Raw genomic sequence first — 72,089 nt, 5'->3', positions numbered from 1 at the left:
CTGTCGGGGTTACTCTAGCACCGGAACCATATTTGTAACGACAATTCAGGATCATGAAATTTGGAATGAACTGAACTATTCATGGTGCGTGACTCGGTTGTTGTGTGTTCGGTCGAGTGTATATACGGGTTGTGAGTGATCGGGTATTTTGGTTTTAGTGTTGTGATTGTTGTCTATCCCATATCCCACCCCCTACATGCTATATATAGCAAGTTCTGGATGAGTCAACAGGATACATATAACCATATGGCAACACACATGACACTTGTCAACAAGAGTCATACACGTACGACACATGTCTCACGAGGTGTCAAGCATGCAAGGGTCATGGGTTCAGATGCTGACACATGGCACAGTGACTCTCCACATCTACCTACACTTGTCACGCTCACACACATGGCGCTGTCACACGATGACACGTGTCACACTACCTGATTCAACCGCATAAAAATACTAAGGCAACTCTCAAACAGCTCATGTGCCCGCGCCCAGGCACGATCACGTAAGGTGCTTTGTGCCCTTGCTAATGCCGCTGAATATGTATTTTCACATAAGAATATAATCCTGTAATTTCTCCAACTTATAAGCAACTCACAAGTTTATATTCTACCAAAGTGGGACAATCACATTTTTCCATTTCACCAATGGTCAAGTTCTCAACTATACATTTTAGATCATTGATATCGCACATATTTATTCTTTGGACATGTTACTAGTTTATTTATTACTAACAGATACTAATAACTATTATTTATTGCCCAAAATTTCCAACAGCTTTAAAAGTCTTGTGTTTGAGATTAATGGTTTAAAATTTGTAACAAGGTCTAGTTAAAACGAACTTCCCTTAAAAAATCTATTAGATTTGTGAAAATGACTATTTTACTCACTTAACAAGCCACAATAGTTCTTTATTTAATTTATTTAAAAAATAAGATATAATATCCTAGTCTGAAAATATTTATAAAATAGTTTATATACATTATATACATACAAATGTTTAGCCGAGTTTGGAGTTAATGTGACACTTATGTGACCATAGAATGTTGGAGGCTTTTTCTAATTATGTTCAACTGTTATTTAGTTTGGAATGAATTTCAGCGACCGTAACTTTAGCAAAGAAAACTTGAAATAAGTGGCTAGTAAACACCAGGGGTTATTCTTTCATTCCTTATAATTGATTGATGACAAGAGGAGGGTCAAAGAAGCTGAACTTTCTCATTTTAGTCAAAATCAAGTATCTATGGGACGGGGGCAAGGAACAACAGAGAGAATGAGGACGAAGCGAAAATGTAATTTTTATCAAATTGAAGGTGTAGAACAAGTGTTTGAGGTGTGTTCATCATCCTCCAGTTAAACATGGGTAATGTTTGAAGATTTATACACTGGTTGTGGATCAATTATTTTAAGAGTTTATTGTTCAAGTTCATAAACTTCAAAAATTAGGGATGTACACGAGTTGAACCGAATCAAACGAGGGTTTACTCGTGCTTAACTTGTTTAAAAACCAAGCCAAGGCCTATAACGCCCAAACCCGAAGCGTCACAGTGGTTGGGTTTACACATGCAACATACTTCTTACACTTTAATTAAGACATACATGACAGCATTAAAAGATATCATTTCAACACTTGTCCAAATCAAAATGGATTAAAGATCCTTAATTGAATCATAAATTTTCTAAAACAAAACATAGACGAATGCTAGTCCTGAATAGGTAGCCCGCTCCAACACCGTCTATCCACCCCAAAATGTCCCCAGAAGGATATGCACTTAACATGATATATATATACATACTAAAATTCAATGTCGTTGAATGATTTCTAGCTTTACGATACTATAAGTAAAAAATGAATCATAACTATGCAACATATCGCATTGTTATCGTACACTTTGGCAAATTTGTAAGTGGTATATCACAATCACATCCTACTATCCATTATGGCCACTTTAAACTTCATACTTCTTTACACATTAATAAAACTATTGTTTTGACAAGTTTGCACTATAACACTTTTTGGAATTACCGTCATTATTCCAACTTGTATATAAATATACACATCATTTTAGCATTAATAATATCAAATTACTATCTTTTATTATAAATATTATTTAAAATAGCCACTTAATTTGTTATTTTCTATTCAGTCTCCCGATCGAAAATGAAGAAACAAGCGGCTACACGAAAAAACTGAAGAATTGCGTATCAGAGGCGAGACTCAAACCATGGTTCGCGCCTGATACCTCTACACCCTCGTGGTCACCTTTGCGAATAAGACAAAATGTACATGAAAAAACCATGGGTTGTGCTATCAGTTCTACATCCTCAAGGTTACTTTCTTGAATGAGACAAAGATATAAAAATAACACTCAAAACTTGGGTCGTGCTTGCTGTTGCTACACCATGTGGTCAGGCCCCTGGATGTACATTATAACATGCATTACTTACGCATGCAAAATTATCTGTGTGACGTGCTTTATGTAACACGGGCTGTGCCTGGCTTTTCAGACAACCTATAAATTTTGTGCATGGCTTATTCCTAGGGGGAGAGCTTGGACGATATTTTTACACTAAAACACATATTTCACTTCCAAGGTGTTTAAACGCTTGGAAGGGATCACCATCATACAAGAGAAGTTAGATTGTTATAGCTTAATCAAATATTTGGCATCTTTTACATCTCTAATTGTTTCTATTTTACCATTTAAATCTATAATGAAACTTAATTTGATTTGATGATTGTGTTAAATATGTGGTTATAGGTTTTATGAAGTAATGTTTAGATTATAATTATCTTTTGATGAGATGTATTTTGTCAACTTAGTCAATTAATTCAAGGTTGATGACTGATATCGACAATATAAATCTTTTAGCAATCACTCATGAGTTGTTTATGTTCTTGGGCACTAGAAATAGTAAATTGAAATATCTTGATATTTTATACAAAACAAATCTCCTTATCTCCTTGTATGAATTTTGAAAAAATGCAATACTTGTTATATATGATCAACCTTTCTAGGTAGGGAATTTCTAAAATAAGATTTTTAACACGATTGATTAAATTGTTTTGCTATCTTTGAAAAGTTATATGTTAAAATAATGTATAAACATAATCAAATTTAATCAATAGTAGATGGATTATTCGTTAAACTTATAATTTTTCCCAAGTTGCTAGATTTGAGTGTCAAGGTTTTGAAATTGAGCTTAATATTTACATGCTTCATGAAGACTACTCGCTTATTTTAATCGGTGTTTGGTGGTAGACTTGAAGTTATGCATACTACTATCTAAATGTCATATGCTAGTTTGCTTAGAAATTAGGAACTACTTTTATCTTTAAAGCGAGTTCAACACATGTTTTTATTATTAATTGTCAAAAGAGTTAAGTGGATTCTAGATTAAGGTAGTAGCCTCTACATATTGTTATTCTCATTCAAAGTTATTTAATTGGTTTAAATTTAATTTAAATTAGTTATAAAAACAAACCTTTCATGACTATTGCTTTCGGTCAATTTAATTACAAAGATTTATTATTGAAAAACATCTCATGTCCTTGAATCGATAACTAGTTCTTACTAGGGGATGAGATCGGTACTGTATCGGTACCAAAAATGCCGGTCCTGAAATGTTCGGTTCTGGTACGAGTACGGTATTGATATTTCATGCAAAATTCGGGAAATGTTGGTACTGTACCGAACCGTACACGTACCGAAAACTCAAAACGTGGTACCGGTACTCGTACTGAATCTGCTCATCCCTAACTTTTATCAATACTATTCTACACATGCAATTGGTACACCTGCCTATTTATGTATGGTTAATTAGTCTTAGTAAAAATCATATTTATATATATAAAACCCGATCTTGTGTGAAAAACAATCAACATTTTATATACACCCTCACACACGCATCACAACAATAACACACTAGTTGTACAACTGCGACAAACCACAAAGGCACTGCCCTATCTACGTCCTCTTACGTAGGTAACCACCTATACTTAGACTCTTCCATTGAAAACAATCGTATGTTCACCGTAACAACTGGATTCTTTATGAAAGAAGCTATTAAATATCCACTATATGTAACATCCTACTTTTGGTTATAAAATAATATAAATTTCGTCTATTTATAATGGGTCGTTATTGGTTTAGATAAATATAATACGAGTTGGGCTAGTGTTGGGTTAAATGGATATGGGTTATTGACTTGGGTTATAAAGAAAGAAGGAAAGACCATGGGCTTAAGCCCATGATCCATAAATATATAAAGCTTAATCACCATCTAATTCTCCATTCTACACATATTCCATACACCACCCAAAACACACACTTAAGATCTCTCTCTAGTTCTTCCCTTTTCTCTAACCGAAACCAAGAAGGAAACCGAGCACCGACCCGAGGTAATGATAGTTTAATATTGTATGAGCTTAACCCGTTAGATATAGTCACGAAACAACGAGCCGACACCGTTAAACCATTTAAGTCATGAGATCTGGGTGGAATCGGGTATAAACCGAACCTATGAAGAGCTTAGGGATCACCCTAGCTCAGATCTGGTTCGAACGGGACGAAAAACGGTGAAAAACGAGCTAAAACTCGTTTTTCCGACGTGTTCGCGGCTTTCCGGCAATGGCGGCGCCGGAAAAGTTAATACTAGGTAAGGAGGTGTCAGGTAATGTTCTGACATTCCCTGACCCAACCCTAATTCGCTATGGAAAACTAACGAATTAACAAGTAATTCGTTAGCGGAGATCTAACGAACTAGCCTTGATTCGTGAATTGATTCATTAACGAAAGAAGGACAAACTAATCCCAGTTCGTTAAGGTCCAACTCGTTATGATGACCAGTTCGTTAAGGACCAGTTCGTTATAAGGTCCAATTCGTCATAAGGACCAGTTCGTTATAAGGTCCAATTCGTCATAAGGACCAGTTCGTTATGAGGTCTAATTCGTTACAAAGCCAGATTCGTTATAATAGTTAATTCGCTATGAACTCCCATTCGTTAAGCTGAATAACGAATTAGAACTTTGATAAAATGACAGAACAGTCCCCGGACTTATAAAAGAATGAATTATTTACAATTACGCCCTTGAACTTTTGAGTTAGCAAATTAATTAATGATTCAAAATCTTAATGGAAAATGTGTTATGACAGTTAATGGAAATAAAATTTTTCCAAGCTGACCTAGCAGCTCGACCCCAGCCAGGGGCTCTGCCCCTTGGACCCTGCTAGGGGCTTCCGCCCCTAGACCCCGCTGCCAGGGGTGTTGCCCCCGGGACCCCCGTTCGTTGAGGGTAATAATTAAGACTAGAAAGACGATATAAGTAGTGATAGTTAATTAATAAGTGTAATTGTTATACAGTTAGTCGTGCACAGCTCAAGAAAGGAATTACCATAAACGGTGAACGTAACCGCATTCAGGTGAGTTTCTAGCCCCATTCCTTGTTATGTTTTCGGGGCTGTGTGCATACTCGATGTGATTAGTTAATACACTTATCCTAAGTGATAAGTGTATGCCATTGTGTATTATTTGAAATGTATGAATGGTTTCTTGTCGGTACATGAACGATCTTCGGAATTGCATGTACTGCCAGGAAATGGTTGATGTGATATGTAAGATGAAGAATGAATGATGTATGTATGAAACTTACGATTATGTATATAGAAAAGTATGTATTAAAGGTATGGAAGAAAGGGTACCGGACCCTAATAATATCCGAGGATGGAGGGCACCAGACCCTAAAAATATCCGAGGATGGAGGGCACTCGACCCTAATAATATCCGAGGATAAAGGGTGACCGGACCCTAATAATATCCGAGGATGGAGGGTACCGGACCCTAATAATATCCGTGGTATGTAGGGCGAAATGCTCTTTATAACGTAAGGTTAGTTATGTATGTGTATGAAAGAATGATGAACAGGTTATGTATGTAAACGTACCTTCGGGCACGTATATGTGTATGTAAAGTAAGTTATGTACTTAAGATAGAACCTAGCACAAATTGACTCATAAGAGGAAGTGTATAGGACACGGAAAGTAACGTGATCAGCTAATCATAACGGGCCACTGTTATTACCTGTTAGCCTTACTATCCTTGTACTAAATAGTTCCTTGAGTGATGACGTTTGTGTTTTCCTTCCAGAATACAATGGCTGGATCTAGAGCAGTTGTTGGAGCAGGAGGCCACACTGGACGTCGTGGCAGGCCTCGTCGAGTCCAACGACCTTCGGTAGAAACAACTTCCAACACCGAAGCTGAAGGAAGCGCAGTTGGAGGAAACCTTAACAACAATGAAAGGGTTCAGCTAGATCCCTTAATTCAAGCAGCTATTGTTCAAGCGGTAGCCACTGCTGTGAAGAACCTGAATCCCGAGAGATCTGCTGGGAGCCGTGAAAGAACTGCTGAAGGGGCATGAGGAGATGGTAGGAAAGATGACGAGAGGGAAAAAGGTGATTCAAGTGAGGTTCAAGTTGTGAAGACCGGTGAGGGAAAGAGAGGTCGAGGCGGGTGTAACTACAAGTCCTTCAAAGGATGTGACCCGCCGAAGCTGACTGGTTTGGGAGCCGCAATCGCTACCCTTCAATGGATAACCACCATGGATAAAATTATCCGCATTAGCGAGTGTCGTCCCGATCAAGCTGTCGGTTATGCCACCCAATCGTTTGAAGATGAGGCGATGTATTGGTGGGAATCGATTGAGCAAAGAAGGAGTCGAGAGGAAATCAAGGCTATGAGGTGGGAGGATCTGAAAGAATTGGTTATGAAGAAATTCTGTGCTGACGCCGAAGTTGAGAGGGCGGAGATAAAGTTCCTAAACTTGAAAGCTGGGACGATGACACATCGTGAGTACACCACAGAGTTCAACCGAATGTCTAGGTTGGTACTCGATATGGTTAGCACCGAGGCTAAAAGAATCAAGTGCTATGTCAGAGGATTACCACAGAAAGTTCGCATGCTAGTCAGGGCGAATAAACCTGCTACTTTTGACTTTGCTGTCGAACTCACAGAGATGATTTATGAGGACCTGGTTGCGGACGATGTTGTGGTGGGGGAAGAGAAGAAGGATAATAAGTGGGTCAATCATGCTAAGCAACCTGGTACTCAGTTATGAAACTCTAAGGACAAGAAGCATAAGGTGTGGGAGAGAAAGACATGCAAGACGTGTGGGAAGGTGCACGGTGGAGAGTGCAAGTGGGGCACTGATTCGGATGTATGTCACAAATGTGGAAAGGCTCATGGTGGAGAGTGTGGATTTGGAACGAATGCATGCTATAAGTGTGGGAAGGTGGGGCACTATGCTAACGAGTGTGATGTAAAACCCGCATGCTACAAGTGCGGTAAGACAGGTCATATGGCAAGAGAGTGTACTGATGGTGGAGCTGGAGGTAGTGGGAAGAAAGATGCCGATCAAACTAGGCCAAGGACTAGGGCCTACATGCTGACCCAGGAACAGGCTAAACAGATTCCGGATGTTGTGACTGGTACGTTTTTAGTAAACGGTATTTCTGCTTCAGTATTATTTGATTCGGGTGCGAATAGAAGTTTCGTAGCTACACTGTTTAGTAAATTAGCTAAAATGAAATGTTGCCGAGTGTCTGAAACGTTTATAGTAGAAACCGCTAGTGACGCTTCGGTTAAAATAATGAGAATGGTTAAGAATTGTAAGATAGAGTTAGAGGGACATGAGTTCCCTGTTACCTTGTATGTTATGACCTTAGGAGGGTTCGATGTGGTTTTGGGAATGGATTGGTTGTCCGAGTATGAAGCTCAGATAGTGTGTAAGAGTAGGATAATAAGGTTAAAATCCTTGGATGGTAGTGCGGTGACGGTTTATGGTGATAAGGAAAGTTCTGGGCTTAATGTTATTTCGATGATAAAAGCCGAGGGTTTGCAAAGGTGAGGGTGCGGTTCCTACCTGGCGTATGTTGTCAATGCTACGGCCGAGACGAAAGAAACGAAAGATGTTCCCATTTTGTGCGACTACCCAGAAGTATTCCCTGAGGATCTTCCGGGGTTGCCACCGGAGCGAGAGATAAAATTTCAGATAGATTTAGTACCAGGAGCTCAGCCCATCGCGAAAGCGCCTTACTGTCTAGCACCGTCAGAGATGAAAGAATTGATGTCCCAACTGCAAGAGCTCCTCGACAAGGGTTTTATTAGAGCGAGTGTTTCTCCGTGGGGCGCACCGGTGTTGTTTGTGAAGAAAAAGGATGAAAGTATGAGAATGTGCATAGACTATCGCGAGTTGAACAAGCTTACGGTAAAGAATAGGTATCCTTTGCCAAGAATTGATGATCAGTTTGACCAACTGCAAGGTTCAAGTTGGTTCTCACAAATAGATCTCAGATCAGGCTATCATCAACTGAAAGTGAAGGAGGCAGACATCCCTAAAATAGCGTTTAGGACGCGGTATGGACATTACGAGTTCCTCGTGATGTCATTCTGTCTCACGAATGCTCCTGCAGCATTTATGGACATGATGAATAGGGTGTGTCGGCCAATGTTGGATAAGTCAGTTATTGTCTTCATCGACGATATATTGATTTATTCAAAGAGCGAGTCTGATCATGCTGAGCATCTGAGAGAGGTATTGGAGACTCTGAAGAAAGAGAAGTTGTATGCTAAGTTTTCGAAATGCACGTTCTGGTTGCGAGAAGTGCAATTTCTAGGCCACGTGATAAATCCTGAAGGGATTACCGTGGACCCAGCTAAGATCGAGGCAATAACGAATTGGAAGAGTCCACAGAATCCGACTGATATACGAAGCTTCCTAGGGTTAGCTGGCTACTATAGGAGATTCATCGAAGGTTTCTCCAAGATAGCCGCACTGTTGACCGGTATGACCCGAAAGTCGATAGTATTCAGTTGGGGTAAGTTTCAAGAAGAAGCTTTTCAGGAGTTAAAGAAGAGACTCACGCAAGCTCCAGTCCTTGCTTTACCCGATGGTGACGAGGACTTGGTTGTTTGTACTGATGCTTCGCATCGTGGGTTAGGTTGCATGTTGATGCAACGAGGAAAGGTGATAGCTTACACATCTAGACAGTTGAAAGTCCATGAGAGTACTTATCCGACGCATGATTTGCAGATAGCAGCAGTAGCGCATACCTTAAAGATATGGAGGCATTACCTGTATGGTACTAAATGTACTATTTATACGGATCATAAAAGTTTAAAGTACTTCTTCGAGCAGAAAGAGCTGAACATGAGACAAAGGAGGTGGTTAGAATTGATTAAGGATTACGACTGCGACATTAAGTACTATCCTGGTAAAGCTAATGTGGTCGTCGACGCGCTAAGTCGTAAGAACGAGGAAGTCCTTGCAACAGTGAAGTCATACCAGTTGATTATGAATTCAAGTCTGTTTGATGAAATCATCAAAGTACAATCTGAAGTGTTGATAGATGAAGGGCTAGTGAAGAAAGAAAGGATTTTCGGTCAGAAAGACGAGTTGATTGAAAACACTCATGGTGTTAAGACTAGGTTTGACCGTATGTGGATACCACGCCATGGGAATCTCAGAGGTCGAATCTTAGATGAGGCTCATAAGTCAAGGTATTCGATTCATCCAGGAACTACGAAGATGCATCAAGATTTGAAAAGAGATTACTGGTGGCCAGGCATGAAGAATGATGTAGTAGATTATGTCAGTAAGTGCCTAACTTGCTTGCAAGTCAAGGCAGAGCACCAGAAACCCTATGGAAAGATGCAGCCTCTAGAGATACCAGAATGGAAATGGGAACATATCAGCATGGATTTCATAACTAAGTTACCTCGTACAGCTAAGCATCATGATACAATCTGGGTAATAGTGGACCGTTTGACCAAAAGTGCTCACTTTCTGCCCATACGAGAGGCCATCTCGTCAGAAACGTTAGCAAATTTGTTCATGAAAGAGGTTGTAGCCAAGCATGGAGTGCCGTTATCGATCGTGTCCGATAGAGACACTCGATTCACTTCGAGGTTTTAGAAGAAGTTCCATGAAGCTATGGGAACGAGATTGAACATCAGTACGGCGTATCATCCTCAAAACGATGGACAGTCTGAAAGGACGATCCAAACCCTTGAGGATATGCTACGTGCTTGTGTTTTAGACTTTGGAGGAAGTTGGGATGACCATCTGCATCTAGCAGAGTTCTCCTATAACAACAGCTACCATTCAAGTATTGGTATGCCACCGTTTGAGATGCTTTACGGTAGACGATGTAGGACCCCGGTGTGTTGGGGAGAGATTGGTCAGAAAGAGATGGGAAGCCTAGAAGTTGTGCAAGAAACCTCTTCGAAGTTCGATCAGATCAAGGCAAGAATGAAAGCTGCTCAAGACAAACAGAAGTCGTATGCTGATAAGCGGCGACGACCGATTGAGTTTAACGTTGGTGACAATGTGATGCTCAAGGTCTCTCCTTGGAAAGGAATTATCCGTTTTAAGAAGAGGGGGAAGTTGAGTCCAATGTATATTGGACCGTTTAAGATTATTGATCGTGTAGGTGAAGTGGCTTATAAGCTATATTTTCCAGAAGAATTAGAAGGAATTCATTCAACCTTCCATATTTCTCACCTAAGAAAATGCCTAGCTGATGACACGTCTCACGTGCCATTGATGGACATTGAGGTTGATGAAGAATTGAACTACATTGAGCAACCGATCGAGATAGTCGACCGCAAGGAGAAACAACTTCGTCACAAGGTTATACCATTAGTGAAGGTGATATGGAAGCATCGCAAAGGTTCAGATGCTACACGGGAAGTTGAGGATGAGATGCGCAAGTTTTACCCGAATTTGTTTATGTAATAGTTAGGTTTAGGGGACGAAACCTCTTTAAGGAGGGAAGGCTTGTAACATCTTACTTTTGGTTATAAGAATAATATAAATTTCGTCTATTTATAATGGGTCGTTATCGGTTTAAATAAATAGAATACGAGTTGGGCTAGTGTTGGGTTAAATGGATATGGGTTATGGACTTGGGTTATAAAGAAGGAAAGACCATGGGCTTAAGCCCATGATCCATAAATATATAAAGCTTAATCACCATCTAATTCTCCATTCTACACATATTACATACACCACCCAAAACACACACTTAAGATCTCTCTCTAGTTCTTCCCTTTTCTCTAGCCGAAACCAAGAAGGAAACCGAGCACCGACCCGAGGTAATGATAGTTTAATATTGTATGAGCTTAACCCGTTAGATATAGTCACGAAACAACGAGCCGACACCGTTAAACCGTTTAAGTCACGAGATCCAGGTGGAATCGGGTATAAACCGAACCTATGATGAGCTTAGGGGTCACCCTAGCTCAGATCTGGATCGAACGGGACGAAAAACGGTGAAAAACGAGCTAAAACTCATTTTTCCAACGTGTTCGCGGTTTTCCGGCGGCTTTCCAGCAATGGCGGCGCCGAAAAAGTTAATACGAGGTAAGGAGGTGTCAGGGAATGTCAGAACATTCCCTGACCTAACCCTAATTCGCTATGGAAAACTAACGAATTAACAAGTAATTCGTTAGCGGAGATCTAACGAACTAGCCTTGATTCGTGAATTGATTCGTTAACGAAAGAAGGACGAACTAACCCCAGTTCGTTAAGGTCCAACTCGTTATAATGACCAGTTCATTAAGGGCCAGTTCGTTATAAGGTCCAATTCGTCATAAGGACCAGTTCGTTATAAGGTCCAATTCGTCATAAGGACCAGTTCGTTATGAGGTCTAATTCGTTACAAAGCCAGATTCGTTATAATAGTTAATTCGCTATGAACTCCCATTCGTTAAGAACTGAATAACGAGTTAGAACTTTGATAAAAAAACAGAACAGTCCCCGGACTTATAAAAGAATGAATTAATTACAATTACGCCCTTGAACTTTTGAGTTAGCAAATTAATTAATGATTCAAAATGTTAATGGAAAATGTGTTATGACAGTTAATGGAAATAAAATTTTTCCAAGCTGACCTAGCAGCTCGACCCCAGCCAGGGGCTCTGCCCCTTAGACCCTGCTATGGGCTTCCGCCCCTAGACCCCACTGCCAGGGGCGTTGCCCCCGAACCCCCATTCGTTGAGGGTAATAATTAAGACTAGAAAGACGATATAAGTAGTGATAGTTAATTGATACGTGTAATTGTTATACAGTTAGTCGTGCACAGCTCAAGAAAGGAATTACCATAAACGGTGAACGTAACCGCATTCAGGTGAGTTTCTAGCCCCATTCCTTGTTATGTTTTCGGGGCTGTGTGCATACTCGATGTGATTAGTTAATACACTTATCCTATGTGATAAGTGTATGCCATTGTGTATTATGTGAAATGTAGAATGGTTTCTTGTCGGTACATAAACGATCTTCGGAATTGCACGTACTGCCAGGAAATGGTTGATGTTATATGTAAGATGAAGAATGAATGATGTATGTATGAAACTTACGATTATGTATATAGAAATGTATGTATTAAAGGTATGGAAGAAAGGGTACCGGACCCTTATAATATCCAAGGATGGAGGGCACCGGACCCTAATAATATCCGAGGATGGAGGGCACCGGACCCTAATAATATCCGAGGATGAAGGGTGACCGGACCCTAATAATATCCGAGGATGGAGGGTACCGGACCCTAATAATATCCGAGGTATGTAGGGGGAAATGCTCTTTATAACGTAAGGTTAGTTATGTATGTGTATGAAAGAATGATGAACAGGTTATGTATGTAAACGTACCTTCGGGCACGTATATGTGTATGTAAAGTAAGTTATGTGACTAACTAGAACTCACTCAGCGTAGCTGACTTTTAGTATGCACGCAGACAAATAGGTTGTGGCAGCTCGCGTGATTGAAGACACATGGCATGGAATCAAAGATACTGGCATCTCGAAGAAATGTTGTGGTGTTTTAAAGACTATGTTTATTTAATTGACTATGAATGTTTTATAAGACAAGATTTGATGGCTATGTAACATATTATGGTTAAAGTTTTAATGTTCCGCGAATGTTTTAATTAACTATAATATTTAGAACTGCGTTTATGAGTAAATCCAACACCAAAGTAGGGTTACTGGTAACGGGGCCGTACACTATAACAGTTTTTCCAGAAGGGATATAACAAACTTGAGACTACACAATATTTTCTTTTGACAATCATTACGAACTCTTTTTATATACTTTCAAAACTGTCACTTTAGCTATAAGGTATATATGTTTACTTTACTATATCAATGTACTAGATATACTGCTTTACATTACGTAAAACTTCACTTTGTTTTGAAAACACATTTCTTTATTACATATCTAGTCAAGTATGTATATATCCCGAAAACAATTAAAAGAAGGGATCTAAAATTGTCCTACTAATCTGGCTAAGGTATACCATGATATCACTGTACTGCATAACAAATATGTACAAGATTCACATGTGAAACCATCGCTTTCCACTAACCGGAAGAACTATACCCATATGTTAATATCCGACAATAAAGAGCTTTTGGTAATCTACATAATAAAGCACCTCAACTCTGTCGATGATATATGTCGTTGGTGATCCCTCTTCTTTACCCACACCATGATTGGCGTTGCTGCTTTCACCGAGAAATTTCTGACGAATATGTATGTTATTGAAAACCTTTTTTTATTAAGATTTAAGTGATGTTACCTAATAAAGATGTGATGTGTGAATACCAAGCTATTTTGAATACCCCCATCAAAACGTCTATATCTAATATTGGTTGATATTCATAACTATAAATGATAGACTAGGCGAAAAATAATTTCCATAGGTAGGTCCACCCTACTAATTCAAGTCCATGTGAACACCCTGTCGGCATCCTAGTCGGCAAATCCCCAAATCGCCACCTAGGATATATATTCCTAATCCCAGAAGTTGTACCTCGGCCCATTTACATATCATATCTACCATGACACGTCTACTACTTGTATATAAATCTACTTATACAATGTGCCACTCATGCTGTATTTTGTTTGAAAAAAATAGTTCCCGGGTTCTATTTGGTTAATCAAACAATTAATTAAATTGAAATAATATCCAGTTACGTCTTAAGACCAGGCTTTATTAGTCGGGTTTTTATGTGTTTGTCAAATTGTATTAGAGGTTGTTTTTTTTTCTCCCAATAAATGGTATAAGAAAAATAGAGTGTGAATATGTTAATCTCGTTTGCTTGATCTTTGTAAAAGTTATGTACACCTTGTAAGTGTGAAATTGTAAGTTGTATTGATTGTTTTGTGATTAAGGTTTACATGATGATATGTTATATACTAAATTTCGAATCATATTTACATAGCTTATCGTCTAACTAATATCAATTGCAGATGTGATATAATAAAATAGAAGTGGTAGTGTTCGACATTAATCAGATGGTGTTTACAATCAAGCTCACAACCTCAGTTCTTTTCTTATCATCATGGTAACAACGAAATAATGGAATGTAATAAAGTAATGATCAAGTATAAGTTACAAAATTTTTGTATAACAAGAGCTGAGTATATTAAGTTAGTATAAGTGTTGCCATTCAAGCAAAAAATCAAAGGCCAAAACCACTATGATTAATATGATCATCAAATCTCAAAAGACTAAATTAAATCTCATACCACTATGATACATGATGAATGTATGTATACATAGAGCCCATATACATATACATATATATAAAAGATATATGTATAAGATTCTAGTTATTGTTAAGATAAAGCTAAATGAATAAAAGAAATCTAGCTTATGATTTGAGAACGGCTTTTCAAAGATGCATTAATTGTTGACTCCCACCCCCTATATATACATCTTATGCATAACCTCCCCTTTCATTCCAACAATAATCACCTCACCTTCACTTTCAAACGTACAAAAATAAGTCTTCCTAAATTTGTTCACTTCAAAACTTCACCTAGCTTGTATCCCAAGAAATTTCCAAGAATGTTTAAGTTTTTGGATCAAAACGACGTCTTTGGTCGGCGGTGTGTATGGGTCAATGGCCCTGTCATAGTAGGGGCTGGACCCTCAGGGTTAGCCGTCTCGGCTTGCCTTAAAGAACAAGGCGTTCCCTTTGTAGTCATTGAACGATCTGACTGCATTGCTTCCTTATGGCAAAACCGAACATATGACCGACTAAAACTTCACCTCCCAAAGAAGTTTTGCCAACTTCCCAAACTACCCTTTCCCGAGGAATACCCTGAGTACCCAACAAAGAAACAATTCATTGTGTATCTCGAGAACTACGCACAGAAGTTTGACATCAAGCCACAATTCAATGAGTGTGCCGTATCTGCCAAGTACGACGAAGACTGCCATCTCTGGCAGGTCGTGACGGTCTCAACAACCGAGTCAACTCCGTCCGAGACAGAGTATGTTTGTCAAATGCTTGTGGTGGCAACAGGAGAGAACGCCGAAGGGGTTGTTCCGGATATAGATGGACTAAATGAGTTCTCCGGTGAAGTCATTCATGTTAAAGACTACCGGTCGGGTGAGAAATACAACGGAAAGAAGGTATTGGTAGTTGGATGTGGAAATTCCGGCATGGAGGTCTCACTTGATCTGTGTAATCACAATGCCAAACCATCCATTGTGGTTAGAAGCTCGGTAAGTAAATTAATTTCAAACATCTTGAAAATTTGAGAACATCAAAAAGATGAAATATTTTCTCAAGAAAACAAATACCCAATAGGCCAATGCATTAATGTAACATCTAACTCATCTAATATCATTACAGGTTCATGTTCTACCACGTGAAATTATGGGAAAGTCCACATTTGATCTAGCCATGATACTTATGAGGTGGCTACCTTTATGGCTGGTTGACAACCTTCTGCTAACATTATCATGGTTCATTTTAGGCAACACACAAAAGTACGGCATAAAAAGACCATCTTTAGGTCCATTACAACTCAAAAACCATCATGGAAAAACCCCGGTTCTAGACATCGGTGCCCTCCAGAAAATCCGGTCAGGTGATATCACCGTCGTCCCAGCAATCAAACGATTCAACCTCAACTCGGTCAACCTTGTTAATGGTGAAACATTAGACATTGATGCGGTTGTTTTAGCAACTGGATATTGTAGCAACGTACCCTACTGGCTTCAGGAGACTGATTTCTTTGCTAAAAATGGGTTCCCAAAGACACCGTTTCCGAATGGATGGAAAGGAAAGCATGGATTATATGCATCAGGATTTACCAGAAGAGGGTTGGCTGGTGCATCTGCTGACGCCATTAAAATTTCTCAAGATATTGGGAAAGTGTGGAAACAAGGATTGAATAAAAGAAATAGAAGATAGAAGATGCATTCAACATTCTAATTCTATTTTGTTTGTAGTTTTGTTTATTAAAAATGGTAGGGAAACTAATATATAGTTGTGGGGTGTATAGATTATAGAATATACGTAAAAACAAGATAGACTAGAAGAGTAGCCTACCATAAAGCCCTAAAAAGAAATGTTAAGAAAATGAAAAAAAAGTATTAAGAATGTGTGGGCATTTGTATACTTAGTTAGGATCATGATGAGGCTAATTATGTATACTTCTTTTTCTGAATGTTTGATAAACGAAATTATTGAATTCTGATATCAAGTTTAGCCATGATGACTCTTGTTCATAGTTTTCTTGATCATATATACGGGTGGATTTCTTTTTTTTTTTTTGTTACTAAAGGAGTAAATACTTACATCATCTCTAGGAGTGTGAAAAATACAAAAGCCGAACCGTATCTGGAACAAAAACGATCCGAAATATATAAGAAATATATTTATTTTTCAACTTCCATGGTAGATTTATCAATGATTACTAGCGGATTCGATGACGGTTCAGTTAAACTATGTTAAAAGCTTTTAAAATCAGAAATGGTATGACTGTTCATAATTTCCGTAGTTGATATGTTAAATGAGAAAGTTGATATGTCAAAACTATTGAAAAGTGCTTCAAATAATTGGTCAAGATTTAAAGAATTCAATGAGCATAGCACATGACCGGAACATCTATATCAATACGGCCTTGAGGAATTTATTCTGTGAAATTGGAAACTGCTTATATAAATAATTGCTCGAGATTTAAAGAACTCATGAGGGGTTAAACGATAGAAACATTTATCAGTATCTTGATAAATGCATTTTAAGAAACTAACAAGATAAGCATATGTGCTAAAATAGTCAAGTTAAACGTGATATAATGAATATCTCTCAAAATGAAATCTCTACTTCTAACAAAAGACTCTTTTCTTCGCCATGTACTTTGGGTTTGGTAGCCCAGTACGTGAACCAACTGGACTTAGTCACCTAGTTTTTTCTTAAGATCCATTCACAATGGATTTTCCATATCTATCTTCATTTCTAAAATTTAGAAAAATCATCTAAATAATCACTCCAATCCATTTTCTATCTCCAAACTTCATTTCTAAATTTTAGTGAAATGGTATAGGAATTCTCAAAATTTAGAGTGTTACCACAACACTCCATTTCCAACTACCCTTATATAAATATATATTCGAATTGAAATCAATTTATATTGAAAATTATAATAAGACAAAATAGTTAGAAGTAAAGATTATAAATGGAAGAAAGAGAAAAAAAATATAGAGAGATGAAAATGGAGAATGGGTTGGGAGAGGTTTTTCGAAAATTATGTATAAATTAAAGAAATTGTGTTTTTTAGTTAAATTTTAAAGATGGAAATAGAGAACCTATTGAGAATGCTTTAAACTGTTTACCAAGATATTACAACATGCGGATCCTAGATGGTATCTGTGAACTTCTAAACATTAATTAATTGCATTCCCATCGCCTTGTCTTCTATATGCCGCTCTATGTTCCCTCTCTACCTCGTTGATCTTCAATCGCCTACTTCCTGTTCCATCTCTACCTCCCATATTCTAGTTTCAAATTTTTAATTGCTTTAGCTGTTATAAACATAAATTGTATAAAAACAAAAATTGTAAGAAAAAAATTACATGAAAATTTCCAATAGATATATTTTTTACAAACTAACATGTATACATGATACTTGCGAGTGTTCCTAATTTCTAGATACTCTACGGGCATTTTGCTTGATGTGAGACATATTTTTCCTTTTGAGACCTCTACTACACGCTATTTTATTATCCAATTATTGCCTTAGCCCACAGCGGTCCAGACGCCCATAATGCCAACTTTCATCACGTGCAAGCTCACACTTGAAACCATTTTCCCTCGTTGCAGGGACCATATATTATATATCACCTTAAAAACTAGAATGCTATTAATCACCATTAGTTGATCAAGGTTCAAATTATAAAGACCATTCCACGAAGATCCGATCATCACCGGCTTCTTTCCTTGTCACCTTCCAATCAAGGTCACTTTCTCAGCATTTTCAGTTAATCAGTTCTATTGATCTTTTCAACAGCTATATGTACGAACTATATTTTATTATTTTTTAAAATAAAACAAGTGATATATCTCCAAAATATTACCCAATAAAACCAATTCTAATATTGGGTTAATTGAAGCCCTTTCATGAATCATGATATACATAGAATCTAGTTTCTCAGTAAACAATAGGGAACTCTATTTGCCATAATAACAAATAAGCGTGTCAAATAAAGATATAGATCCAGTTTGTTCGTATACAACCAAGTTCTATAAACATTACAAAACCCTGATTTATAACTTTGTGACGCTGATCGAATCCCCAAAAACAATAAGAAAAACTCGTGAGAGAAATTGCCATATTATCGAATTCTGAATTTATCAGGCATATATTTTGAATTTTCTATATAATAAAATAAACTAATTGATGAAGTTAAACACATAACTCAACGCGCAAATTATATCAAACAATGATTTACGTGATTTTACACTAGAAATAAAGAAATTGGGAAAATTAGGGGCCTCGGGAGATATATTGCAGTGACGAAATCGAAGCTCTAAATGATGGAATTTCAGCTCCAACGTACGGTGATGTAGATGTTGCGCTCTAATCAAAAACAAGTATTTATGAAGCTTAAATACCTATAACTAGTGCGGGTAAGTAAGGTCGTCTCCACAGGGAATCAATGGAAAGTGCAAGTAAAGTTCATGATTATTAATTAGTTAACTAAGGTGGACAAACGATGTCAAGCGGTTTATAAAGATGATTATAATAACACATGATTACTTTTAAAGCTGTAAACAATTATGAGAAAAAGATTCACTTCAGGTTCAGGTAATATGATGACCAACTAATCACAGATTCATATGAATTAATTGCGCAGTAATTACACAACCTAACAGTCAGGTTGTGAGGACAAACGATACCCTAACCGAATTGTTGACACAACTGAACTCCGGGTTACCCAATTACTAGTTTAATGTATGAAAATCAAGTTTAAGCAATGACTAACGATTACTGGTTCAATGGCATAAGAGTTAACCCTACATGTGATGAACACAACCAGAAAAGTGATGTAAAATTTGATAAGCAAAATCATAAACTATTTAACCAATCAATTCATAATGTAAAACAAGATTGAAGACATTCAATCAAGTTTATAAACATTCAAAACATAGAATCTGATCAAAGTTAGTTTACACAAAACCCTAGCATAAAGTGAATACAGTGGTTTTAGCCTTACTTCGGCATCACTAAGGATTCGCTTATCTGATGAGAGGGCGAAAGCATGCGATGAACGGACGAACCGAAGGCTTTGGGATGGTAGAAAATCGTCCTAGGTCTTGTCCTTGGTTGTTGGAATGAAGATTGTCTCGAATGAGGGTTGAAAACTCAATATATTAAAGTACCGGGGTTTACTTTCCTGATTTGAGACTTTAGAGTATCTCTAAGGTCCCTTATCGACGCGTTAAGGGTGTCTGACACATCCTCTTCATTTTTCTTCTATATTTTTGCATAGGAAAGCGTGCCAATCATCATGAGTTTTCTATATCTTCGTTCCAAGCCCGTAATTCATCCCGATAAGCATCCTTAACGTCAAGTATCCTGAAACACATAAACACGCTTGAAGTACCAAAGTTCACATAATATTTAAACTAAAAGTAAACAAATAATATAATAATATACACGACTTTTGCCCGACCATCAAACTGTTAGAAAATTATAAGAAGAAAAATATAATGGGATCAACCTCAATCATTTCCCAATTTCATCAACTAATTGATAGCAATCATGGACCGTAGGGGGCTACAATCAAGAGATTGCACTTTTCTTTTATTTGATATTTTCTTGTAATGGTCAAACTTTCATTTTGTATTTATTCATCTTCCATTGTATTTTGAGAATACACATATTCATACGAATAACAAATAATAACAATTCTCCTTTGAATGTCCATTGAAAACATGGTATCAGAGCAGTGTTTTGCGTTCTATGACCAAACCTGCTCATCATCTTCCATCCCTACAATTGTATATTTGTTCAATTTCCAAACCAAAAAGGGCTGCCATGTCCGAGGACGGTAACCCCGGTTCAGATATACCAATCCAACTTGCCAATAGCCTTAATTTACAACCTCAAAAACCAAAATTTTTCTCCAACCAGACCAGTGAATCAAGTACAAGGGAGGCAACCACCGACGTGGGCGGCATTATTACCACCATTATCGGCGGTCAAATCATAGAAGAAGGATTCGGTGACACTACTGCCATCACCATCGGAAACGATGAGCAAGAAAATGTAACAGTCAAAGAAAATGATAGAACCACCGACAACAACGTTGGAAACGATGTCGTCACCGCCGTCGGAAGTGATCGAACCATCGGAAACAACCTCGTCGTCGCCATAGGCAGTGATAACACCACCGGAAACAACAACGATTACCAGATTGATGGAGGTCTCGGCGACATGGCAACTGCAAATCAAAGTTGGAATGAATCGTCGCCGGTGCCGATAGGTAACGGGTTTGGGCAAAAGTCCTCAGACCCATTTCTATTAAAACATAATATTTCTAATTTAGCCCCTGATTTAATAAAAATGTCACAAAATGGCACATTTAATTGTTTTATAAAAGAAATTTTCAATAATTGCAAAACAGCCCTTGAACATAATGGAAGGGCAAATATGGCTCAAAGTTTTTATAAAAAGCAAGATAAATCATGGATTTTTGATTGTGGTGCAACTGACACTATGACTTATGATCTATCAGATTTTATCTCATCATCCATACCCGCAAAAACTTATATAAAAACGGAAAACGGCGGGGTAATGGATGTGGAAAAAGGTGGTACAATTGAGATTTCATCAACCTTAAAACTCTCAAATTGTCTCGATGTTCCATCATTGTCACATAAACTATTATCCATCAGCCATGTGACAAAAGAACTAAACTGTACAGTTTTAATGCACCCTACCTTTGGTATTTTACAAGACATCAGGACGGGAGTGATTATTGGGCGTGGCACTGAGCGCCAAGGATTGTACTACGTCACGGAACTATTGATAGGGAAGCTTGGTTGTGGCATAGATGTTTGGGGAACCCATCTGTCGGGTATTTAAATCTTTTATTTCCTAAACTATATCCTACAAATAAAGTGTTTACGTGTGAAGTTTGTGCCTTAGCTAAGAGCCATAGACATTCCTTTAGCTCAAATAACACGAAAGTCGATTCCCCTTTCTGAATTGGTTACAATGGGTACCATCATCAGAAGAAGTTGATCATAGTACCCAAAATGAGTCACCAACCCCATACAAATCCGGTGGCCCAAGTACTACAATCCCAAATCCTCCTGACCTAAAGTCTAAAGTAAGTAATTTTCAAACATCTGAAAATATAACAGATGAAGGATCTCATGATACTCATGAAAATATAACTAACAACCATGAGATATAATTAGAACAAACAGTACAGGTGGAACAAGAAGAACCAATACAAGAACAAAATAGACAAGAATATTTACAAGAAGAAGAAACCGTTGAGAGATATGTTCTTCCACCAAGAGTCAACAGGGGTATTCCAGCAAAGCGTTACTCTCCTGAAAAACATTCTAAATCTTCTAGATACCCACATGGAAAACATAGCTGAAGGAAACCTTTCCAAAGAAGCCAAAGCTTTTAACTCCTCACTTTACGCTGAACAAATTCCAAATGCCGTGGAACAAGCCCTAGAATCAAAGAATTGGAAGGATGCAATGGATACAGAGATGAAAGCGTTAATGAAAAACAACACATGGGAGAAATGTGAACTTCCTACAGGAAAGAAACCAGTGGGTTGTCGCTGGGTCTTTACAATCAAACACAAGCCAGATGGAACTATTGAAAGATATAAAGCACGTTTAGTGGCCAAAGGTTATACTCAGACATACGGGATTGACTATTCATAAACATTCTCCCCAGTAGCCAAGTTTGACACAATCCGGGTTCTTTTTTCAATCGCTGCAAATGAAGGATGGCCTCTTCATCAATTTGATGATAAGAATGCCTTCCTGCATGGGGAATTAAAAGAAGAAGTTTATATGGAGGCTCCACCAGGGTTCACAAAAACCTTCAAACAAAAAGAAGTGTGTCGGTTAAAAAAATCTTTATACGGGCTTAAACAATCCCCTCGAGCGTGGTTCGGCAGATTCACTCTAGCAATGAAGAAATATGGATATCAACAAAGCAACTCCGATCATACGTTGTTTCTCAAACGAAGAGGTAAACTCGTTACTTGTTTAATTATATATGTTGATGACATGATCATTACAGGGAATGATGAAGAAGAGATAAAGAAGCTGAAGACAAACTTGTTCACGGAATTTGAAATGAAGGATTTGGGAAGGCTTGAGTATTTTCTAGTAAATAGAAGTGTTGAGATCCAAAAAGGGGATCTTTATATGCCAGAAGAAATACATTCTCGATCTGCTAGCCCAAACAGGAATGACTAACTGTAAGCCGGACGACACACCAATGCGGGTGAACCACCAACTCCGTATGGAAGAAGAAGCGGAATTAACAAACAAAGAAAGATATCAACGCTTGGTATGTAAACTAATATATCTTTCACATACTCGTCCTGATATTACATATGCAGTTGGAGTGGTTAGCAAGTTTATGCACCAACCTCAAGTTACCCACATGGAGGCAGTATTGAAGATTATAAGATATCTCAAAGGAACAGTGGGCCATGGAGTTCTTTTTAAGCAAAACAAACATTTGAAAATCCAGCTATATACCGATGCAGACTGGGCAGGAGACCAAGACGATCGTAGATCTACGTTAGGCTACTTCACTTTGGTTGGAGGAAACTTGGTAACTTGGAGAAGCAAGAAACAAAAGGTTGTGGCCTTATCCAGTGCCGAAGCCGAATTCCAAGGAATTGCACGGGGACTCGCAGAAGTTATATGGATCCGTAAAATTCTGACCGAGATAGGGTTCCCTCCTACTGAAGCAAGCAAGATTATGTGTGACAACAAAGCCGCTATACAATTTTCAGAGAATCCCGTTCAACACGATCGTTCAAAGCATATAGAAGTCGATCGGAACATCATCAAAGAAAAGCTCGAAGCCGGAATTATAGAATTACCATTTGTACGATCCGAAGACCAATTAGCAGATATATTAACAAAGGCCGTCAATGGAAGAATATTTAGTTATTGTCTTGGCAAGTTGAGCATCGGAAACCCCACTACTCAACTTGAGGGAGAGTGTTAGAAAAATTATAAGAAGAAAAATATAATGGGATCAACCTCAATCATTTCCCAATTTCATCAACTAATTGATAACAATCATGGACCGTTGGGGGCTACAATCAAGCGATTACACTTTCCTTTTATTTGATATTTTCTTGTAATTGTCAAACTTTCATTTTGTATTTATTCATCTTCCATTGTATTTTGAGAATACACAGATTCATACGAATAACAAATAATAACAATTCTCCTTTGAATGTCCATTGAAAACACAAACAGCTCCCATCGAGATCTTTTCGTCCACTTCTCATGGGCCAGTAGCTCCACTTGAAATCTAAGTTATGGTTCTTTTTAAATTTAGACATTTTCTACTCTGTTTTCTCCTGTCTGCACTAACTAGTCCGAAGAAGCCCAGTATCACTTTGAGATACCTCATAATTTGGTTTCTGGATAAACAACCGAACTCTATTTCCATGTAACTAAATAGAATCTAGTTTGTTGGTAGAAATTAAGCACAGCTCTATTGCTAAGCTAGATGCCATAGCTAGGTTTGCTTTGCTTCTTTCTTATAATATATCTTGCATATCGGTATGTTTACAATGGGTAGATTTGCATTTGTGTTTGTCTCATCAACAGTGAGGATGCATGGCTTGTTATACTATGGGTATGTTTATTGTTGATCTTTTCTATTTGTTTTTCAACAAAGTTTTAAATAGATATTAATAAATTAATTTCATGCAAGAGTCAGATAGAAATTTAATGTTATAATGACAAGAAAATCATTGAAAAAACTAAAAAAAACAATGGATTTGTAACAGGCGATTTTGGGTCATTATTAACCAGCTGGTGATGGTAGTCCACGAACTGTTTTGGTCCACACCATATCCACAGCCCATGCAAAAGGAAGCATAAGAAAGTTTCAAAATTAACAACATAAAAAAGTCAAATTTGCTACCGTCCCTGAAATGAAAGCTTGAGATAAGATAAGATAAGATAATTAATGTCTTTTCAGTTTCTTTAATAAAAATACTATCCAATTTGTAACAAACATTTAAACCAGATATAGCCTCCCAAAGTTCAGCTGTCAAACACAAGCTATGATTTACCTGATCTCATTTGTTAACAGCGTATTGACGGATCTCACGAGTCATAAGTTTACTTGTAACGGGGCCTCATGGTTATAAAAACATGTAAACCAGTAGAAAATATTAATTGAATCGACTAAAATAAATAGTCAATTCGATACAACATTTAATTTATTCGGCCAAGAGACTTCAAAAATTGAGTGTTTGGCATAAATTCATGATATCATAAATTCATAAATTGAGTATTTGTATAATGAAAAACCTTAAAGTTTTTGGGAAATTCAACATCATGGCCTTTAATGATATATGGATTTCCAGATCGATGACTAAGTCAAGCTCATTTTCGCGACGAGAAGTTTCTGTGATGTGGTCACGGGCCTCTTAAATTATCAGTCAAATCAAGTTGTCAGTTCCTTACACGGTTAAGTTTAAATTATTGTCTAGACTATATTGTACTCGGTTAGACCACGATTCCAATAACATCTATTAAGAACCTTAATGTCAACTGCTAACTGAATCAAAGGAACCAGTTTCGCGCAATCATGTCCAACTCAATGGTCCATATATATCCCAAACTTAATTATTTCATTTGAACTCAAGCATACGACTTTCAGGATTACAGTTGAAAAAAGGAACAAAAACATATTAAAGATAGAGTTGAGAAAGTGAGTAAAGGCAACCCACGGGCCAATGGGATCGAGTATATTGATCGCCCATGCCTTTGATCATGTGACACGAACCCACAATATTCAAATCACTATCATCATAACCTCAAATCTACGAACTCAATGCAAATTTGTCCCGTCTCTATTTTTGATGCATTTTGCATTATCCAAATATCCAAATATGAAGTTCCTTGGAAGAAAGTTTCTAACAGATGGATTAAAATATCTTACGGGTATAAAAATGTTGACCGGGTGATGCAGCGGTATAAACAAAACGAAGATCGAATCACGTTGATTCAATGAATACCCGTGATATGAACTTCAAAACTCTCAAATCCCACCCAAAGGTCTAGGGAAAATGAAGAGAAAAACGAAATTTATTAATATTAAAGTCTGATTGTTCATCTTACATCACCAACATAAATAAGAGTTCTAATACGAAATGGGCCTAAAACGGGCCATGGGTCAAACACAAACCCAAAAATAAAAACATAAAAAGTGCTGAAAAAACAATAAAAGGCCCATAACTTTATTTAGGAGTCGTTTTTGGTCTTCAGACAGGGGCCAAACCGCCATAGGCGTTTGCCACAATGTGCTCCTCGTCTCAAACTTCAATTCGAGTGGTAATGGGCCTGAAACGGAGTTTCGTGGGCCAAGTTATGGTCGTTTTCGTGGGCCACCCTTTGTTGCGCGATCTTGGGCCTCCATAAACATAATAGCCCGGTCTTCAATACTTGGGCCCACATCACCAGGACAACAAATTTAGCCGACAGTTGCAAAGTAAGATCAAGTTGTCTCTTAAATGCAACCTTTGACCTTCATCACCCTCATATACTAGATGCGCCTTGATTTCCATAAAATCGGTTGCTCAAAAACCCCCGGATTTACCAACAGAATAAGTTAAATTGCAACTTTTATATCATAGGAAACCAGTGAAAATAAAATTATTACTGAAACACTAATGATCTTATTTTCATGGAGATGATTTATATCCACACAATGTTAGAAAAGAATAGTTAAGCATCCCAATAGTTCATAGAATGATGATGCATAAAGAAACTTATACATGTGTTATATTGTCTTTCTTTTTTTTCTTTGGCTTCTTTATGTGATACGTGACGTCCAAGCAGACGCTTTACATGTGTTATATAGCTTGATCTCTTGTGTGTGCAATAGTATAGGGGATTCCCCATGCGTACGAACAATTGTAAAACATGGTCAACCCCGTTGAGTACTCGGCGATTACTCACTACTCAGCACCCTACCGAGGCAACTTCCCCAACTCAGCCTATATTAATTACTTAGACTCGGATCTATGCGGTCAACTCAGAGCTACTCGGCAGTTACTCGAATCTAGTCGGCAATTATTCGAATCTAGTTCGTGTTCAACTTGGAGCTAGAGGGCGGTAACTTGAAGCTAGTCGGTCAACTTGGAGCTAGTCGGCCAAAATAATTAAAGAATCCATATGAATTTTTGAAATAATTTAGCATTTGAATATGTATCATTCTGATTTATATTGATATTCACATATTTTGTTTTAAATACCAGTAAACCTATGATATTTGACATGCACATTATTTTCCGAAAATTAATTTCTTTATAATTTATCATGTCCGGGTACTTTCCAACTAGGCCGAGTGCTTGTAACTCCCAATCAACCGACCTAGTAATTAGGGCAATTGCGTGTTCACGGGACTAGATACACGAGTCCCCTAATGTGTTCACGTGACTAGATACGTGTATTTAGACAATTAAGGCGGCATCCCGTCAGTTTTAAAAAAAGATTTCATGTATATAAGATAAATTAAACTTGTCAAAAGCAGATGCAGCTAATTAATCTTCAGAGGGGATGTAGTGTTTTTTTAATGTGTGGTGTTTTCTAATATAATTACAGAGATGGGGATGGGGGGCGGGCTAGGAATGCTCTTAGCCAACATCAAAAGATAATGAACATGATATGTTTAGCGGCCTGATTGGAAGTCTGGAAATCTGGAATAATAGTTCATCGGCGGGGATGGTCGAGTGACCTGACACCATGTTTCAATTGTAAGATGTGTTTGCAGAATTATTTGTTGTTTCAATCCATGGAGTTTGTCATAATCACCATTCGTTCCTTGCATCTAATGTATGCACTTTTGGATAGTAGGATTGTGTTTATATAAATCAAGATTCAGCAAAACCATATATTTGACCAAATTTAGGAGCCAAAGAAACACATATATATAGAATATGTAATACAAACTAATTGTTGCGAAAGATTGAAATGTGAGGCATTCTACAATCACAACATGATCAACTCATTCTAAACTTCTTGGATCTCATCCAATGCGTAGTTGTTGGTTGATACATTTGCATAGTTCACTTTGTTAAACCTCACAACAACCGGGTAGCGAGTCTTTGGGTCCTGCATATCATATGATTTCATATGAAAATCAAGTACTTCAGGACATATATATAGATATAAACTTTACCTGATCTACGGTCACAACTGATCCCACTCCTTTGAACCAATAGGACTCCTTTCGAAGAATTTTCACCTTAGTGCACAAGATAATATTATTATCAACCACTTAACTGTATGATACATGTCTATTGAATCAAAGTACAATCCTATGCTACTCATGTTGATGTAAATACTTATCAATATATCTAGATTCGCATAGACATAGATACATAAAAATACTTGCAAACTATGAGGTAATTACAAAACGATAAATTATTGCGAGAATAAAAAACCAAATTTGTTTAATTTTTTATTAATGGTTCATATATTTAAAATTCCTTCTTGTTGCGTACAAATGCATATGTTTATCAACATAAAAAAACCATCAAACTAATTTGTACATATGTTTTTTTAATCTTTTATCTACACATTATATATTTATGTACCTTGGCTCCTCTCTTAGGTCCAATTGAAGGCGGCTTAGGTTTCTCTTCCTTGGCTGGTTCAGCGGACGTGGCAGCAGGTGGCGCCACGTCCTCAGCCACCTTTACAATCAGTCTTGAACCTCTAGGGTTTCGAAAAGGTAACATAACATTATTGGTGATATTTGGTGTCCCCACAAGGCTTGAAGCAGCAAATGCCATACTGCAACTTGCCATTCTCTAGGCTCAAAATAAAGAATTTTATGAAGATGATGAAAAACTTGATAATTGAGTTTCAAATGTTTTTTATGACATTTTGGGGTATCTTTTTCTTGAAGATTTTTGAGTGAATAGGGTTGGTTAAATTAGGGAAACCAATAGAGTGTTGCCACGTGGGTAGTCATATCCTTTGGTTGGATAATGCTGTCCCACGCTATTTGCTTTCTCAACTCAATAGCCCATTCACCACCTATCCAAATCACCATAGAGTAATATTTCAATCATAGGCTAATCTATTTTCGTTCTACAAGTAGACTACTCAATAGAGTGATCATAAGTATATTCCTTTTTTAAAAGGCGGAAATTTATTAACTCAAATGAAAACTACCAAGAGTACAAGACGCTAGATACATCACAAAGTACCAAACAACAAAACAAAGAAACGCTAGAAACTCAAAGAAATCCGATTAGCTTGTAGCATTTCATGTTTTATCCGGTTGCCCTTGCCCCCATAAAACTTTGTTACGGACTGAAACCATTGCAAGGTATGGGACTTGTCCCACATCGGTTGTATGGGCATCTGATGTGGGGTTTATAAGCCAAATGGGTTCCCTCACCTATTAGACTAGTTTTTTGGGTTGAGTTCTCCTGTTTGGCTTGTAACATTGGTATCCGAGCCAACCTCGGAGTGGTGGCCTGGAGGAAGCCAGCCGTGACCAACGAGGACATGGGTTCTCTCACCTATTAGACTAGTCTTTTGGGTTGAGTTCTTCTGTTTGGCTTATAACATCGGCTAAGTCCCCCGAAATCTCCCATGAAAAAGAATCATGCCTTCGTCACTGCAATTTTTTCAATATAAAAATTTTGGTTTAGAAAAATACTTTTTGTTATGCCCCTCTTATGTGCTACAAATAATATAAAATGATCATATTTTAGGGAAAACTAGTAATTATAACCCGCGCGTTGCGCGGGTATATGATAGAGAAAAAAAACGATAAACATTTGAAATGTAAACGCTAGTCAAAACATAAATCAAAGAAAGAACTATACAACTAAAATATAAGAACAATTTGTATAAGAGTTGCATGGGTTTAAGTACAGGCATGATTTGGTGAGGCATGTTCTATGCGATGTTCTTAAATGAGCCGGAATTTCGGCTAAAAAGGAAGCCCCCGTAAACTTTCTTACGGATCCTCAAGAAGGAAGATCTACATTACGACCGGCCGATATTCTTGTTTTTGGGTGGGTAGGGGGGAAACACGCTTGTGTCGACCTCACATGAGTGTCCCCTCTTGTTGGGATTAGGGACACTGGATTTGTAGCAGGCCAGGCAGCATTGAAGGCGGCATCGGGCAAGGTTGCTAAACACGAGAGAGCTTGTTTGGAGAATCAACACGTGTTTATCCCCTTCGCCTTTGACACTTTTGGTTTCTTAGCTCCGGATGTCGTGGACCTTTTGAATAGGGTTCAGAAAGTTGTGTATAGTAACGTATCAGCCCATAAGAATCAAAACTTTGTTTTTAGTCGGATTGGGTTTGCTATCCAAAAGGGGGTTGCGGCGCAGCTTGTTGCCCGCTTACCTGCCACTTCATTGTAAATCGTTTGGATGTTTCTATGAAGTCCCTAATAAAGTGACATTTTGAGTAAAAAAAAAATTGTATAACCTAAGTACAGAATAAGCAAAACACATTAGTTTTACTTCCAAAATCAAATACCACTGAAAAGTCATTCAACTCTTGAAGCCTACCATTGAAAGCCATTCAATTCTTGAAGCCTACACAATTTATTAAAAAAGAATAAGAAAAAACACAAACCATAGTATGTATGCGTAATTCGTTTACATATGTCACTGTTCCTGGTGAAGTTTACATATCACAGTACCTGGTGAATTTCGATATGGCCTCTTTGATGTATTAATTGGTTTTTGGGTCGGATGCCAGTGGACTGGATGCAGTTGAGTCGGCCTTGGTTCTGCATTTATGGCATGACTCTCAGTTGTTGACACTGAAGGGTTATCGTTGAAATCTGTTACCTCGTTCATGGCAATTGTCCTGCCATTCTTCAGGGTTAAATGCAACAACTTGGGAAAAATGAAATTAATAACCTTTTCATGGTGTGTTTTGGTTTCCCACATCTACTTGCTAGAAATCTATGTAGATTGACCAAGTTGGGCACCTTTTAACTGTTCTACAGCAGCTACTGAGGTGAATGGTGCAAGTAACATGTATGATGCATGTACTTATATCATCAGATGGATCTGCACAAATGATATTAAAAAAACTATTTTAATCCACTTCAAAAAATGCTCTGACTTCGCTATATATGAAACTTTAATCAACCTAAAAACAAATAAGCATAAAGCTCTTATGGCATAACAATAAACAATATGCTGATAATAAAAGATTTTTAACTCTAGGACCCTACCAAATAATCTTTCTACGCACATTTATTTTAGTGTTAAATATTATTAGCGAGAATAAATGCAACTTTTAAACTTACTTAAATAGAGAAAAATAAAGAGACCATGACTACTTACCATAAGACGACATTGATACTTACCATAAACTGTCGTCTAATTTCAATTAGCTTTGCTAAACAGTTATAACTTATTAGGAAAAGTCATTAACTATATTTCTATCAAGTAAGGACCATGAGCTCATTATTTATAGATGCAATATATTAATATAGTTATATTACCTCAGCATGAAGTCTATAACTTTGAGATTGGATAGAATCATTCTCTGCTTTAACAGTCTCAAACTATCTCTTGAGGGCATCGTAGTCTTTTTCCAACTGTTTAGTTCACCATCTAGGTTTTCTAATTTGAAGCCAAATGGCAATCTGTCTTGGTTGTAGTCCAAGTGGTCTTGCAAGGTGCATTTTCTTTATGGTTCAAGCTTATTTCCCAATTTGAAGTGCGTCAAGTGTAAGCTATGATCCATCATCCGATAACTCATCTCTAGATAATGAAGCTCTTACGCTACTGGATGTGAAATGTTAATTCATGAGCTAAAATCAGCGGATTCCAAAACACTTACTAATTCGGTGACTTTTCCATAGACAATGATTTCAAACACCAATCAAAATTCTCATCTCATCTATAAATAATTAAATCATCAAGTCTTTTGAAGAACTTTTGAGGCTCAGATCAGTAACTGTGAGTTACATAACATGTTTAAGGTAAACAACCGACAAAAAAACCGCGTCGGACCACCTTCGTCACACCACCTTGAACACCACTCAAGCCATAAACACTAAAACTCCACTCAACTGAGAATAATCTCATTTCAACCCAAAACGCCACTGAAATGAGAATAATCTCAGTTTGTTTTGTAGTATATAAAATGCACATCATAATAACCTCTACAAAGGAACCACAATGGCCAAGATCCATTGTATGAATAGATACACCAACAATCAAAGACGAAGAGAAGGCGTAAATCAAGAATTACAGACCGGCCAAGCATATGACCATTATGTAGAATACAAAGGTACTCTGCCATGGCTGCATAACTAATAGCATGATAGAGACCACATTGCTAATAACATGAAACAATAACCGGTTGCCTACCAATAAGCGTCTCACTTTTTTTGTAACACAAAATGCACATCATCATAGCCTCAAGACAGTTGTAAAAAGAATTAAAGGCAAGTGTATAGGGCAAAATAATACATGCCCCAAGCAGAGAACACATGGTTGGTAAAAGAAACTCCAACAACACATTATACCCAACTTCAAAACAGGTTGCCAATCAAATGGAAATCAAATGATTGGCTCGTTTTGTTTTCTAGCATACAAAATGCACGTCGCAAACAGTAACTTCTTAGGCATATCACCAATCCCCATGTGATAATAATCAAGCAACCATTCAAATGACAAAAGAATCAGACAAAAAAAAATTCCCAAACTCGAAATGCAACTTTAATTACTTGTGGCTAGGATCTCCGTTGCGGTTGCAACGTACGTTGCGATCCAAATAACAGAGCGTCATCATTGCCTAGACAGCAGGTTCAAGCGACAAACGAAGAACATAAAGCACCAGCCACCAACGCCGTCATACACGGTTAGAAATGGCAGCCAAAAAACAACAAAACAAATCGTAGCAGACATTAACAGGAACAATATTAGGCAACGGAACCACCACCATCTAAGGTTTCCAAAAAGAACCCGACAACAGTAGGTTAACCACCTTAACAATCAAAGCTGATGGCTAGAGGTGGCAATGTGAGTGGGTTGGGTTGGATTTGGGTGATGGGTCAGGATGGATTTTTAAAATAAAGGGTTAGGATGGATATGGGTCAAGATGGGTAAAGCAAACCCATCTTGACCCAAGTTAAGGTTGACATACAAAGAGTTTTAAAAACCCCTCAAAAAATATTCAAAAAAACTATTAAAAAAATAATAACTCAAAATATAAATAACAAATGCAAAATGTATAATAACTAAAATGTTTCCCCCGTCATCCTCATTCATTAAAAAAAACTCGTTTTGTACTGGTTCAGGTTCGAGTTTTTCGGGGGGTTTTTTTTTCGGTTCGGTTTTGTTTTTTTTCATTTCGGACGGTTTCGGTATTTGCTTGGTTTCAATGATTTCGGTTTCGATTTCTCAATGTTTTCGCTTTCAGTGTTGTTTTGTTTTAGTCAGTTTTTTTTTGTTTCATTTTGTTTTTTTTTGTTTTGTTTCGATTCATTTTGTTTTATTTTAGTCAGTTAGGTTTCAGTTTTTTTGTTTCGTTTTGGTAAGCTTTTTGATTGCATTTCGCTTTTCTTTGTTTCGTTTTGGTCAGTTTTTCGGTGTCATATCGGTTTTTTTGTATTGTTTTGGTCGTTTTTCTATTTCGGTTTCGTTTCTTTTCAGTTTTTTTGTTTCGTTTTAGTCGGTTCGGTGTTTTTGATTCGTTTTGATCCGGTTTTTAAATTGCATTTAGTTTTTTTTATGTTACCTTTTGGTCAGTTTTTCAGTTTTTGGTCAGTTTTTCGTTTTGTTCGTTTTTTTATTTCGATTCAGTTTTGTTTCGGTTCAGTCGATTCAATGTTTTTGTTTAGTTTTGGTTAGCTTTTCGGTTGCATTTCACTTTTTTGTTTCGTTTTGGTCAGTTTTTCGATTTCATTCCGGTTTTTTGTGTTTCGTTTTGGTCGTTTTTCTATTTCGGTTCAGTTTCGTTTTAGTCAGTTCGGGGTTTTTGTTTCGTTTTGATCGTTTTTTGGGTTTCGGATGAGTTTTGTTTCGCACGTAATAGTTTGGGTATTTTGAATTAGATAAATTTTGGATAACTTGGATATTTTGTTTTGACCCATTTTAACCTATAAATGAAACTCACTTGTATATTTCCAACCCATCCTGACTCACTTAAAGAATTTTTATGATCCATCCTAACTCATTTTACTTTTAAAGTTTATCCATCTTGACCCAAAACAATCCATTTGGGTTGGGTTTGCCACCCTTACTGATGGCACAAAGGCAATAACCAAGTACAACCATCACGGTTGATGATACAAACAAATTAAGCACCGGGAAAATGAACAGCGATTATATGTGTGTCAAGCGATAGCTGGTCAAACACAGGCCCGGCCGATAGGGTAGGCAGGGAGGGCTACGGTCCAAGGCCCATCAATTTTTAGGACCCATAATATTATTCTAACATTTATTAATAATAGAGAAAGCATACTCAAGTTACTAAATGAAAGTTTGTTCCACTAGTAGTTTACTTTTACACCAAAAAGAATGCTTAAGTTAGAACCTTGCATTTCACATTTTTTGGATTTTATTAGTTTAAGATGTATGGCGGCAAGGGCCCGACTAAATTTTGTGTCCAATTTTAAATTAAGCTCCCCTCCTTTTCATATAACGAGTCTCATGTTTTTTCTTTGTTATATTATTAATTTTTTTATATTTAAAGATCAAAAATACTTTTCATTTTAAACAAAAATTGTTTGAAGAGACTCATGATTCTTTTAAGTATTCAAAATAGATCGTTGATAGAATAAATTTCTTTTGGTAATTGTTATCATAATTAGCGTTGTAATATCTGCTTTTTATATACAAATTATTGAAATTTTATTTTTGGGCCTATTTTTCAATTCGCCCCAGGCCGTCGAATTTTTAAGGATTCTCAGGGACGGCCCTGGTCAAACACCTCCACTATCCCCTTCCGATCATCTAACAACACCAGCGGTCACCGGACCCCTCTATCACCACATCACCTAGGGTTTACAAATCCACCCGCACCACGTGATGGTAGTGGTTTGAAGAAACCATAAACCTACGATGGTGATTGAAGATGGTGGCGGTGGCGGTGGCGGTGGCCGCAGATATAGAGAGACGGCTCGACATCAGAGAAAGAAATAAAGTGAGAGAAGGATTTCTCAAATGGTGGCTGAGAACACACATGAAAAGCAGAGAGATACGTGTAAAGTACATAGATACGTGTAAGCCAGATTGAATAGGTACAAAACACAGTCCAGTGCTTACATCTTTCAAAGCCAAAGTCACAACTTTTAAAGCAGAATGCACAACTTTCTTAACAAAGAAAGTTGCAAATTAATATATAGTATAATACTCGTGAATGATATATTTTCCAATCACATAAATAGTACCCCTATTGAGATTCTTAGGGCCGTAGAAGATTGCAACATCAAATTCTTTTTAGTGGGTGTTCGGGACAACAAAATCAAACCGGGACCCAGTTTATTAATTATTATAAATTATAATATTGTAATAGAAAAAAAACGATATTGTTGAGAGTGGGATTTGAACCCACGCCCTTTCGGACCAGAACCTTAATCTGGCGCCTTAGACCAACTCGGCCATCTCAACTATGGGTTGTTGCTTACTTCTTACGGCTTATATATATTTAAATCGGCAAAAGTAATTAGCAACTATAACACTCGAGCGGTTTAGAATATTTCCTATCTTCATACTTTCAAGTTTTAAATAACCAAGATTATTATAGCATAATAATTATAATTATAATAATAATAATCTTTTTAAAATCGTATGAAAATCGTGAAATTCACGAGGTCTTAGGTTTTCCACATAACTCTTCTTTTATGTTATTGCACACATGAACCTGAACACAACATATGTATTAACTGGTTGACTTAAACTTAATTCGTTCAAGTCGAAAAATGTCTTTTTTTCTTTTTAAATACTTTAAAAGAGTTACATATAACGTTTTTATTTATTTAAATCCATTATGTTTGCCAGTTTTTGTGCTTTTAACTCCAACTCACACACCTTGTAACTTTACTCCTAAATTAAACATTTTTTAAAACGGGACTTGAACCCATACTTGATCGTAAAGGCAATGCCTTATACAACTTCTTGAACCATACCCGATTGTAAAGGCAATGCCTTGTACACGTTACAACTACTTGAACCCATATCCGATTGTAAAGGCAATGCCTTATAAAAACTACCCAAATAGTTATATGTTACAATAAACTTTAAAAGATTGCAAGTGAACAAATTTGGTTGAATAGCTCAACTCATGAACCCACAAGCTGACACAAGCACGACCAGTTTAGATAAATGTGTTTACAAGTTCATCTGAAACCGACTAGAACGTTTTAGACTAAACCCATAATTTGTGTCGTGCCAGGAATTCACATCATTACTACGAAGTCATAGGCGTCAAGGTGATAAAGATGAAAACGAAGTAACATCCATTTCCGTGTGACCGGCTAAATGAAATAGTGCTTTCACTTGTCTGTCTTATTTTGTTTTCTGGTTGCCTTCTTGCCCACACCGATTATCTTAAATAATTAAATTAAGTTGAACAAATTAGTATAGGTGAGGTTATGGTAAGAAATCAATACATGATTTGCAAATATTTCAACTATGTCACTGTACAACATCAAAAGCATAAGGTAATAACTAATAACCGCCCCTATCCAGACCAAAATCGAATAGGAATAAACTCATACCCGAGAGCTAGAACAATAACAACGGGCCAATCATGGGTCTATGTGAATCTGGCAGGTTGGGTACACATACAGGTCTTGAAGTTCAAAATTTGTATATTTGAGTCGGAGTATATGTATTTTATGGTTGTTTGACGAGCATAGCAATGTAATTGTGAGCAGAAGTTTGAAAAGGTAAATGGTAGTTGTTCTAACTTGTAAGTAGGACATCTACCGATCAGGTGATTGTTATGCTACCCTTATAAAGACTTGGCACTTCAATCACGACCAAAGAAATTAGGGTTGAAAATTTCTTATACCGGCTTATGAACTCATGTATGGCATGTGATGTGACATATTCACAAGTATTTGAAGGGTTTAAATTGTGTGTCATGATAAAAGATTTGAGTGATTCTCAATTATTATCAACTTAATCTTCTCGAATAAGCCCAATAAAAGCAAACTCGAATTTATACATTTTGTTGCAAGAAAATTGGACTTGATGCTTCATATAACAAAGATATTTTTTCGAGAATATATTACATTGATTATTGAGATATCAAAGAGTCTGTATTACAAGATCAATTCCTAGTAAGTTATGAGAACTGATTATTTGTTTGTAGCATGCCTATGCTTGTTGGTTGCCTTATTTCTTTTTTGTTAGTTAAATATACAAAATTAAGTTTTAATAGATTTTTGGACCATTTCATAATTTGTGCATGCCATCCTTGCTCGTAGGTCATGCTACTTTTTTGTGTATCGTTCCAATTTTATCAATGTCCTCGGAGGGCAGGCCCGGCCCAAGGGAGGGGCAGGATGGGCTACAGTCCAAGGCCCACTCCTTCTTGAGTGGCCCAAAGCATTTAGGAAAAAAATATATTATGTATATAATATTTCTTTAGATACATACTTAAATTGAATGTAAATGGTGGAGCGCAAAACCTTAATTTGTTTCAACAGCTTTTGTGAACATGCAGGTTCGAGTCTTTCTCATTCACTTGTTCACATTTTGTTTTTGTTAGTGCTTGTTTTTTTAAACAAGAAAAGCCTAGGCCCCATTTTTTCTTAAAACAAAAAAAAGACCCCGCCCCATTTTTAGTCAAAACATATTTGTGTTGCCCAACATATTTACTTATTTTTTCGATGTGTATTAACTATTTGCGTTTTCTTTTTGTTTATTGTATCATATTTTTGTTATGTGACGAACCGTTTGCCTATCTAGCTCATAATTTTACCATTAGCCATTTAAATCGTTATTGCTATTGAGAACGATATAGCAGAGAGTATGGATTACAAGGATTCGATCGAGAGCTTTGCTTCCAAAAATGCCATGAGGTTCACGATTCATTTAAGTATTTAAATTAGTTCATTTTGCTACAATACTTTTATTTTGTTTACTATTATCGCGATTATTTAAATTATATGGGAATTACTGATCGAGTTTATATTTAAAGACCCTACCTTTTTACTAGCCCCGGGCCCTAAACCTTTAAGGAATTTTCGAAGACGGCTCTGCCAGAGGGACATATCACTGTGTCTATTTTTATATATATTCTCAACTATTATATAATACCTTTCCTAATATAAATTTGTAAAATGGTATATATGCATTGTGAAATCTCTGGATCAATAATCATCAATTAGGGTTGGCTAAAAAGAAGTTATATATATATATATATATATATATATATATATATATACACACACGTTATTAGAGTTTGTTTTTAGTTAGGGGAGTCGCAAAAATTGACATGAGTCCATAGCAAAGTTAATAAAAACCTTACGAAAAGAATTTCTAGTTTGTGTTCCCAACTTTAATTTAAGGGGGGAAATGGAAAGAAAAGGAGGGATGACATTGGTTGTGCTTTCGAGTTTAATTTAAAGAATGAAAGGAAAAACAAATAAAAAGGGTGTTCCCAAGTTTTATTAAAAGAAAAAAAATAAAGAGTAAAATAAGAGGATATATTTCCTTTCAAATTAGAAAGATTTGAATAGGAAAAAAAATAGTAAAGAGAAAGATGAGAAGATGAAAGAAAGAAGAATAGAAACTTTTATTTCCTTTCTTTTTTTTTACAAATAAACTCAGGAACACGGATGTGCACCGGTAGATAGGATGAGTTGAGAAACTAAATAACTAGTAATGAACTAATGACTTAAATGATTAAAAAATCAAACTAAAATAACTGAATTAGCTCAATTATAATTTTCTTATAGCTGAGTTTTATAGGTCAGTTATGTTTATGTTTATGTTCTATGTACCTATGAAATGATTTCCTTAATCGATTATAATAATTGTTTGAAGCAATTAATTAATGACTCTTTGTGTTATTGAACTTCTTAATGAAAAAAATGTAACTTTCCATTAGGCCCATTAAACGTAAACCAGTACAATCTTTCATTAAGTATATTATTTACTTTAACGAATAATCGTGACTTTTGTTGAATTTAATAAGTATTTTAGTGAACAGCACAAAACATTTTCTTTTAACACGTAGACTAATGAAATGAACAGGGGCGGACCTACATTGTACGGGTCGGGGTCCCGGGACACCAACGTTTATTAAAAATTTTAAAGAGACGGTATGTTAAATTTTTTAAGGACCCCATAAGAATAAAAAGATGGAACCAATAATATTAAAATAAAGTTTGTTGGAGTGGTAAAACTATTGCTTTTTATATGAAAGGTCACAGGTTCAACTCTTTATAACCTTAATTTTTGGAATATTTAATACAGTAAATGAAATTTACAGTTGTTAAATACCACAGTTGCCTGCTTACGTGCTTCGATCACCGCCATTTACCTATTGTTTTTTAGTAGTGTCCATTAAACCAAGAACCTATCCTAATAAATAATAATTGACTTGCTTTGTGATTTTCTCTGGTTAAAAGATATTACCCAATTGATTACATCAGCGAAGTCTTTCTAATTATTTGCTTCATGGTAGATTTTTTGAATCTGTTTATTCAAGTTCTGTTCCAATCGATTACTTCAAAGTCTTTTAGAGCGATTTCAAAACTTATAATGTGTTCCCAATGATTTTTTTTGAAGGTCGGTTTCTGGGTTTAGCTACAGATATTTTTGAAAATAACGAAGATCTATTATGTGTTCAAGATCACAAGTTGTGAAAAAAGTACAAAGATTTTTTATAAAAAAAACAAAGGTCACTAGAGAAAAAAACAGAGCTACGTTTCTTGGTTCTATATTCATAAACGAAGAACGATTCCGGAACGGAAGAGGTTCCTGTCTACCACAAGGTCATGTTTTTTTAAAACGAGATATTGGCGGTAGATTATGATAATTTAGTCCTTATTGGTTTAAGGACTTGCGAGTGAGTAGAGGTCCATTGATTGTTTTCCAATGAGTAATTATAATACTTTTTATTATGTTATTCGATCCGACCTGGACGGAAACCGGCCTGAAAAATCTTAGTTTGGTTGTGAAAAATCCGTACAACAAAAAAAGGGGACCCCGTTAGGAAAATATCCTAGGTCTGCCACTGGAAATGAACATGTTTGCCTAATCATTAACTCAACATGACTGTAAGTATTTTCGGTACAATGTCAACCTCGTTTCTCTTATTCAAACTTTAACGAAGTTGTTCCAAATAACTGTAACACGTTCATGTGATCACCACGTACCCTATTTAATATGTGTGTAAGTGTAAATGTAAACATATTGTATCTTTCATGATAAGACATTAACTTAGAGTAGGGGTACGTGCACCCCCCCTTGAACCCACATGTACCCACTCGACTCCACCAACCAATAAACACGTGTCACCTGAATTAAGAGTTTCTGAATTAGGATGACGCGGAAGAAGTTTGGGGCTGTCATGGCTGCGATTAAAGTAAAATTCGAACTTAGAAAAGTAAGAGAGTGGGTTTTATTGTGTTTGGGAGAATGGATCAAATATGCAACGATCAAATTCTTCACCTAGCACCGAGTTCCACAACCCGATATCTTTACTCGCAATCTCTACTCAAGGCGAGATGGGTGGTCTTTGTAAGACGCTAGTTGAATGTCCCACCCACCCTTAATATATTAAGAGAATTACTTGAAAAACTTTAATATTGTCTTTTTTAACTATCACCATTTTACTTAATTTAAAAAAATAAAAAGTAAATAAAAGAGCCATGTTGACAATATGGAAATGGTTAGTGGGTGTGGGTCCAGTACAAAGAAAATTTGGCAGGGATCTTAACTAGGTCAACGTCACATTTTCAACGGTTCTAATGAAGTCAAAATTTCAATTCTAATCTTTACTACTTTTTTTGCCAGCTTGTCTGCCGAAAAAAAGATGAAACCCCCACCCTAATTGCCCCCATCCTAGCGAACACCATAAAATATAAAGGAAAGCTAACTGTTTAGAAACGAATAAGGACAAGGGTCGCCTCTAATTCTCGATACTAGTATCAAAACTACTGATATCAAAAATTGTCATAAATGGATACTGGTATTGGTATCAAAAATGTTTGGTACGGTATGGTAACGGTACTAAAGGCAAAAATAATATGTAAAATATTGGTACCGTACCGATCCCGAAACCTCAAAATGTGGGTACGAAATTGGTATCGAAAGTCCCCGGTCTAAAATAAGGAGTTGAAATCGAATTTAGTCACAACTCACACTTATGACAAAATAATTATTGGTGAGATTCGATACAAATAAAATTAACGTATTAAACATAAAAATAAAATAGTAGTTATTATTATTGTACACTTTTAAACTAAAGTAATTACACTAAAAAATTGTGAGATAGAGTGAATAATCTTTTTCATCAATAAAATGATCATTCAAAAAAAAGTTATGTGTACACTTAACACGTTAAATCTATTTGTATATGATCCTATAACATTCAAATAATTACACTACTTAACGTACAAACTAAAAAAGTGTGAGAAGCCTACGAACTGAAGAAAATGATGATGGCAAACATGTAATTAACTCTAATTAATTATTATACTTAAACGATAATTACTCTAGTTTGTAATAATTACGCTATATATAAGAATATAATTACCCTAATTACGCTATATATAAGAAATAATTACGCTATATATAGTTTAGAATATAATTACTATAGTTATTCTACTTATATTTTTAATTACGCTACGCATAATCATAATTACTCAAGTTATGTTATTAAATATTCTAGTTATACAAAAGTAATTACGCTAGTTATAACAATTACTACCTATACCACACAAATACTCTACTTACATATTTACTCACAATTCGTTTATCTATTTCAACATAATTACCCTATTTATGAATAATAATTACTTTAGTTATCAACTGAAAAACCTTTGCAATGTAATAGACAAAAAGATACTATGTTATTTCAAGTTTTTGTTGGTTAAAGAAACCTCGATTCGTAAGCTTTAGTTCATCAATCAATTCAATCCGTAAAAGCTTCATCTGATCGATGAGCTCAATTCGCTAACTGCAATTGATTGATTAGTCCAATTCGTAAGCTTAAGCTAATCTAATAATCGAATATGACTCCTTCAAAAATCACTCTGTAAATACAACTTGATTCTGAAATCCGATTCACATGACTCAATTGAATAATTGAATATGACTTGCAAGCTTCAATTAATCAATGAGAAGCTTCAATTCATCTGATTTGATCGGTTAGGTTAGCTAAATAAAGCACACCAAAAACAATTAATTACAAATTTGACATCGTGTTATTACTTGGCTCGCACGGTTAGTACATGTTTTAAAATGTATTTGATCTATCTCCAATAAGGCTATAAATATATAACATGATATATCATAATCACATAATGTTGGTCCTTTTACTTGGTTGCATGGCCACATGAGAAACAAAGATGTTGAATGGTCACTGACTTTTTGAATAGTACAACAGATATTATTAACTTTTAATAGTACAATAAGCTTTTTGTTATCGCTTTTGCTTAATACTCATTGGGGGTGTGGATTCATGCATACATCAACATGTAAATATGATCAACTTAATAAAATATTTACAGCAACATTAATAATAATGATAACTTTTTATACAAGTTTGGTTAACCATAAACTTATATGAGCATGTACATTTTATTTTTATTTTTTATTTTTAAACGGCTACACATCTTTTATACTATTGGGATCCAAATCCAATTATACTCTCGGGTTTGCAATTCAGAAAGGGGTGACGGTGCAGCTTGTTGCCCGCCTACCTGCTATGTTGATGTAATATCTATTTTTCAGAATTAATGAACGAATAATAATAAAAAAAAAATATTGTACTTGATAAGATGAAGCTACAAATTTGCACATGCAACCCTTTAATTTCATTCGAAATAAATGTAGACATGGCTTTTTGGAATTTCACGTCAAAACATAGCTATGCATGAACATTTTACCCACACATTTAATGAAGCATGTTTTTATTTTGGAATAGCAAAGATTGGATATCCGGGATTAGTCGACGAATGAATCATTATTTCATCCGAAAAACAGAACGTGATGATTCGCTTCACCCATTAAATAGAAAACTCAAAACTAACAATACCCACTACCTTAACCAGAAACAAATTGGTTCCAAAGAAGACTTAAACCCACTAACTCTCCTTGAACAAACCATGGGGCACCCTAGACTAATTTACTTTGGTTTGAATGAAACATGTTTTTTTGCTTTTCTTTTTCTTACAACCTATTTTTATTGTTCTTCTGATTGAATTGATGGCTGTTGAAAAGAATATATTTGTATTTTTACCCATGTTTTAAGAATTATTTTTAATCAATGTTAATATTATTAACTTCATGTGGGAAAATCACGGAATTGATCTGACCACTTATTGCTTTCTTGCAATTTTGCGAAGGAAATTTGGAGAAAAAATCATGCCTTTATGCAAGTTGGTCAACCTTGGTTAGGGAGTTTTTGATAGCGTTGTATTCGATTTGTAGAGACGAAGGCTATAAGAAAATGCTACACTCGGTCTTCTTGGTAGCTTTGTGGTTCGTTTGGAAATCAAGAAACGAGAAAGTTTTCAAAGAAACAACTTTTAAATCGGATGGTGGTGTTGAAGATATCAAGACGGCCACTTTCATTTGGATTAAAAAATATAGAACCAAGATACATGCGTTAGATTAGAATGATGTTTACATATAATAACTAATAATAACTCGTTTTTCTAACTGTCTTATCAAAGTCACAAAACAATAGCTAAATAGTAATTATAATTATTAATGTGAATACCTGAAACGTCTGAGACATATATTCGGATATTGTTTATTAAAAAAAATTAACGGATTCAGATACGAGTATGGTATCATGTGTGCACGATTCACTTACTCGAAACCATATTCATGTTTACCTAAACCATATACCTGAAAATTTTAATCTTAATTTCTCATAACTATTATCTAGTAAAGTTTCATTCTATTGGCTTAGTTATATGAAGCATGGACTTTTCATTAGAGGTATAATAAAGTTTACATATTTAAGACGCTTCATATTTTTATGATGACGGTGATACGTGTAATTCATAGTTTTTTAATTTTTTTTAGTTATTAAAAATATATAATTATATAAAAAATAGAATGAAAATAAAAGAAACTTAACTGAAAATCACACAACTAATTTTAACAAAATAACAAGCATAACCGATACATAACGAGCATTTAGACGGTGTCACCGTCTTATTATCTAAGTATCTAATATAGGATCAGAATTATCAATACCTGTCTCATTATCATCATTGCCTCTAACACAGAAAAAAAAATAATTTACAGGACAATTATGAAATTAAACCAAACTACATGGACCAAAAAGCAATAAAGAAAACCAGTATCTTTACATCCGTTATATCTTTTTCCGTTATCTGGTTTTAATCGTTTCTCCTTCTCTCTCTACATGTGTATGCTGTGCTTGTAATAATAATATGAAAATGAAATTGGAGCCTATTAGAAGTAAAAACCACCGGATCTCCGGCTACATTATGCTACCGGAATGACAGATTCCGGCAAGAAAGAATATAATCACTTTAGGTACTGATCTCACACTCTATTTACTTACTCTTCATACTTATGGTTTAGTTAGCTTCAGTCTTAGTGCTTATTACTTATTAGATAATAGTTAACAGTAGCAATGTTGGTGTGAAGCTCAAATAAAAGGTTCTTACTTGAGTAACTTTAGTTAATGATGGATGCTGAAAATAGGAAAGATGGTTAGTGCAGTGTCGGATCTAGAAGAAAAATTAATAGGCACCCGTGTCCCAAAAAAATGGATCTAGGATCTAGGGGTATCATAATATTTGTTCAAGGGTATCCGAATACATAAGTTGTTGTGGGTAGAGGTGGCAATCTTGACCCAAGGTATTTCAAATGAGTCAGTTCGGGTTGATTTGAAAATTATATGGGTTGGTTTGGGTCAAATATTTTAACTTGAAATTCCACCTTATTCTTGGGTCAAAATGGGTCGACAAATTTAAATAAATGAGTTGATGCTGGTTAGTGTACTAAGGAAATGTGGCAGGTTCGAGTCAGAACGGGTTTTGGAGTGACACATATTTCCAAACGAGATAGGTTTCGGCAAAAAATGGGTTTTGGATTGGAAAGAGTTCGACTTAGGTTTTGGCTCGGATCAGGTTTCGAGCCGACACGAGTTTTCGCACGTGACGCGTTGGGTTTTGGTTTCTTTTGTTTCTTTTTGGTCGATTTCGGATTCGTTTTCGGTTTTTGTTTCGTTTTAGTCAGTTTTTCGTTTTTTTCAGTTTCGGTTTTAGTTTTTTATTTTCGTCTTGATCGATTTTTTGGGTCAATCAGTTCGGTTCGGTTTTCTCTGTTTCATTTCTGATCAGTTCCATCACTGGTTGGCCTGATTTGAGAAGGGCTAAACTCTGAATACAAAGAAATACCAGATAATAAAAAACATGAAGCCGCGTCAAACCTTACACATCTATGACATTATTAATGTTATAATGTAAGCAAAGATAAATAACTGCTCTACTAGCTTAGCTCTTCCATTCAACTCACCTTTGACTTTGACTTCCCAAGAGTTCTGCTCTTGACTTTGACCCCATATAATTTAGCCTGAGTGGACCCGACCTGACCCGCTGGATACTTATCAGTTAATCAAAATTTACAACCTTTGATTATTTGCATTAGCAGGTGTTAAAATGAATATGAATAGGAATTTAGAAAGACATGTTCCGGGATGCTTGGGAAGAAGAATGGTGAACCTTTTTGATTTGAATGCACATGTAGGAGGAAACAAACTGCTCACAGAAAAGCCACACTATGAAGGTTATTTCTACTTCTGAATATTATTAGAGTTATCACTTATGTCATTGAAGCCTTATTACGTTACATGAAATAGGTTCTCCTGTATCTAGGAGCCAGTCGGATATGCCAACGTCTTGTGTAGCTGATGATCATATGCAGATGGTGTCTGAGTTAGGAAAATCACCGTCAAATAGGAAACCGAACGGGACGCCTATAAAGATGCTTATAGCACAAGAAATGTCAAAAGAAGAAGTCTCCAAGAAAGGTCCATCTAGTTTGGTTGCTAAGTTAATGGGCCTTGATGATGATCTTCCACGTCGCGGTCCACTTAGTTCACCTTCATGCAGAACCAATCTAACAGGCTCAAGATCAAGAAGCCAGTCTGGATCATTGGATTTTATACAAAAAGACCATACTGGTAAATGTAAAAAAAGCAAGAATGAGAAAAGTATGGCGCTCATTCGTGAAAAGTTTATGGAAGCAAAACGTTTATCTACCGATGAGAAGCTTCGCCAATCCAAACAGTTTCAAGATGCTTTGGAAGTTTTGAATTTTAATAAAGATTTATTCCTCAAGTATCTTCAAGAACCTAATTCTTTATTCTCTCAGCATCATAATTCACCATCTATACCCCCTCGCCCGGACTCAAAACGCATCACAATTCTTAAACCTTCTAAATTTGTAGACAATCATAAGTTACCTCAGGATAAATTTAGTGAAAACCGTCATCAGCCAACTCGTATTGTGGTACTGAAACCGAAAGGTGGAAACGTTAATGACACGAGACCGGTTTCATCATCTCCATCGTCAAAAACATTAAACGATGATGGATTTTATGCAGATTTAGAAGATAACGAGCCGGAAGAGAGTTCAAGTAGCCATAGAGATGAAGCTCTTGTTTCTTCTGTTTTATCTAATGGTTATAATGGTGACGAGAGTTCGTTCGGTAAATCTGAAGTTTATTATGCAGCAGGGAATCTGAGTGATTCAGAGGTGATGTCACCAACTTCACGACACTCGTGGGATTATGCTCATGATTATATCGACCGTTTTGGCAGCCCATATTCTTCTTCCTCGTTCAGTCGTGCGTCTTGTTCTCTAGAATCATCTGTTTGCAGAGAGGCGAAAAAACGCCTTTCTGAAAGATGGGCGATGTTGTCATTAACCAGGAGTGGTCAAGAACAAAGAAATGTTAGAAGAAACTCAAGTACATTGGGAGAAATGCTTGCTCTTTCTGATTGTAAAAACACTAGCGATTTAAATAAAAATAAAGGCCATGATGTTGAAGCTGATGGTATTCCTGAAAATCTTGCGAGGTCGAAGACTCTTCCGATATCTTTTACAGATTTTTTGAAAGGCAAAAAGGATGATGATACTAAAGATTTGACCATGGAAAAAAGTCAAAAGTCATCTTTGTTCAAAGGGAATGTTTCAAGATTGTTTTTTTCCAGGAGTCAAAAATCCAACAAGCAAAAATCCCAAATGTCTGATGATGAAGTTCATCGATCTTCAGGGAACATTGGTAATGAGTGCATTAATGACATAGTCGTTAAAGATATTGGTCAACATCTACCTGAGGTATGGAGACTGGAGTCTGCTTCAAAGTCAAATATTAGTTAAATTGATATATTTTTAACTAGTGTATAATTGGTTATATTTTGCAGGGTTCTGGAAATGCAAATGAGAGCGCGGATCAGCCGAGCCCAATTTCGGTTTTGGAGTCACAACTTAAAGATGATGATCATACATCAAACTGTTCTTCCACTGCTAAACTGAATAAAATTGGTAATTAATCTTGACTTACAAACGTTATTTATTTTCAAATTCTTACATTTATGCTGTTTTAACAGGAATAGATCCTAATAAATACAACCTGATCGATAAATCACCGCCAATCGGATCCATTTCCCGAACACTAGCATTAGATCACTATGCTGCAGGGCCCGTCACTCCCGTTCTAGGCAAAACCTCCACAAAACGGTTGACCCAAGAGGAAGAAGAACAAGAGTGTTTCGTATATGTTCAAGCACTACTATCAGCAGCTGGAAATAATAATGAAGTCCAGTCGGATTCAGTTACCGCCAGGTGGCAATGGCATTCACTCGAGAGCCCACTGGACCCGTCTTTGAGAGACAAGTACATGAGCCTAACTAACAAGGAACCGGTTCACCAATCCAAAAAAAGACAGCAAAGATCATTTCAAAGGCTTGTGTTTGACTGTGTGAATGAGGTTTTAACAAGTGGGACTAAGTTGACGATGGACCGCGTGTGGGGCCAGATGAAAGAATGGATATCTGGTGAAGAAATGTGTGATTGGGATGAAGATGGCGGCGGTGCGGTGGTGGAGAGGGTGGTGAGAAAAGAAGTTGAAAGTGAGGTTTGGATGGAGGATTTGAAACTGGAAAATGAGGATGTGAAACATGAAATAGAAGTGAAGTTAGTTGAACAGTTTGTGGATGATTTTGTGGTAGAGTTGATAGATGGAGTGATTTTGGCTTACACTCACTAAATTATCACATGATTATTTGTGTATTGTTTTTAGTTTTATGATTTGTTGTGAGTTTCAAACAATCATGGGCTTTTTGCGTTTCTGTTTAATAATACAAAATGAATATATTTTTGTTTTGTGTGTGATATTCTGTCATTCAAAGGATATTATATCATGTATAATAAATATATTTTTAAATAGTTTAGATTGAAACATGTTAAATGAATCCTCTCTCTCTCTCTCTTTTTAGTTTTATCTACTACTTCAAGATTGTCATTTTTAAGCTAACAAAATCTATTTATTTAATAAAAATATGTTGATTGATTAACCGAACAACTAAACCTTGAAAACAACTGGTTAGCCAACATTTTGCGTTTAGGTTTGCGATAAAAAAGTTATGAAACTAATAATACTAGTGAACATCCCTACGGGTACCAATTAAACTTTGGTATAAGTATAGAACAAAAAATAGGCATATAGATTGGACGAATCGGTGTAAGTTCTCGTTAATGTAATTTTCCTTGTTGTTAGTAACATCCCTCCGAGTGTGGAGGAGTGGTTTTCGGTGTTTGTTGGTTGTTTATAAAAGTTTACCGTTCGAAAAAAGAATAATTAAACTTGTTAGATCGTCTTTGGGAAACCTAAAAGTATTCACCATGTCACCATCTACCCAGGTTGTGTCGCAGTAAAAAAAACGTTTATCCTTCTTCTCTATTCATCCATCGTGAATATTATTGGTGTACAAAGCAATTTTTATAAATTATAATTGATTAACTTCTCACAAGTTGATCCAATCATGCATTATTAAGTATTAAGTACGCAAATTTCTATTTGTGAAAAAAGTCAAGAAAACCATTCACTTGTTAAAACTTCAAAAATCAAACCTTCACTGTTGAGAACTTGAGATGTTATTGCAAACGGAAATTTTTTCTTTCTATATTCTATTACAGGCCCATTAAAACTACTGAATATGGCATGATGGAAGCCTAATAGACAGTTCTTTTTTATTTATTTACGGGCCTCAGAAAGATTTGTTTGGTATTTCTTCAAGAAACCAACGTTACTTCCTCTAACTTACAACAATCTATCCGTCTAAATTAGGGTTGTATAAACCGCCCTTCGCTCGAACTTGTTCGTTTCTTCGCTCAATTGTAAATGAGTCACTCTGCTCAGTTCCGTTTGTAAACGAGCCAAACAACGAGCAAAGGTCTGCTCAGTTCAATTCGGCTTGAATATTTTAATTTATTTTATATATAATTATATATGAACAAATATATAGACAACACACATAAATATATGTATACAATTTTTTAAACCCTTTCAAAATTTTCCTATATCGTCAATTTTATATTTTCATTAATTCGATTCAAGTTTTCATAATATTATAAGTTTGTTTACATGTTCATTATATCTCACTCAAACTTATTTCTCCTAAAAATTTAAAACCTATTACATGTTTAGAAAAACTACTAATTTGTTTACAAAATATCTTATTTACAACATTCAAACTTGTTTCTTATTGTATTTTTAGAGTGAAAAGAAATAAATAATGCTCGAAAATCGCTCGATGTTCGATAAAAAATGCTCGATCTATTTTGGCCCGTTTCGATTTCGTTCGATTCAAAGTTCGAACTTCAACCGTTCAGCTCGGTTGTAAATGAGCCAAACAACGAGTAAGCCTTCGCTCGGCTCGTGAACAACCCTAATCTAAATGCATGCCAAAAAAATCCTATGTGTCTCCCTTGTTGCTCCACATCCCCTCTCAAATCATCAGATTGTTGGATTTGTGATTTGAGAATTCTCACGCATTCGACCCGAATTCGCAGGTATGGGTCTCACCAAATCCAGATAGCCCTTAAATGGGCCATAACATCTCATTTATTTGTGAAACTCTTTCATAATCAAATAATATTGTTTGTATGTCATGAGTCTCACCAAACCATAATAGTCTTTAAACATGATATAACGACTACCAAGAGAAGGTCAGACATAATATCACTCAAAATCTTATCTTTAAAATTAGTGACGAGTTACCTATGGACTATCCATTGTAAAAACCATTTCCGCCATTAGACTCCTAACGAGAATCTTGATCAAAATAATTTCTTTGGGATTAGCAACGGATTACTGAAAGAAAGTTAATCAGAAATCATTTTCCATCTACCACGATAAATTTGGACTTATTTATGTAAGGGGACCCTTGATACTCTCTATTAAAGTTTCTTTTTGTCTGGTTAGGTTATGAAATCCCTTGTAAAATTCTATTTTTTCTAGGTTTGAAGCGGCACGACAACACCAACTGAACAACATATGCATTTTTATATAAAAACACCGGCAACTACAACGCACGTGTATATTCTTCTAGTTTTTTTTACAAAATTTTCCCTCTAACCTTACACTTTTAAATATTTGAATCCACCACCTTACTTGTGAAAGAGCAAACAACATACCACTAGTTCATCATGAGTTATATCATGCTAGTTGATACATGTCAAAGTTGGTAATAAAAGGAAAAAGTGGTTGTTGAACCAAATTTAATCAAATGAGTTATTCAATAGCCGAAAAAGAAGGTCACATTAAAGTTTGAGGCGTTGAACAACCGTATCATGTGTATTTAAAGTTGACTCAAACTAAAAAAAAATTGTAATATTAACATATTTTTTGCTGCCATTCAAAAATAATAAAAATCTTACTATTTTCCTGAAAAATGTATTAACTATGATTGTACTTTCTTCTATTATTATTAAGAATTCTACTCTATTATTTGATTGGTTATCACTTATTTGTATCAATAGAGATTTTTTCAAATTAAAAGAATAGGTTTAGTAGTAACTTATGAAGCATCTTAATAAGTTTTTTTTTTTCAAATTACAAACAATGTTTAAACATCCAGAATTCAATCATACACTCATTGCAACGGATAACTGAATCATTTTCTATCTTTCCAAAACTGAACCGTGGCAAGTGAAACAAACTATTCCGATACCAATTGTTATGAAATGGTGCTAAAATCTCACTAGATATGGATGCTCGATTGCTTAAACGCATATAAGCAATATCTTCACAAATATAAAACTCTCAAGATGGAAAAAAGCATACAAGATTTACATGGTTCAGTCGATAAATCGCAGTTAATCTTAGCATGTAGCTAGAGCCTAGAGTACGTAGAGAGATTTAGATTTCTTGATTACAATCTAAAAAGTTTTGAGTTGGGCCCAAAGTTTATGCGATCCGAGACCCCACCAATGAGATTGGGTTCCCTCATACTCTTGCATTATAAAGACGGTTAGGTCCTTTTTGGGACAATTACTCTATACAATTAAACACAACTCAGGTCTGGTTGGCATGATAACATTATCTATTATCTAATTTAATTACTATATATATATTAATTTGAAACTTTTCAACGCATCTAAGGTTGTATTTTGTAATTTGTATGTTATACATTTAGTTATTGAAAATAATGTTAACATTAGACCGGACAAATCAATCTTTCATTGAATCATCGTGTATTATATTATCCACTTTTTTATTTCGCGGGTCAATGTATAACAAGAAGATTCGATTGACTCTCGATCACCAATATCTGAGCTTCAGCTATGGTTTCACAACCCCCCGCAAGAAATTTTAATATCTACAAAATAGAAGTTTGGTGTCGCAAGAAATTTTATTGGGCCAAGTGGCGGTCCAATATTGAGCCACATCAACATTATGGTTTTTTTTGTTATTTTTGTTTTTTTTAGTTTATGTACCGTAACAAATGTAATTGAAACCAATTGAATTCGCAATGATTCACTTCCACAACGCTCGGGTTTATTGACTCACCGCCGCAACGCCCGGGTTTTATCGACCTTTTTGTTTGACTTCCATTATCGTAATGAACGTAACCGAGCCGGCCGAATTCGCGTCGACTCACCGTCGCAACGCCAAGAACCGACAACACTAGGGTTTACCGACCTTTTGTTTTAATTCCGGTACCATAATATAACGAGACCAACCAAATTCACGTTGACTCACTACCGCAACGCCAGGAACCAACGACACTCTGGTTTTACCAACTCTCGGGTTTATATCGTACCGTAAAAGACATAACCGAAACTGTCGAATTTGCCTTAACTCATCGCTCCAACACCCGAAACCCACTGCGCTTGGTTTTACCAACGCCCTGAGTTTTACCTACCGAATAAATGTCATTTTGATATTTTATTTGTTTATATGTTAGTTTTTTTATATGTGAATTTGACGAATTTATGTTTTGGTTTTTAACACTTGGGTTTTTACCAACGTTGTTTATACCATAATGAGTTACCGATCGAAATCTCGTTGACTCGCCTGCGTAAAGCTCAAACCCACTAGGGTTTTACCAACATTCGAGTTTTAATGCTCAGGTTTTACCAATTGAATAATTGTTGTTTTAAATATGTTAATATTTTACATGTTAATCTTTTTATTTCGACAAATTTGTTTATTGGGTTGAATTATGGTACCGACTGAACCCATATTATTGCACCGCTGCAATGCGACGGATACATGAACATACCTGATCTACCCGACGTAACGCGCCGAATAAACACTTGTTTAGTTATTATTTATGGAATTATTCTAAATTATTAATTTGTTATATATATGTTTATAGCTAATATTATTGTAAGATAATATGATGTTTTTTGGAACAATTGAATTTAGATTAAATACTTTGTTTCCTTTTTGGCAACTAAAATCGCTTTTTTTATTTTAAACTCATTAACCCATTGCATTTTAACTATTGTGTTCCCGAGTTTAATAAGTGAAAGAGAAAGAAAACAAGGTAGAGAAAATAAAACAATGAAATATGAGGAAGGTTAACGTACAAATGAAATTAAAGTGTTAAATGTGAGAATCAAATAGAATAATTACATAATTACTCTATGATGTAATTTCATAATTATTTTATTATGTAATTACTCTATAATATAATTACATAATTACATTACTTATATATATAATTACTCTACTTGATTCTCACGTTTAACACGTTAATTTTATTTATATTTGATCCATACTCATGAAATATAATTAGCTATCATATTTCGTGAGTTTAAATAATCAGAAAAGGAAATTAACTCTTTTTGTGTGTTCATAATTTTTTCTCCAAATCTTTTCAGTTTGAAAAGCTGAAAACATTCATTAATTTCTCTTCCCTTTCTCTCTTTTTCTTTCTATTTATTTCCTTATAAAAGTTTGTAAAACATGATTTTTTTTCTGATTTGCTTCTAATTCTTTCAATTTCTCTTTCAAATTAGACACGGGAACACAACGTTAGTTTTTGAATGTACGGATTTGGATGTTAGGAAGCAAAATATAGCTAATGTTAAATTACAAATAATTATATACATTAAAATTGTCACATTCACCTGCATTTATAACTTGATAATTGGGGGGCAACAGTTTCTCTATAATAAAAGATCCCCTATTAGGGAATAAAATAAAATAAATAATACAAGAATTTAAGTATTTAAGGGCTCCTAATAAACCCTTAAAATAGGTTCTCTCTATTGATAAAGACCTATTGAAAGAATGTAGGGCCAATTGGTTAGAAAACAAAACAAAATTAATACACAAAACCTTATATTTGAAAACCAGATTTTTCTAGATCATTTGAACAATTAATTTGGGTAAAGTTACTGTTCAGGTTTAAGGTCGCTCTATTGAGTAACTTGGGTTGTTGCCATCTCTTCAAATATAGATCTTGCAATATTTCTTTTTAACGGCTCAGAACTTTGCTCAATTAGTGGTATTTTGTTGGCGACCAGATTATCTGTTCTTGTTAATGGATCTCCTACATTCGAATTTGGGTGTCATAAAGGCATTCGTCAAGGTGACCCGCTATCGCCTTTTCTTTTTATTATTCTGATGGAGGCTTTTTCAGGTATGTTGAAACAAGCCTGTGATATAGGTGCGTTTCATGGTATTACTCTTCCTAATGAAGGTCCTACTTTATCCCATCTTTTTTATGCGGATGATGCTATGATTATGGGAGAGTGGTCTTCTTTTAATTTTGATAACTTGAAACGTATTCTTCGCATATTTTACTTGTGTTCGGGGCTAAAGATTAATCTCCATAAATCAGTGTTATTTGGAGTAGGTGTAGAAGATGGTGAGATCGATATCCAAGCTGGTTTCATGGGTTGTAAGCCGGGTAGAATCCCGTTTTCTTATCTAGGGATTATGGTTGGCGCTAACATGAATAGGGTGGTTAATTGGGAACCGGTTGTGTCCAAGTTCAAGAAGAGGCAATCTAAATGGAAAGTTAATTCGTTATCTATTGCCGGTCGGTTAACCCTTATTAAATCGGTGCTGGATAGTCTTCCCACTTATTATTTTTCGCTTTTTAAGGCACCCAAGAAGGTTACCAATGATTTAGAAGCTTTGATGAGAAGGTTCTTATGGGGTGGTTCGGATGATGTGAGGAAGATGTCATGGGTGGCTTGGGAGGTAGTCACCAAACCTATAAAAGAAGGGGGTTTAGGTATCGCTCGTTTAGAGGTTAATAATCAAGCGCTGATTACTAAATGGCTTGGGAGATTTCTAAATGATCATCACGCGTTGTGGAGAAGAGTAGCGTTGTCTATTCACGGGTCCTCGCGCTGTTAGGGGCTTGCTCCGGTTAATAATGGGGTTCTCGGGGTTTGGAAGAATTGTGTTATGTTTTGGAACAAATTTAAGGTTGATGGTGTGGGTTTTAATAGAGTGATCCGGGCCACAGTTGGGAATGGTCGCCAAGTTCGGTTTTGGATGGATTTGTGGTTGGGTTCGGCGCCGATTATGGACAAGTATCCGTCCTTATATGCGGTAGAAAAACATAAAAATGTCTTGTTAGCAGATCGGTTGGTGGTCACTGGATCTTCTCGTCGCATTGTGTGGGATTGGCTTAGAGCTCCTTGCTCCCAATAGGAGGTGATCGAGAAGCAAGAGTTGGAAGATCTCCTTCAAGGGGTGGTGATGGTTGACCGTGAAGATTCATGGTCTTGGGCGGTTGGTAGCTGCAAAGAGTTCGAGGTTTCGGCGATTAAAAGATGGATGGTGCGGTCCGTTGTGGATGCTGGGAGTTTCGGTTTCCAATGGAGCGATTGGGTCCCGAAAAAATGTAATATTTTTATGTGGAGGGCCGTTCTGGATAGTCTTCCAACCAAGCAGGCTTTAGCTAGACGTCATTTGCATTGTGATGATCATAGTTGCGCTTTATGTGAGAGTAATGAGGAATCGCTCGAGCACTTGTTAACCGGGTGTTTCATTTCTATGGCCGTTTGGAATGCGATTGGTTCATGGTGCAACATCCCTAAATCTTTTGTTTTTCATGTCAATGATTTGGTGGAAGTGCATAAGGTTTGTGGTGCGACGGGGAACAAGAGATTGATTATTCATGGAATTGTCATCATTACTTGTTGGAGGATTTGGCGGGCTAGGAATGAAAAGATTTTTTCGGGCAAAAACACTAAGGTGGTAGAAATGGTTGCGGATATAAAATCTTTGGGTTTTCTTTGGTACAAAAATAGATCTAAGATAGGGGTAGTGGATTGGAAAAGATGGTGTTTATTTGATGTAACGTGATTGTTGTTTTTGGTTTTTGGATTTCAGCGTCTTTCTCCGTCTTGGTGATAGTCGTTGGTTGTGTTTGTTTTTAATGAAAGTCAATTTTCAAAAAAAAAATTATGTGGAAGATATGGATAGATATTACATCTTATTTTAGTTTGACAACTATATTATGAATTATTATCTTGAAGCAATTAGATTGGACAATACATTTAATACAAATCGACACATAAACAGGTAAAAACCATATGAACATGAAGTTAATTTCAAGTTTCACTCACACATAATCGCTTTGAAATAGTTACGTTTTTAAAATATATGTAGTGAAGCTATATAACTTTAAAATCTATTTTTAAGATATGCTTAACTTTCGAACTTTGGTTCCTGTGTATAAGTGGTCAATCTATGTAAAGCGTACGAAGTATTCTGGATACGATATTATGATATGTATAATTTGGACGAAAGTGTATTCGTCCGTACAATTAAAAATCCTTTTATATGCATAGTAGTAATCACATAAGCAAATCATGTCTCAAACTTGAACACCTTTTAATCATTGTTGTATGTTTAAGGCGTTATTCAATTTTCAGCATATTCAATTGACCGCACAAAATAGCTATAAAAAATTTATTTTCATCACATTTATTAGACTTCAACCAACTAAAGAAAAATGCACTCAGTAAACAAGTATAAAACACTACCTTGAACCACAATCTCCCCTTGTCTTAACCAACCAAATATGGCTAAGCATGTTTCCTTTGCCGCCGCCGTCACCACCCTTTTGCCGCTAGTGGCAGTTCTACTATTTGTAGTCATGCCAAAAGCTCACGGAGCACGTGCTTTTTTCGTGTTTGGTGACTCGTTGGTTGACAATGGCAACAACAATTACCTTGCCACCACAGCCCGAGCTGACTCTCCACCGTATGGCATTGATTACCCCACCCATCGTCCCACTGGCCGCTTCTCCAATGGATTGAACATCCCCGACCTTATCAGTAAGCTATCTATATATTAATGCAGTTGTATCTTGTTGCATTATGCTTATAGCATATATATAATGCAAGTTTAGTGATATAACTATTTTTAATTATGTTGTTCAATTATTTTGAGAAACTAGTGTTATACATGAGTTTACGCCCTGCTTGAGGTGCGCGCATATTATGTATATATGTGTAAACCCTCGGGTGGGCAAAAGTGAAATTGCACTAATTTTGACGTTATTTTACTAATCTCGTGAAAATAACGTTAAAAGTGGCGGAAGTTTAATCAGGCATCATGTGGTGGCGTTGATAGCCGAAAGACGAGGGTACATGCACCAATCATCCGGTATCCCGATGATTGAGTGTTATGTGCTTTATGTCCAAGGCTTGATGCAAAACTACTATCGAGCCGGGGGTCTCACCGGAAGCAGCCTCTCTATCCCTATGGGGTAGAGGTAAGGTTGTCTACATCTTACCCTCCTCAGACCCTACCATAGCTTTGCTATTGGTGGGATATACTGAGTACGATGATGATGATGATGAGTGTTATACATGAGTTGTATCTTGTTACATTATGCTTTATTTGTGCAATTATTGTGAAAAGCTAGTGTTTTTTTTCTTTTTCTTTTTTTTTTCTTGTAAACCGTTTTATACTTCTGGTGTGTGTGTGTGTTTTTTCATACATGGTTTACAATGTGGTCACACATGAAAATAGGACTTTGTGTACCACCAAAATAGAATTTAGGTGAAGTCGCATTTGCCAATTGCGGCTACTGCTGACGACTTTAGAGGTGAAGTCGCGTTTGTTAAAAATGAATTCACTCTAAAGACTTTTGACACTAGTTAGTGCCAATTCAGTCAAATCGCGGTTGGCTAAAAAAACATTATTCGATGAAGTTGAAGTTGTTGACAAGTGAAACTCACCTAAAGCGGTTGTTGACAAGTCCATACTCTTCATAAGCCGATGTTGGCAAATGCGACTTTACATAATAACTTTCTTGTCGGGAACATTTAGGAGAATGCAAGATTTCGCACTTCTCAAGTGCGACTACACTTTAAATCAAGTCAGAAATTCAAAACGGTTTCAAAAACAAAACTTTCTAAAAAATTATTTTATTTATTTTGCCTGATATAGTAACGAGGAACTAATGACCTACTCATGATCATTGTTTTAAAAACCAGACCAAAAAGTGAACAACGTTGTCTTATCGGTCTACTGGTCCCGTTAGATTAATGTTAGAAACATAGTTGGTCACACTAAATATGTTGTGTAAAGAAGTTCATTTTTTTGTGTACAGAGGTCAAAAGCTTGGGGCCGAACCCACTTTGCCGTACTTGAGCCCCGAGTTAAATGGTGACAAACTATTGGTTGGAGCAAACTTCGCATCCGCAGGAATCGGTATACTTCCAGACACGGGGATTCAATTTGTAAGTTTGCCTTAAATAACTCAACATTTTAATAAATGTTACCAAAAATGACATGTTTTAATATATGAACTGTTTTGGGTAGGCAAATATTATAAGGATAGGTCAACAACTACAAAATTTTGAAGAGTATCAGTCTAGAGTAAGTGCATTGATTGGACCCGACCAGACCGAACGACTCGTGAACCAGGCTGTGGTTCTAATCACACTAGGAGGCAATGACTATGTTAACAACTATTTCTTGGCACCCATTACCGCAAGGAGGCTACAATACACCATTCCTGAGTTTACCAAATATCTTATTTCAGAGTACCGCAAGATCCTTGAGGTAAATCTTCATATTATAGCCAGTTTAAGAGGCGTATACTAGCGCGTCTTACAAAAAAAATCCCTATTTTGTAGGATAAACGAGCCGAGCCGAGTCAAGTGGACTCAGGCTCGAAGTTAAAGGAGTCAGCTCGGCTCAGCTCCTTATCTGTATGAGTTGGAATGTTAAGCTAAGCCAACTCGCTTATTTATATAAGTTTAAAAAAAAAGTTAAAACTTGTATTTTTTATGCAAATATTGGTATATATACCAATAATTTTTATATACATGTTAAATAATTTGTATATAATAAAAATATAATTTAGCATACATGTTAAATACAAAAATTTATAATTTTTATATATTAAAATTTGGGTTAGAACTTTTATATATAAAAGTTTGGACTTTAATTTAAACAAACCAAACAAAAGAGTCAGCAAACCAGCTAATGACAAACGAGCTTATCTTTGCTCGAGCTTGACTCATTTACATACCGAGCCAAGCTGGCTACGCTCGTATGTTTTTCAAACAAGTCTAGAGTCGCGAGTTTTTGGAACTACCCTGCCATTTATTGTAAAACAAAATGTCGTCGATTCCTTAAGTAGACAGTTTGTTAAATTCAAAACCATTTTAGTATATGATCACTTTCGAAACACACGTCCAAACATTTCCTATATCGCTCTTTATAAATGGTATATTCTTAAGTATGCAAAATTTGCTAATGATAATATTTATTGAGCAGCAATTATATAATCTGGGAGCTAGACGAATCCTGGTGACAGGATCTGGTCCATTAGGTTGTGTTCCATCCCAGTTAGCCCTCGCGGGTGGGAATGGTCAGTGTGCACCCGGGCCTCAACAGGCTGCGTTTTTGTACAACCCCCAACTTGTGCAAATGATTCAAGGCCTCAACCAAGAGCTTGGATCCAACTACTTTGTTGCGGTCAATGCTATGAAAATGCAAAAGGACTTTATCAGTAATCCTCAAGCCTTTGGTGAGTAATTAACAAATATGCATAAGTCTTACAAGTTACAATCCATTAAAAGAAGTTAGCATGCTACATATGTTAGAATTTAAATTTGTTGGTTTGTTAATATAGGTTTTATAACATCAAAAGTTGCATGTTGCGGACAAGGACCGTTTAATGGAGTTGGCATTTGTAACCCGACATCAAATCTTTGTCCCAACAGGGAAGTATATGCATTTTGGGATCCATTCCATCCAACCGAACGGGCAAACAAGATCATCGTTGAAACAATTTACACTGGTTCGGAGGAGTACATGAATCCGATGAATCTAAGCACCATCATGGCCTTGGATTCTATGATCTAGTAGCCTTATATCTATAGATTCTTATTTTATTTGTATTGTATGAAAAAGGTTGAGTTGTTCATGATATTATCTGATGTCAACTAAATTGTAACACAATATATTTGTGTTTATGTCATGCAACTTTCCTATGAGATTCATATAATATATTCTTTTCAATTGAATGAAAATTATAGTGGCCACGTTATATGATGTAGTCAATAAATAATAAGTGGTTGATAAAATGCACCTTAAATTAAGAGACAACAACACATCACATGTTAATATTTGACTTTCATAAAAATTTAAAGCAGGTTGATAATCACTAGTCGAAAAAGCTGGTAGCATGAAAGCTTGAGGTCCACCCTTACTTTTTAAAATTGAGTGTTTAATGAACAAGTTGTGATCGTGCTGGATATTTAAGTATCCTTGATACACACACAATATATAATATTCTACTTCGTTGGATCATATGTCTTTTTCACACCACGGAACCTAGTAAGGGAGAGTCGCAAGTCCTTAGTTAAGTTCGTTTGATAATACGATCCTCAAATTAAAAGTAACAAAAGGTAATTAAAAAAGATAATTTGTCTTGACCAGGCTAAAAAGGGAGGGGATGTATTTCGGTATAAATATATGATGTTGTTATGGCCGTCCAACAGATAGATGGTTGACCAATAGTATCTAGACCCTTAACTACCAGAGCGGCTCATAACCATACCATTGCGGGTAATACACACACTACAAAGTACAAAGAAAAGGATGAATGCAATGAAAATTTGTGACCGCCGAACTTGGGACAAATTTGACAGGTCACTGAGTTTGTGATGGCCAAAGGATGTCACTAATATTGCAACGGACCAATTTTCATAACTCATACATTCTGTCATTGATTTGGTGATGAATTGTATATATAATGTGAATTGTTATATTGAAAAGAATTAATGATTCATATACATAAAATAAATGAATGCATCTAATGTAACTATTTATAATTATTTTGGTGTAAATGTAAAGCTATGGGAAATTCGGTGATTAAAACAATTACTTGTGTAACCCTTTAATCATCAAACCATAAATATATTATTAACTTTCTTACGATAAATCAATTTAAAATTCAAAAAAATATAGAAATATAAGAAACAAAAAAATGTAAAACAATCTTTTTTTAGTACAGGTGATACAACCTAGTGAACTATATATCAAAATGGGAATTTATAAAGTTTTGTAAATAAATATAGGGTATAAGATTTGAAACGTATATTTTAATTTAAGTAACCGACGCGACGCGACGCGACGCCCGAGTAAGTTGATAAAAAGGATTGGGCCGCTATTCTGTTTAGGCCCACCCTACTTAATTTTTATTTTTATTTTTGCTTACACAAGTGCTCGGTGATCAATTTTTTAGCACAAGCATGGTAAACATTTGCTTAAACTTTTCTAGTGTTTGAAACTTGAAACTAGTTTATAATTATTTTAAAATCTATATGATTTTATTTTTCAGGAAGCTTAGAAATATAAATAGCAAAAGTTAATGAATTAACACATAATTTATTGTCAAGGACAGCCAAAAATATTAAAAAGAGAATGTTAACAAGTATGAATGTTATAAATAATCAGGTTGGACATCATCAAATACCATACTTGTCTCATTTTGACTTTAAAACTAAGTGTATGTGTGCATATTTCTGAATGAATTGTTAAGGTTCATTTTTTGCTTTAGTTGAATCCAAGTGTTTAAAACCCCAAGCGTTCTTTATGCTGCGGAAATTGGTATACTGAAGTTTCCGCACACATTTTATCGTATAATTTATTGATGTTTTCATTTGTGTAAAGATACTTATCATGGAATAGTTGATTGGGTTGGAGTATCCGGAAATATCACAAAATGATTTAAAAATATCATTCCACGTGTGCTATACCTTTAGAGCATCCACAACAAGGTGCAATGCCCAAGGTTTGAATGATGTGACAAGTAAGGCAAACAAGTGTTGACATAATTTGTTGTTGTGAGAGTAAAGTTTGAATGATGAAGTTTGTTTATGCAAACTTGCAACAAACAAGGGGTGGTGGGTCCATTTTCCACCTTCTCACATGGATATATACATATATTATATACATGGTTTTAATAATATTTTAATGAGGTTTGTAAATGTTTATTGTTACAGAAAGTTAGGGTTTTTGTAAAAAGTTTGGAATCTGATGTGATATTGATGTGTCGGTTTATAAAGGTTTATTATTATGGATGCTCTAATGGTCATTTCTATAAGAAATTATGTCGATCAAAAGATACATATTTTTTCTCAATCTTTCTTACTTTGATCTCGTAAATAAATGCCAAAATGCATGCCATGTATATTATTACAAAATTGATCTTTAGTGATAGTCAACTAACAAATATTCAAGGGTTAGGCTAAATATACCCCCCTGGTTGCTTGTCATACCCTCCTCCTGGAAAAACCAACTTTCATATTAACCCTTAAATCATATAATTACCAAATTAGCACAAAAGTAAGGATTTAATATTATTTTCTTTACAAGTTGCGTTTTCTTTTTATGATTTCGAGTTTAGGGTTTTGGGTTTCGGTTTTAGGGTTTAGGGTTCGGGTTTAGGGTTTTAGGGTTCGGTTTCGGGTTTAGCGTTTCGGTTTTAGGGTTTAGGGTTCGGTTTCGGGTTTCGGGTTTTGGGTTTAGGGTTCGATTTCGGGTTTAGGGTTTAGGGTTTAGGGTTTTGGGTTTAGGGTTTTGGGTTTGGGGTTTTTGGTTTATTTTGTAAAAGATAAAGTGGTAAAATAAGGATATTATAAATGCATATACTATTAAAATTAAAAAAAGATATTATAAATATTTATATTATTAATATTAAAAATATTAATATTAAAAAAATAAATTAATAGTAATACTTGATACTTTTAATTTAATATATGTAGTGGAGGTTATCAAATGAAAGTAATATTGTATGGACTAATATGTATATAAATAATGTTAAGAGCTAATTGTAATTTATGTAATAAGTTCAATGGGGGTATATTTAGTAAAAATGGAGTAAGGGGGGTACTGTCACACCCCGGCTTAGGGCCTAGGCGTATGATCAATACTTGGTACCTGTTTTGTAAATACATCAGAGTTGCGGTTCGTTTTAGCGGAACACTTTGGTTATAATAAAATATTAATATATTTGAAAGCTTGTCGGATAATAAATACCCGAGTGTTTGATTTATAAATCATGTTTCAATCTTATTTATAATATTTTGATAATTTAAAACTGAGTCATCTTTACCTTGCGAGCGTCTATCTTCATGAATGACTATATTCCTTGGTACCTGTGCTAATATGTTTTCCTGAAATGTGAGAAAAATACGTCAGCTATATGATGGTGAACACGTATTACTCTATAAAATATTTGAATGATATTACAATACAATTATAGTTTTCTCTAACACTCAGCAGATGCACGACCACATCTGGGCTTTGTACCACTCCCCCACACACACACAATTGTTCCCCCGAGCTATATGAGTATAGCCCCTACAAGGTGAACTAGTTATGACCGTTAGCCCGCGGCCTCTCTGGCCATTGATTGATGGACTGAACAGTTATGTTTGGATCCAGACACATGTGTACTCGGTCTGAGTTGCCTTTATTTTCTATATTGTATTATAATGTTTAGAGAACATATAATCTCATGAAAACATTGACTGACTCGTTAGACAAACACCTGTTCATCTTATCGAGTATAAATATGTTTTGATTGATTGAAAAGGTTAACGTATTCACCTGTGATTGTCTGTTCTGAATGATTGGTGATCTCGTTTGAAACCTTGATTGTGAATGATTGATTGATTGATGATTGACCTATTATAAAATAAGTTTATATAAATATCCGGATCGTCATCTGATCCGGCTACAGACCATTAGTCTGGTATTGATAGCTTTAAACCTTGATTGATCATTTGTTGTATAAAATATTGAGACATATAGTCTTTTTATTTATTTATCAATTCATATGCTGAGTTTCTTCTTCATGAAGAAACATCTATAATATGTTTCTTCTTCAAGAAGAAACATTCATTGATTGCTAGTATTGAATGTAAAATCTTATGTTTCTTAATCATAAAGAAACAATATTTTTACTATATTCCTTGTATATGAAATGCTATGTTTCTTAATTGTTAAGAAATTATATCTCGACTATATCCTTATGAATGAAAATATGCATTTCTTAATTGTAAAGAAACATTACTAAAATCCTTGTATGTTTAAAGCTTATGTAAACATATTTTATGATCAAGGTTTGGGCTATACCCCTGATTGTGGTCTAAGCCATATAATAATAAAATAATGACTTAAGCAGAACCCAACCTCACACGGCTATTCGGAGTTTTGCTAACTAAGATTGATTGAGCAGCACTTCCACTCTCTATCGCATTCTAGGGCTTAAACTGTCAGAACTTCAGAGTTTGCACGCACTACGATGCTTGGCACGCAAAACGAGGCGACATATGGTGGCCGTCGTGTTGTGCACGTACTTCGAGGTATCATCGGTATGTGGCACGGATTACGAGGTAACGATTGTCGGGTCGGCACAGAAACCGAGGTAGTGAGAGAGTAAATCTAGAGAGAGAGTGAATGGGAGGTGTGTGGGAGAAATGGTCGTAGCCTCCCCTTTTATACTTGATTTTGGGTCCCATCGCGGTACGCGATGGGTCTTGTTGATCCGTCGCGTATCGCGGCGCCGCAATTCCTCCGCCGCCATACCACAAGTTGCCACGTGTCCTACTGATTCATCAAGGTCCATCACGATACGCGATGACCTGTGTTCTAGGCTCATCGCGTAACGCGATGGGTCCCTGAACTCAAATTTTCATTTTTAGTCCCTTGTCTTTTGGTAGCTTGTTACTTCTGGGTTTAACTCCTATTGTCCAAAAATACTAAGGCGGCTCTCGGCGATGCGAGGGTGCGAAGTGCAAAGTGCGCCATCAAAGCGCCGCATTCTTCGCCTGTGCCCGTGCGCGTCGGGTGCTTCGCACCCTCCGCTAGGACCACTGGGTGCATGCTAGGCATAAAAGAATATTACTATAAGATTTGATCTCTTTATAAAGAGCTTCCAAATCTTTACAACTTTTGGGATGAGTTTTAACTTCCTTATTTATACTCAAGCGGAATGCTTCCACTTTCTTACATCTTTCCATGTGGGATAGAATTTCCTTATTCCATATTACTAACATGAGATGACTTCCTTTATGGATTATTTTATTTCCTTATAAAATATTTTATTTTCTTTATTTAAATTTTCTCATTACATATTTTATAGAATAATTTTGATCCTTCAACTTCACTAAGTTGTCAAATTTGGACCAAAATTTTGGGGATGTTACATCCTCCCCTCCTTGGAATGAATCTCGTCCTCAAGATTCATTGTGAGTGATTTCTTAATTCTCGATTATGATCAGACTCTATCTGATTTGTTTCTTAGAGTTGTTTGAATGATTTAAATTCTTGATTTGTTGTTAACTCACATCTTTGGATGATGTATTCAGTCAATAGTTTAGAATGTCATAAGTAATTGTAAATTGCCAAACACAGTGGCTAGTTGTGTTTAATTATTTACCTTACCTTGTGTATTCTAAACATTTACTGATGTTAACTTGAATGTATCCTGAACTCAGTCCATTGAGTGCTTTATTTATCTCGACAACTTTCAAAATATCCATTCTTGAATCATGTAAACCTTTACTTCATGATCTTAACGGGTTCCTCCCGTTTATCAATTGTACCTTTGAACTTTCAAAGTTCGAATGTTCCTATGTCTTGGTTCAACTCATTCCCTTTATTTCATATTTCTATAGATGATGATTAAAGTTTCTTGTATTTCGAGAACTTTCGTAATTTAACTATCTCTTTTTCCAGTGTAAAGGCAGTATGCTAATATATTTCTTTATATACATTAGGGATTTAAATACCCTTTTTCTATTATAAAACTTCTCGTTTAAACACGAGTTTACAAACGATTACAAGAGTTGACTATTTATTTCTTATATGCTCCTTGTTCTTTCTCCCTTCTATTGTTGCCGTTGCTGATCTTTTGATTGTTTATTGCGTTTTTGAATATTGGCTTTTAAAATGTCCTTTTTCTCCACATCTGAAGCATTCCACTTCTTTCTTTCTATAGTCTTCTTCAGAATGACCGATTATGTTACAGAAAGTACATGTGGTTATTGTTTTGTTCTTGTTTTGCTTTCGACATTTTCCATAATGTCATTTATCACAATTTTCACAAATTGGTCTGCTGTATTCAAATGGTTTCTCTTGGTTAACTTTCTTCATTTGTTTGATTGTTACCTTTTCTTTCTTTCTATTCTTCTCTTTAACCTCCATTTTTCTTTCCATATTATTGATCAAATATCTGGCCAATTCCATAGCCGAGGAGGTAGTTTGTGGCATATGAGTTCTTACTATATCTCCTATCTCTTTGGGTAATCCTGATATGTATTGAATAACCTTGCCATATTCTGAGTTGTCTAGAAGCGAGGTTGATTGGTAATCTCCAAGGAGCTTAGTGTTGTACTTTATAAGATTTGTGATATCCATCTTAGTTTGAATAAGATTGGCTTCTGGTATGGGGCAAAATTGTTGTAATACGAGTTCTTTGAATGTTTTCCATTTCATTTGATACAAAGTTTCTCTGCCCTTTCTTACGATTAGATTGTTCCACCATTCTAGAGCTTCACCTTTGAATTTTAAAGATGTGTACTGAATCTTTTGAATCTCAGTACATTGACTAATGATGACGATGGACTCGATCTCTTCAAGCCATCGTAAAGTTGGTATAACACCTTGGTTTCCATAAAATTCTTTTGGTTCAAAGGTTTTGAAATCCTCAAAACTACAACCTTGAGTTACTATAGGTTTCCTGAGCTTATTGTTGAATCGACTATCATTCTTGCGATTATGAATGCTTTTATCATGATGTGAAGGTTTTTGATAAGGATGGTTTCTAACGACCTTATTTGAATGTTTAACTTTATGTATCTCTTCTTTCATCGCATCAGTGAGAGGAGTTAACGTGTCTTGAATTATCTCTCGTATTGTGACTAAATATTGTTCATGGGTCTCATGATCAGGTTCTGTCACGTTCTTGTCGTTTCTTTGATTGGAGATTTCATCATTATTTGCTTGACTGTTTAAGTTCGACATTCTGTAAATAGGATTGCGTCAATATAAAAGAAACTTATATACCGATGATATACTACATGGTACGTGAATCTTAATGCTATAAGTACTAGGAATCTTTTGATATGAAATGTCTAATAAGTTTGTCGTCTTCTTAGAGGAATTCATTTCTAAGTATTCTCTGACCTTAAGTAACTTTTCCTTGAGGTTTATCCGTCTCGTTCTATGCAGAATTCATATGTTTTCCTTTTGGTTAAGGAAATTGTATATATAGCAAATTTTCGAATATCTTGATGATGGTTGATAAGGTTCTATTGAGGTATAATCACTCTGTCTTCTTTTGTATACTCTTGAAATGACTAGTACATACCTTGTGTACAGACAAACCATGAGAATTTCTAATTCTCTTCCTAGGTTTATTTACGTCTCTTCTGTTAAATATTCCTTTAGCGTTTGGCTTGAGGTCACTTATCCTTGGGTAACTGTCCACCTGGACTTTTCCTTTAAGCTGATAATTTCTTCCAGACTTGCTGGGAGAATTACTCTTAAGAGTTTATGCTTTCTATTTCATGACGTAATTTGAAGATAAGTTTAGTATTTCGAAGAAATTAAAACATATCTTATGTTGTAGTAGCAAGAGTGTACAAAACTACTATTGCTATATTTATTACAACTTATTGTCTACTTCTTCCAGCGAATGATCAATTTCTTGTTCTTGTTTTTCCTTTTTTGATGCTTTTGCTTATCTCCTTTTCTTTTGTGTTTCCTTCTTCCAGTGAATGATCTACTTCTTCCAGGGTTGTCTCTTATGGGTGAGAGAGGTAAGAGGCAAAGAGATCTTGGAAAAATTCCGAATGAAACGCCGATAATATCCGGCCAAACCGAGGAAGGATCGAATTTCCGTGGGAGTCGTTGGAGTTTTCCAATCCTTAACAGCTTCAATTTTAGCAGGATCAACATGAATACCTTTGTCGTTTACGATATGTCCCAAAAATTGAACTTCCTCGAGCCAAAATTCACATTTGGAGAATTTGGCATAGAGTTGTTCGTTTCTAAGGAGCTCGAGAATGGAACGCAAATGATGTTCATGTTCGGCTTTGGATTTAGAGAAGATAAGGATGTCATCAATAAAGACAATAACGAATTTATCAAGGAATGGTTTATAAACGCGGTTCATGAGGTCCATAAACACCGCGGGTGCATTTGTTAACCTGGAGGGCATAACCAAAAATTCGAAATGTCCATATCGAGTACGGAAAGCGGTTTTTGGAATGTCTTCTTCGCGAACACGCAATTGATGATAACCCGATCGAAGATCAATTTTGGAGAAACAAGTTGCGCCTTGAAGTTGGTCGAATAAGTCGTCGATACGTGGCAATGGATAACGATTTTTAATAGTAAGTTTGTTGAGTTCTCGATAATCGATGCACATACGAAACGAACCATCCTTTTTTTTCACGAAGAGAACAGGAGTGCCCCAAGGAGAAGAGCTTGGACTAATGAAGCCTTTATCGGAAAGTTCTTCGAGTTGGTTTGATAGTTCTTGCATTTCCGACGGGGCTAGACGATAAGGAGCCTTGGCTACGGGCATCGCGCCGGGCACAAGATCGATTTGGAATTCAATCGGACGAACGGGAGGAAAACCGGTAACATCATCGGGAAAGACATCAAGGAAATCACGAACAATAGGAATATCTTGGATCTTCCTTTCCTTTTTGTCTTTTGTCACCGAGAGAGCTAAAAACGGAACGTACTTTTGGCGTAAGTACTTTTGCGATTGAGCACACGACATGAGATTTAGCCTTCGAGACGTTGTGTTTCCAAAGACCTTAAGAACCTTGCCGTTGACAAGCGGAATGCGAATGAATTTATCAAAACAAACGACTACGGCACGGTGCAAAGACTACCAATCCATGCCTACTATGACATCGAAGCTACCCATTTGCATCGGGATGAGATCGATGGAGAATTTATGCTTAGAAAGAATAAGAGAGCAATCGCGGACGACGGAATTGATGGTAATAGAATTGCCATTGGCGACTTCAACAGAGAACGGTCGGGAAAGTTAGTTTGAGGCATCACTAGTTTCGACTCAAATTTTAAAGAAATAAAACTTCTATCGGCACCGGTATCAAATAAAATAGAAGCCAAATGATAGTTCACCAAAAACATACCGTTCACAACATCGTTTGCCACTTGAGCTTGATTTGCATTCATCATAAATGCCCGCCCTTGATTACCATGGTTGACTTGATGTGCTTGTTGTGGAGGTGGAGGTGGTGCTTGGATTGTTTGGATGGGTTGGATGAGTGGTGCATTGAGTTGGGGAATTTGGGGTTGGTAAGTTTGAACTTGGTAAGCTTGTGTTTGGTAGTATGGTATGGTTACGGTTTGAGCTTGGTTGGCAAAAGCTAAACGTGGGCAATTTTGGCGGAAATGGTTGGGATCACCACAATTAAAGCAAGCTCGGGGTTGTTGGGGTTGGTTTGATGGGTATGGTGCATAGCGGTTTTGGGCATTTTGGGGAAAGTTTCTCGGTTGGGTTGGTGGGTTAGGTTGGTTGGGTTGGTTTTGTTGGGTGGATCGGCATGTGTTGGGGAAGTGACCAAATCGGTTACAAATTGTACAATGGCGACACGACGAGTTCGTTGGGCGGTGAAGTTGGCAAGTGTTACATATTGGGAGTTACCAATATAAGGTTTTCGATTTTGGGGAAGAGTTTGGGCTTGTTATGGTGGTTGAGGTTGGGTGACGGCAAAGTTTCGGTAATTAGTCTTGGGTTTCTTCTTCTTGTTGTTGTTGTGTCGGGAGGAGTTGGAGTAGTTATAGCTTGTGGTGCGGGTTCAATCTTGGCTTGGGGAGCGGGCTCGGTTTTGGCTTTCTCGATTATTTTCTTGAGGGTTAGGGTACCCTCCTTCACGTGATTTTCCGATAGCCAACCGGCTAACGTGATGGCTTCCTCAAGGTTCGCGGGTTTGCTACTCATGACTGAGTCCCGGATTTTCATCGGTAAACCCCCAATATATTTGTCAATTTCACGTTCGGTTGGGGTGACCAAGTGAGGTACAAGAACGCTTAGCTCGGGGAAACGGAGCGAGTAAACGGCGTTATCACCACCTTCTTGTTTTAGGTCCCAAAATTCTTCCTCAAGCTTTTGAAGCTCGTGTTTAGGATAGATTTCTTCTTCATCAGCGCCTTGAGCTCGGCCCATGGAAGAGCCATGGCCACATCCGTACCTTGGATGTGCATGACACTACCCCACCATGTTAGGGCGGTTCCCCTAAACATGCTTGAAGCGAAGTTTGTCTTTTTCGCTTCGGGGCATTCGCTGTGTAAAAACACATTCTCCACAGATTCAAACCACTGCAACAACGTAGTCGCACAGTTGGTTCCATAGAATTCGGACGGGTTAGCACTAGTAAATTGTTTAAGCAGGTAGGATGCGGGTTTGGGCTCAATAGGTGCAACAACGGGTGCGGGTTGGTTTGCTTGTATTTGGGTTATTAGTTCAGGAATCACAGCGGCCATTTGCTTGGCGATGATGGCGGCCATACGTCGAGTGGAGTTCTTGCGCGGTTGGCGTCTTAGTGGAGGCATGCTAAAAAATTATAAAGAAAATTGGATAAGTTTTTGGGTAAAAAGGAAATGAATATAAAGGTGTATAAAATAAAATAAGATTTCGATTTTTGATTTGTGAATCCTATAGTTAGTGTGGGGAAGATGTTAGTGTTAGATAAAATACAAAACTTTGTTTATAAATAACAAAACCGAAAACAATAGTAAATGGTTTTCTTTTCTTTTCTTTTTTTTTGAGAATTTAAAGCTTAAAAATTTGAGATTTTGAGATTTACAGAGTTGGAAAAATCGTGCATGAACCACCATGACTTGATATTCCAACACTAAAAAGTTTTATAAAACAACATATTGGAGTCTAAACATGTGTACGAACCACCGAAACTTTTTCATGTTTTCGACTCAAATAACGATAATAACACAATAAATCGAGATACAACGTCATGTCAAAACACTAGTCCACGAAATCACCGTAGTTCTATTGTTTTAACACCGAAAATTAGGATGGCGACCGGAACGCTCGCATTCTACTACTTAAAGTATTGAAATTTATAACACGATTTATGGCCTAGAAAACAAGCATTATAACTCAACCATCCCAGGTAAGTAAATCACCTTCGATTCTTGTAATCTTTTTGTCAAATGGTCATTTTATAATTTCTCGTTTCCTATGATGGCTACAAACCCGAAATAAACGCAACCTTTAAGGGATTTGAAACAACGGGATCCAAGTTAATCTTGTAATCCATAAAACACAATGAAAATCTACTTTTTGCGTTTTAAGGTAAGGATACCTTGGAAATACTATGAAAGTGTGTGTATGTGATCATTTAGGATATTGGTAAATTTTAAACAAGTTAATAAATAAACATGCCATATGAACAATTAGATAGAGTAAACACGTATGAACACACGTATAGGACCCTAAGCATAACAATTCTAGGTCGTTACGTCTAACCACCTATCTTAATTGTCATGGCTCTGATACCAATCTGTCACACCCCGACCAAAGGCGGCGGAACATGCCGGGGTGCAACGATTGCTCATAAGCGCATGACACTATTTTAAGCGACAATATTTAACAAACTCATTTCATTTCACAACACCGAAATGTCACATAACCAAATATTCATAACTCAAATACAACAAAATATAACAAAATATAGCAAATCAAATATTGTTCATTTTTGCTAATACCCTAACGGTATTTGTGACGTTTTCTTCACCGAACTCCATAATCAACCTAGATGCAAACCTGTAACATTTCATAAAATAAAGTTTATCAACACAAAGGTTGGTGAGCAATTCATAAGTTTGAACAATAGATATATAGTATGAAAAGCCACAAAACTAGTATACAAAACCATAAATAATACCTATAAACTTGGATAAATAGTTATCGCTAACAAGTTAGCGACACCCAACTATAAGGGGTTGCCAAATAGTTTAGGATTTTATAGTTATCATTAATTGCATTACGTTAACGACACCTTGCCATGAGGGGTTGCCAAATGGTCTAGGATTTATAGTTCCACCATCCAAAAGCGATAAACACATAGTTAAATAAGCATAGAACACCAAATCGAGAATTATTCAAGTAAGGTATACAACAACGTTTGTGGTTTAAGACCCAAGTATAAAACATTTAGTTTAGATAAGTTGAAATGTCACCCCCAAAATAAAAGATAGAAAACGGGGTATGAAGTTACTCACGTTCAAGTAATAAACTTGA

General features: G+C 36.0%; 4 protein-coding genes, 1 long non-coding RNA gene and 2 other non-coding genes across 7 annotated transcripts; 3 read left to right on the top strand and 4 right to left on the bottom strand.

The window, feature by feature from the left end:
* The first annotated feature begins 14,567 nt into the window (after positions 1-14,567).
* LOC143588214 (putative indole-3-pyruvate monooxygenase YUCCA8) lies at positions 14,568-16,412 on the top strand. Its single transcript, XM_077069280.1, has 2 exons — positions 14,568-15,572; positions 15,703-16,412. Exons 1-2 carry the CDS (start codon positions 14,781-14,783, stop codon positions 16,264-16,266), a joined length of 1,356 nt encoding a protein of 451 aa, XP_076925395.1. The 5' UTR covers positions 14,568-14,780; the 3' UTR covers positions 16,267-16,412.
* Positions 16,413-27,455: 11,043 nt separating this feature from the next.
* On the bottom strand, positions 27,456-28,492 carry LOC143588212 (photosystem I reaction center subunit IV A, chloroplastic-like). The gene is made up of 3 exons (XM_077069279.1): positions 28,197-28,492; positions 27,779-27,844; positions 27,456-27,711 (listed from the first exon to the last, which is right to left on the bottom strand). The coding sequence occupies exons 1-3, from the start codon at positions 28,407-28,409 to the stop codon at positions 27,610-27,612; spliced, it is 381 nt and encodes a 126-aa protein (XP_076925394.1). The 5' UTR covers positions 28,410-28,492; the 3' UTR covers positions 27,456-27,609.
* A 1,564-nt stretch (positions 28,493-30,056) lies between these two features.
* Positions 30,057-30,909, bottom strand: LOC143588211 (uncharacterized). Its single transcript, XR_013145066.1, has 3 exons — positions 30,496-30,909; positions 30,273-30,450; positions 30,057-30,165 (listed from the first exon to the last, which is right to left on the bottom strand). It is a non-coding gene; the product is annotated as an uncharacterized LOC143588211 (long non-coding RNA).
* A 4,218-nt stretch (positions 30,910-35,127) lies between these two features.
* Positions 35,128-35,208, bottom strand: TRNAL-AAG (transfer RNA leucine (anticodon AAG)). Its single transcript has one exon. It is a non-coding gene; the product is annotated as a tRNA-Leu (tRNA).
* Positions 35,209-36,983: 1,775 nt separating this feature from the next.
* On the bottom strand, positions 36,984-37,083 carry LOC143588215 (U6 spliceosomal RNA). Its single transcript, XR_013145067.1, has one exon. It is a non-coding gene; the product is annotated as a U6 spliceosomal RNA (small nuclear RNA).
* Positions 37,084-44,157: 7,074 nt separating this feature from the next.
* LOC143588208 (uncharacterized) lies at positions 44,158-48,121 on the top strand. The gene is made up of 5 exons (XM_077069276.1): positions 44,158-44,295; positions 45,418-45,552; positions 45,626-47,109; positions 47,196-47,316; positions 47,382-48,121. Exons 2-5 carry the CDS (start codon positions 45,426-45,428, stop codon positions 48,038-48,040), a joined length of 2,391 nt encoding a protein of 796 aa, XP_076925391.1. The 5' UTR covers positions 44,158-44,295; positions 45,418-45,425; the 3' UTR covers positions 48,041-48,121.
* Positions 48,122-56,313: 8,192 nt separating this feature from the next.
* LOC143588210 (GDSL esterase/lipase At4g28780-like) lies at positions 56,314-59,725 on the top strand. Its single transcript, XM_077069278.1, has 5 exons — positions 56,314-56,586; positions 57,872-57,999; positions 58,082-58,324; positions 59,045-59,297; positions 59,403-59,725. Exons 1-5 carry the CDS (start codon positions 56,331-56,333, stop codon positions 59,633-59,635), a joined length of 1,113 nt encoding a protein of 370 aa, XP_076925393.1. The 5' UTR covers positions 56,314-56,330; the 3' UTR covers positions 59,636-59,725.
* Positions 59,726-72,089: the final 12,364 nt, after the last annotated feature.

The sequence above is a fragment of the Bidens hawaiensis genome, unplaced genomic scaffold (assembly GCF_021521415.1).
Source record: "Bidens hawaiensis isolate Kalapana, Puna unplaced genomic scaffold, B.hawaiensis_p1.1 tig00036243_1, whole genome shotgun sequence".
NCBI lineage: Eukaryota > Viridiplantae > Streptophyta > Magnoliopsida > Asterales > Asteraceae > Bidens > Bidens hawaiensis.
The sequence above is the reverse complement of the archived record's forward strand: the minus strand, read 5'-3'. Positions and strand labels throughout refer to the sequence as shown.

What these genes read in the sequence shown, in the direction of transcription:
- LOC143588212 (XM_077069279.1), bottom strand. Translation starts at nt 28,409, where the DNA reads ATGGCAAGTTGCAGTATGGCATTTGCTGCTTCAAGCCTTGTGGGGACA. An exon ending in GACCTAAGAGAGGAGCCAAG is followed by an intron (nt 27,845 to 28,196) that starts GTACATAAATAT and finishes TTGTGCACTAAG; the next exon opens with GTGAAAATTCTTCGAAAGGA. An exon ending in CAGTTGTGACCGTAGATCAG is followed by an intron (nt 27,712 to 27,778) that starts GTAAAGTTTATA and finishes TATGATATGCAG; the next exon opens with GACCCAAAGACTCGCTACCC.
- LOC143588214 (XM_077069280.1), top strand. Translation starts at nt 14,781, where the DNA reads ATGCATAACCTCCCCTTTCATTCCAACAATAATCACCTCACCTTCACT. An exon ending in CCATTGTGGTTAGAAGCTCG is followed by an intron (nt 15,573 to 15,702) that starts GTAAGTAAATTA and finishes ATATCATTACAG; the next exon opens with GTTCATGTTCTACCACGTGA.
- LOC143588208 (XM_077069276.1), top strand. Translation starts at nt 45,426, where the DNA reads ATGAATATGAATAGGAATTTAGAAAGACATGTTCCGGGATGCTTGGGA. An exon ending in AGAAAAGCCACACTATGAAG is followed by an intron (nt 45,553 to 45,625) that starts GTTATTTCTACT and finishes TACATGAAATAG; the next exon opens with GTTCTCCTGTATCTAGGAGC. An exon ending in TTGGTCAACATCTACCTGAG is followed by an intron (nt 47,110 to 47,195) that starts GTATGGAGACTG and finishes TATATTTTGCAG; the next exon opens with GGTTCTGGAAATGCAAATGA.
- LOC143588210 (XM_077069278.1), top strand. Translation starts at nt 56,331, where the DNA reads ATGGCTAAGCATGTTTCCTTTGCCGCCGCCGTCACCACCCTTTTGCCG. An exon ending in AGTACCGCAAGATCCTTGAG is followed by an intron (nt 58,325 to 59,044) that starts GTAAATCTTCAT and finishes TTTATTGAGCAG; the next exon opens with CAATTATATAATCTGGGAGC. An exon ending in CAGTAATCCTCAAGCCTTTG is followed by an intron (nt 59,298 to 59,402) that starts GTGAGTAATTAA and finishes TTGTTAATATAG; the next exon opens with GTTTTATAACATCAAAAGTT.